Source organism: Nicotiana tabacum, chromosome 19 (assembly GCF_000715075.1).
Source record: "Nicotiana tabacum cultivar K326 chromosome 19, ASM71507v2, whole genome shotgun sequence".
Lineage (NCBI taxonomy): Eukaryota > Viridiplantae > Streptophyta > Magnoliopsida > Solanales > Solanaceae > Nicotiana > Nicotiana tabacum.
Genome location: NC_134098.1, coordinates 82,701,386 through 82,773,474, shown reverse-complemented (window position 1 = coordinate 82,773,474; position 72,089 = coordinate 82,701,386). Strand labels below are relative to the sequence as shown.

General features: G+C 37.0%; 3 protein-coding genes across 16 annotated transcripts; 2 read left to right on the top strand and 1 right to left on the bottom strand.

Moving 5' to 3' along the window:
* Positions 1-14,846: 14,846 nt before the first annotated feature.
* LOC142173569 (uncharacterized) lies at positions 14,847-26,748 on the bottom strand. The gene is made up of 6 exons (XM_075239187.1): positions 26,631-26,748; positions 17,297-17,394; positions 16,781-17,183; positions 16,617-16,728; positions 15,567-16,514; positions 14,847-15,204 (listed from the first exon to the last, which is right to left on the bottom strand). Exons 1-6 carry the CDS (start codon positions 26,746-26,748, stop codon positions 14,847-14,849), a joined length of 2,037 nt encoding a protein of 678 aa, XP_075095288.1.
* Positions 26,749-33,069: 6,321 nt separating this feature from the next.
* On the top strand, positions 33,070-37,562 carry LOC107808327 (rac-like GTP-binding protein ARAC3). 3 transcript variants are annotated; one of them, XM_016632840.2, is made up of 8 exons: positions 33,070-33,264; positions 33,432-33,625; positions 34,488-34,575; positions 34,669-34,778; positions 35,082-35,145; positions 36,769-36,833; positions 36,954-37,019; positions 37,100-37,562. In XM_016632840.2, exons 2-8 carry the CDS (start codon positions 33,527-33,529, stop codon positions 37,202-37,204), a joined length of 597 nt encoding a protein of 198 aa, XP_016488326.2. In that variant the 5' UTR covers positions 33,070-33,264; positions 33,432-33,526; the 3' UTR covers positions 37,205-37,562. The 3 variants fall into 3 exon arrangements, with proteins under 3 accessions (XP_016488326.2, XP_016488331.2, XP_016488340.2); XM_016632845.2 differs by having other exon boundaries at positions 33,406-33,625; XM_016632854.2 differs by having other exon boundaries at positions 33,070-33,325.
* Positions 37,563-40,796: 3,234 nt separating this feature from the next.
* Positions 40,797-57,398, top strand: LOC107828313 (rac-like GTP-binding protein 5). Of its 12 annotated transcripts, none has more exons than XM_075238087.1 (6): positions 40,799-41,266; positions 45,161-45,302; positions 46,211-46,298; positions 46,393-46,496; positions 56,161-56,223; positions 57,077-57,398. In XM_075238087.1, exons 2-6 carry the CDS (start codon positions 45,246-45,248, stop codon positions 57,206-57,208), a joined length of 444 nt encoding a protein of 147 aa, XP_075094188.1. In that variant the 5' UTR covers positions 40,799-41,266; positions 45,161-45,245; the 3' UTR covers positions 57,209-57,398. The 12 variants fall into 12 exon arrangements, with proteins under 12 accessions (XP_075094185.1, XP_075094196.1, XP_075094188.1 ...); XM_075238093.1 differs by having other exon boundaries at positions 45,156-45,302; XM_075238091.1 differs by having other exon boundaries at positions 45,142-45,302.
* The last annotated feature ends 14,691 nt before the right edge of the window (positions 57,399-72,089 follow it).

Here is a 72,089-nt window from a genome sequence, read left to right as displayed (position 1 = left end):
AGGCTGAGTTAGCCTTAATATTGTTAGAAAGATTGTAGCAGATGCTCATGACTAGTGACACCCCGATGTCGGGCTTTTCTTTTTCGCACTTCTGTTTTTCTTTGATTTGAACTCTTTTAATGGAGATTTTATGTCAAATAACCTTAAAATTATCGTTAAAAAAATGAAATATCGGTTGTTTTGGAAATGAGTCGGCTTGCCTAGTTCCACGATAGGCGCCATCACGACAGGGGTTAGTTTTGGGTCGTGACACCTCTCCAAGGTCCCCAATATGCCTGAATGTCCACCAATAGCACCGTCATGATACAATTGAAGAAGATGTTGCCTGAGAGCCTGATTATTTCCAACCATAATCTTTCCTTTTCTATACAACATTCCATCTCTGTATAGATAACCAGGTTTACTATTAGCATTTTGCTGGAGCTCTGCAATCAGCTTAGAGAGTTTTTGATCCTCCCTGTATGAATCCTGAAGTTGTTGGACTAGTTGACTAGTCACAAATGATATTGCTTGTAGACTACCAATCACGTTAGCTACCCTGGATAAAGCGTCTGCCACAAGATTCTCCTTCCCTTTCTTATACACAATGGTGAAATCATATCCCAATAACTTGGCTATCCACCTATGTTGACTAGGGGTAGAAATTTTCTACTCCATCAAGTATTTCAGACTTTGATGATCAGTTGATAATGAAATGCCTCCCAACCAGGTAGTGTCTCAATTTCTGAACTGCAACAACTATTGCCATCATTTCCTTCTCGTATACTGATAGTTTAATGTGCTTAGATCCCAAGGCCTTACTGAAAAATGCCAGAGAATGGGCTGCCTGCATCAATACTACTCCAATACCATCTCCACAAGCATCAAATTCAATAGTGATTTCTTCAGCAAAATTGGGTAGGGCTAACACGGGAGGGGCAGGCATGATATTTTTCAGTTCACAGAATGCCTGCTCGGCTACTTTAGTCCACTGAAAGGATCCTTTCTTCAATAAATCATTCAAAGGCCTAGATAACAATCCATAGCCCTTAATGAATCTTCTATAGTACCCTGTTAGTCCCAAAAATCCTCTCAGCTCTTTGACAGATTTAGGAGCTGGCCACTTCCTCATAACTTCTAACTTCTTTGGATCTGCAGCCACCCCAGTCCCACTGATAATATGACCCAAGTATTCCACCTCTCTCTCCCCAAAAAAACATTTGCTCATCTTCACATATAAGTTGTTGCTTTTCAGAATTTGAAAAGCTATCTCCAAATGGGCCAGGTGACTGGACTAACACGGACTATAGATAAGGATATCATCAAAGAAAACTAAGATGAATTTACTCAAATGTGACTGGAAAATATGGTTCATTAAACTTTGGAATGTGGAAGGGGCATTTGTGAGACCAAAAGGCATTACAACAAACTCATAATGACCATGGTGTGATCGGAATGCATTTTTCTCAATATCGGTGGGATACATTCTAATTTGATGGTATCCGGATCTAAGATCTAGTTTAGAAAAGAATTTTGCTTCACCTAGTTTATCCAACAACTCTTCAATTACTGGGATGGGAAATTTATCTTTCACTGTCCCTTTGTTTAATTCCCTATAATCAATGCACATCCTCCAAGACCCATCTTTCTTCTTAACCATCACAATAGGAGAGGAATAGGGACTCACACTAGGTCTAATAACCCCAGAATGCAGTAACGCTTTTATCATTTTCTCTATTTCATATTTTTGGGTGGCAGGGTATCTATAGGGCCTCACATTAATGGGAGAAACCCCATATTTCAATACAATTCTGTGGTCATATCTTCTATGAGGTGGCAATTCACCAGGAACATCAAAAATAGGAGAATACTTATCAAATAATTGTTATAAATTAGATGGTAAATTCTTACTATTTACATTCAACTGCATTTCTGATAAATTCAGATTCTGAACAGTTGTGTGCTTCACAAAGGTCACTGTCATCATACTTAGTTGGGCACTTTTATTCAACAATTTTTGCATCTTTTCACCATTGATCACTTTAGACTCTCCAGGTGGACTTCCCCTCAATGAAATCTTCTTCCCGCCTATTTGAAATTCCATCTTAAGCTGTTTGAAATTCCATCTGATATCCCCTAAAGTGACAAGCCATTAGATTCCTAACACCACATCAACTCCTCCCAATGGTATAACTAACATGTCAGCTATAAAATCTACCCCATGCATTCTCCATTTGACTTTTTGCTCATAAAAGAACTGTTAACCTTACTCCCATTAGCAACAACCACATAAAAGGATGGGATTGTTTCTAGCTGAATTCTTAGCCTTTTCACAACATTTACATTCATAAAATTGTGTGTTGATCCAGAATCTATTAAAACATGAACCGTTTTACCTTTGACAGATCCCTTGACTCTTATAGTTTTGTAATCCATTGTGACGTCCATTGCATGAACTGACATTTGAGGGTTCAATGCGGGTTCTTCAAGGTTATCATTCTCCACCCAATTCTCTTCAAAATTCAACTCTTCAACCTCGTCATCCACTTCGAGAATGAATAACTTCTTTCCCTTCTTGCAGTTATGGTTAGGGGTGTATTTTTTATCACACCAATAACACAACCCCTTGGCCCTTTTTTTATCCATCTCTGCCGCTATCAATCTTCTTGATGTTTTCACAGACCCTCTACTGCCCTCAGGAATTTGGCTATGAAGATAACTTCTCAAATTTGAATTCCATGATGAACTTGGCGCATGAAGTAAGGGTCGAGAATTCCTTATACTTGACTGATTATATCCTCTATGTAACTTTAAAGATTGCTCAACCAATTTGGCCAAACTGTAAGCTTTCATTAAGGTTCTTGGCGCCAACATACGAACTTGAACCTCGATCTCAGGTTTTAGTCCCTTCAGAAAACAACTGATGGAATATTCCTCTGTCAAATCAACCTGGTTCAACAGCTCATCAAATTCATCTAAGAATTCCTAAACACTCCCATTGTGTTTCAACCCCACTAGTTCAGACATCAGATCTGCATGCAGAGTATGCCCAAACCTAAGATTCAAAGCTCGAACATAATTGTTCCAGTTTGGGAGTTCCCTACCAAATCTTGACTTCAATAACGTTTGGTGCCATTGAAGAGCTCTGCCTTCCATGTGAATCGAGGCCAATTTCACCTTCATATCCTCTGGGTTTCCATCAACATCAAAAAACTGGTCGCATCGATACACCCAGCCTCGCAAATCCTTACCACCAAATCTGGGAAATTCCACTCTTGAATATTGAGTATTCATATGATTATGATTTCCAGCCCCATACATATGATGACCACCGCCATTCGCTGGAATTCACCCATCCTCTATCGGAACCGCCGGTGCTGGAGCTGCAGGCACTGCCGGAGGAACTGCCTGGGCTTGATTGTTAACAACCATGGTTGTTATCAGTTGTCGGATTTCTCCAATCACATCGTCATGTCGTTCACCCAAGATACGAACTTGCTCTCTGATTTCATCTAATTCACGGCGCACCTCGCTATTTCTCGTCGTCTTCGGCATTGTGCTTTGCCAAAAATCGCTAACTCTGATACCAAATTGTTAGTACCAAAACCGAGTCGCATGAAATAGTCGCAAATCTCTAAGGAACCAAATGAAAAGAATAGCTCCTGAATAAGAATTGCTGAAGAAAACTGAAGAGAAGAAGAATAGAGAAGGATCAAGATGATATTATTTTCGATAATTCCCAATGATACAGGATTCCCCTACTTTATTGTAACGACCCGACTTGTTATTTTAAGAAATAACGCCCCGTTCAATGACTTAAAGGTACCGAAAAACTTCATAATATGTATTATGACCCCGCAGGTGTGGTCGAGTTTGATTTTAGGAAGATTTAGAATTTAATTAAAAGAGAAATTATCATTTTCAAGCTTAAATGGAAAGAGTTGACCAAAGAGTTGACTTTTGAGAAAACGACCTCAGAAAAGAATTTTGATGATTTCAATAGCTTCGTATGGTAATTTCGGACTTAGGCGTGTGTTCGGATTTGGATTTGGAAGTCCGTAGGACAATTCGACGCATTTTGGCGAAAGTTGGAAAATAGACGATTTTCGGAAAGTTCGATCAACGGTTGAATTTTTGATAACGAGGTCAGAATCTGATTCTTGAAATTTAAATAGGTCAGTTATGTCACTTATGAACTTGTGTACAAAATTTGAGATCAATTGGACATGATTCGATAGGTTTCGACATCGAATGTTGAAGTTGAAAATTTCATAATAGACTAAAGTTTCAAGTGAGTTCGCACAAGACCTAACTTCAAACGAGCATACCTCTCATGATATGAAGATTTATATGGTGTATTACCTATCAAAAGAAAGTTCTATGTATCTAGTTTCCAACCTTTCAAACCGTTTGTCATTTGGACATTCCTACAAGAAGTAATGACCAAAATACCCAAGGCTGGAAAAATGATATTCTGCGACTAATTATGCGATCGCAAAACAGTTATGCGATCGCAAAATTGCTTCTGCGACCGCAAACTGGTCACAGAATGGACCAGAAGAGCCCAGTTCTGGGCACCAATTTTGCGATCAATTTTGCGGCCCTCATACCCATTCTGCGGTCCATTATGCGACCGCAGACCTGCTTTCGGAGGGTTAAATTTTTTATTTTCATAACTCGACCCCATTTTGATAAATAGGCTTTGGGGCTTATTTTGGGGTATTTTTCTAAGGGTTTTAGATAGAGGTAAGAGCATTTTAGAGATAGAAGGAGGGAACCTAACATTTTAATTATCCAATCTTCAAGAATCAAGGAAGCTAATCACAAGATTTTCATCAAAGAAGTAAGATTCAACCCTTAGTCTTCAATTTCGAGTTTGGGGTAAAAGATTGGTGATTGGAAGTATGATTCTTGCGTGTAAGAATATTATGTATATATGCTTGTACCAATAAGGTTTGTGGGAAGATTGTTGAGATCAAATAAGTAAAGATTGGGTTGTGGAATAAAGAAAATCTTGCAGAAGAACCTTGTAACCAAATTTGCACACCTAGTATTTGATAAAATGCTCAAATGAGCTGAAACCATGAAAATCTTCCTAATTATGGTTCACTTTTGTTATGTTTATAAATAAATTGAAGTTGCTAGGATTTACGGAACCTCGTAGTAATGTAAGGAAGGCTCAAGAAATATTGGAGCCGTCCGGAGGTCAATTCACGTGAGAAAGCTATTTTGGAATATCGACCTAACTTCAAAAAGGTAAGTGTCTTATTTAACCTCGAGTGGGGGAATTTCCCCTTAGGTATTGAGTCTTATGTGCAATTTGTGTAATTGAAAATCATGTACGCGAGGTGACGAGTACGTACTTGGTTTATATGTGCAAATTTTATTGAGTTAAAGTCTTGAGCATATTGTGTAGTAAATTGGATAATTATTGGCATATATTTAATCATCTATTTGTCGTGCCTAAATCCTTGTTGTGGACTTTGTTGTTATATGACAAGTTGATGTGATTGTTATTTGATTATTTATGAAGTTTCGTGAATTGGCTGGTTTGATAATTATTGGAATTTAATTTCATTTTGAATTTTTCCCTCTGCAAATAATTAATTAAATGAGCTTAAGAAGAGGTGTTTATATAATTATCAAAAATTTGGAGTTAATAAAGACTTTGTTTTATGTTGAGTAATTTCTATCTCTGTTGATTGATTTTGGGTGTTTTACATATTGTGTGGAGCCTTCGACTATTTGTTGTGAAATTAATTGACTTGGTTGCATCTTTGGAATTTTGGTTGTAGCCATTGGGCAAATTGTGATATGAATTGATTTTGTTATGTTGCCGTGATAATTTTCCGTGTAAATTGTTGTGTTGTGTTAATTATTATTTTGAAGATATAAGGGTGGCATTTCACCGTTGATATTATATGGGTATAAGTGTGGCATTTCATTGTGGTTGTGTTTGTTAGAATATTGTCTGGGCGGAGCGATAAGGGTGGCAATAAGAGCGATAAGGGTGGCTATAGGAGTGATAAGGGTGGCAATAGGAGTGATAAGGGTGGCTATTGTGAGGGACGATATGTGATGATGTGGGGTTGTTGGGTTGATGATTTTCATGTGATGTTGTGATATTCTTGTATTTATTTTTATACCTTGAGCAATATTTCTTGTTGTTGGTAAATTGATGACAATCTGATTTATGTTGAAATTGAGAGCATGTGGCTATTGCCAGGCGGATTATAAAATAAAATATGGGTACGAGGTGCCGTGAGCAAATAATGAGGATATTGGCACGTGAATTATCCGTACAGTTGTGATATGAATTGTGGGCACGGGGTGCTGTGATTATATGATAATGATATTTGGCATGTGAATTGTCCTTGCAGTTGTGATATAAAATAAGGGCACGAGGTACCGGGGGAAATATGATGATTTAATTATGGGCACGAGGTGCCGTAAAAATATGAAAAATGGGTTGAGACCCGTATTTATGAAAAATATGGAAATGGACTGAGACCCGTATTTTTATGATTATGAAACGAGGTGTCACATGGTGACTTTTTAATTGAAAGGATTATAATCAAAATATTTATTTGAAAGGATTTTTATGTAGAAGGTATTATATGAAAGAATTATATTTGAAAGGTAATTATTTGAGAAAATTATATTTGAAAGAAAATTATTTGAAAGAATTATATGTGAAAGACATTTATTTGAAGGATTTGATTTATTGTGTGTAATTGTAATTGTATTTGAAAGAATTATATGAGAATTATTTGTATTTGATTTATTATATGGAAATGGATTTGATTTGATTCAAGGTAGAGCTGCTTGGTCCTTGGAGTCTTTTTATTTCATTGTACTGTTAATTTTTAATCAAACATTATTGTATATTCGGTCCTCGTGATCATTCTATGTGTTCAGTTAGAGTTCGTGACTTAGTACAACCAGTCTTGGGAGGTTGTACATTCATATATATTCCGCTGTTAGTTTTGGTTACTTATTTATTAAAAAAAAATGGCTCCAAAAAAATGTAATTAAAATCGGCTTACCTAGTCTTAGAGACCAGGTGCCATCACGACGCTTGTGGTGAGATTTTTGGGTCGTGACAAGTTGGTATCAGAGCTCTAGATTCATAGGTTCTACGAGTCACGTACGAGTCTAGTAGAGTCTTGCGGATCGGTACAGAAACGTATGTACTTATCTTCGAAAGGCTACAGAACTGTTAGAAAATTTTCATTTCTTTCATTCTTGTCGTGCGGAATTGGTTGAATTTAGAATTTGAACCTTTGTATCTCTATTCTCTCACAGATGGTGAGGACATGTGCTACTGGGTTAGCTGAGCAGGCATCCGCACATACTGCTAGGGCTGCAAGAGGCCGGTCCCGAGGTAGAGGTCGAAGGAAGGGCACGTGCTGCGACTAGAGCACCTGTCAGAACAACAGTTGAGGAGCCACTAGTAGCTCCAGTTGGGGGACAGGTACCAGAAGCACCTGTTGTTACCCCAGGACTTCAGGAGACTTTAGCACAGTTCCTGAGTATGTTTGGTACATTAACTCAGGCGGGATTGATCTTTGTTGCACCAAACATTCCGCAGATTTGGGGAGTAGCTCAGACTCCTACCACAACTCCAGAGCAGCATGTTCACGTTGGACAGGTTCCGGGTGTAGTACCGGTACAACCTGTTATTCCGGTTCGGCCTGAGATCAGGCCCGAGGCATTAGAAAAAGAACAAAAGAGACTTGAAAGGTTTAAGAAATATGATCCACCAACTTTCAGGGGCACAGCTACAGAGGATGCCCAAGGATTTCTGGAAAATTGTCACTGTATTCTCCGCACCATGGGTATTGTGGAAGTTAGCGAAGTTTCCTTTACTACATTTCAACTGTCAGGCACAACGTATCGGTGGTGGCAAATCTATGAAGAAGATAGACCAGCCGATGCCACACCACTAACTTGGGCTCAATTTTTGGAAATATTCTTGAAAGAGTTTGTTCCCCAGACTCTCAGAGATGCGTGGCGCGTAGAGTTTGAACGGTTGCGTCAAGGCACTATGACAGTATCAGAATATGCTATCAGGTTTAGTGAGTTTGCCCGTCATGCACCTATCTTAGTTCCTACAATCAGAGAACGGGTCCGCAGATTCATTGAGGGGCTCGATTATGATATTAAAATATGCATGGCTCGAGAGTTGCAAATTGATTCTCCATTTCAACAAGTTGCAAGGAAGATTGAGGGTGTTTTAGGCAAGGAAAGGGAGTCTAAGGAGGCCAAAAGGTCTCGAAGGTCTGGAGGATTCTGTGAGTTTTACTCTTCAACTAGAACCAATTATAGCGGAGGCTCGAGCAATCAGTCAACTCTGTCCGCACATCAGATTACTCGGAGTGCTCCAGTTTACAGTGCACCACCGACACGAGATTCTTACAATGGTTATTCCAGTTATCCGGCATAGACTCAGTACGAGTAGCCGTGACCTCAGAGGGGTTGATATGAGTGTGGTGATACTAGGCATATCATGAGAGATTGTCCCAGACTTGGGAGGGGTGGATTTCATCTGAACACTCCAGCCACAAGCTTTATTCCAGTTGATACTTCACGTGCACAATCAACTAGAGGTGGAGGATAGGCGGGTAGTGGGCGATTAAGAGGTGGAGGTCCGACCCGTTGATTTAATCACTATGATTTGGCTGAGGACAAAATACCAGATGGTGTTGTTACAGGTACGGTCCTGATTTTATTATAAAAGGATATTTTCCTTAATTTGATTCGGTTTTGAATATCGAGGTGAGTCCTCCTATTATGCTCCACTTATGGGTGAGCTTCGTAAATTTGTGACCCACTTATATGTTTATCCCTGTTGGGAGATTTAAAGATGTGAACCCGTGTCTATTATTTTATTTTTGGTATACCATTGAGGGCTATAAGCGCAAAAGTAATTTTTATTATTCATTACAGTGGGTTTAATGTGTTTCGTAATAATTCATTCTAATTTTTATGAATTATATGCCCTATCGGTAGCAGGGTTCATTATATGTTGTGAAAATTATTTATGAAATATATTGAAAAGAAGAAAGAAAGCAAAATTGAAAATTTCAGTTGGCACAATGTGCTACATACTTGTGATTCGGAGTTGAGGACGATATCCTCGCATTTTTACATGATGTGAAATATTTAAACTGGGCTGCAAGCCGCGATGGAAGTTATGTAAGGACGAGGTCCTTGTGGTGAAATATTTATGAGTTTAAAATTTTTCCTTTGTGAAATTTAATTGTACAATAGTATTAATAGGGAGTCATGCCTGTTAGGCTTATTTGATAATTCTTGTATATTTTTCTGTGCATATTCAGCCATTTTCGTGCTGTAAACATTGAGTTTTAACCTATGAGATGAGTGCCCAGGTGACGTTAAATGTGACTCATTAATCCGAGTAAGCAATCATGAGGTCTTCATGCCTCACATTCTGTTGTTAGTGTTGTGAAAATTCGAAATGGGGTGGTGGTTAATATGAGATTAATTAATAATGCTAGAATTAATTATGAATAACTTTTAAGACTAGAGATGTGGTGATGAGTATACATATGATGTACATCATGTCCTGATATCATTATAATAATGCAGTGCTTGTAATGCTGAGATTGGTGTTATTGATATACACCTTGTGGTATTTTGTTGTGTTGTGGATGTGTGTTATGAGTTGTTTTGGTGTTACTCTGGCAGGTGGATAGACCCAATTACAGGGGAGACTCTGCCAAAAATTTTGAAAAATTTGGGAGTTAGTAAAATTTGGAGGATTGAGATTTGCAAAGGAAGAGATAAATATGTTATGTGTTTGAGGGCGAATGATTCTAAGCGGGGAAGAATGTAGCAACCCGGAAATTTTATTATTTTTTTTTGAAGTATTTCAACACTATCAAAAAAGTTGATGTGTGCGTAGGCACGAGTTACTATAGCCAGTTGAGACTAATACCATGTGTCGAAGTAAAAATCACGCCTTTTGGAAATGATTGGAGAGTTAGGGAATTTGCTTTAAAGCTTATAAGAATGGAGAAAAGAAGTAATCTCAATTGAGATGGTGTCTTCGAACCCGTGTCAAATTTCGGGAACGTAGAATCACCCACAAGTATGTTTGTACGAATACACTCAGTAATTTAAAGTCCTCAGAAAGATTCTTGGCAGGTTCGAGGACGAACGTATGGTTAAGAGGTGGAGAATGTAACGACGACTTGTCGTTTGAAGAATTAATGCCTCGTTCAATGACTTAAGGTCCCGAACAACTTCATAATATGTATTATGACCCATGAGTGTGGTCGAGTTTGATTTTCGGAAGATTTATAATTTAATTGAAAGAGAAATTCTCATTTTGAAGCTTAAATGGAAAGAGTTGACTAAGGAGTTGACTTTTGAGCAAACGACCTCGGAATAGAATTTTGATGATGTCAATAGCTTTGTATGGTGATTTCGGACTTAGGCGCATGTTCGGATTTGGATTTGGAAGTCCATAGGATAATTCGACGCATTTTGGCGAAAGTTGGAAAATAGACGATTTTCGGAAAGTTCGATCGAAGGTTGAATTTTTGATAACGAGGTCAAAATCTGATTCTGGAAATTTAAAATGGGTCCGTTATGTCACTTATGACTTGTGTACAAAATTTGAGGTCAATCGGACATGATTCAATAGGTTTCGGCATCGAATGTTGAAGTTGAAAATTTCATAATAGACTAAAGTTTCAAGTGAGTTCGCACAAGACCTAACTTCAAACGAGCATAGCTCTCTTGATATAAAGAGTTATATGGTGTGTTACCTATAAAAAGAAATTTCTATGTATCTAATTTTCAACTCTTCAAACCGTTTGTCATTTGGACATTCTTACAAAAAGTTATGACCAGATTACCAAAGGCTGGAAAAATGCAATTCTGCGACCAATTATGCGATGGCAAAACAGTTATGCGATCGCAAAATTGCTTCTGCGACCGCAAACTGGTCGCAGAATGGACCAGAAGAGCCCAGTTCTGGGCACCGATTTTGTGATCAATTTTGCGGCCCTCATACCCATTATGCGGTCCATTATGCGATCGCATACCTACTTTTAGAGGGTTAAATTTTCTATTTTCATAACCCGACCCCATTTTGATGAATAGGCTTTGGGGCTTATTTTGGGATATTTTCCTGAGGTTTTAGAAAGAGGTAAGAGCATTTTAGATAGATAAGGAGGGAACCTAACATTCTAATCATCCAATCTTCAAGAATCAAGGAAGCTAATCACAAGATTTTCATTAAAGAGGTATGATTCAACCTCTAGTCTTCAATTTCGAGTTTGGGGTAAAAGATTGGTGATTGGGAGTATGATTCTTGGGTGTAAAAGTATTATGTGTATATGCTTGTACCAATAAGGTTTGTGGGAAGATTGTTGAGATCAAATAAGTAAAGATTGGGTTGTGGAATGAAGGAAATCTTGCAGAAGAACCTTGTAACCAAATTTGCACACCTAGTGTTTGATAAAATGCTCAAATGAGCTGAAACCATGAAAATCTTCCTAATTATGGTTCACTTTTGTTATTTTTATAAATAGATTGAAGTTGCTATAATTTTCGGAACCTCGTAGTAATGTAAGGAAGGCTCAAGAAAGATTGGAGCCGTCCGGGGGTCAATTCACATGAGAAAGCTATTTTGAAATATCGACCTAACTTCAAAAAGGTAAGTGTCTTACTTAACCTCGAGTGGGGGAATTTTCCCTTAGGCATTGAGTCTTATGTGCAATTTGTGTAATTGAAAACCATGTACGCGAGGTGACGAGTACGTACTTGGTTTATATGTGCAAAGTTTATTGAGTTAATGTCTTGAGCATATTGTGTAGTAAATTGGATAATTGTTAGTATATATTTAATCATCTATATGTCGTACCTAAATCCTTGTTGTGGACTCTGTTGTTATATGACAAGTTGATGTGATTGTTATTTGATTATTTATGAAATCCCGTGAATTTGCTGGTTTAATAATTATTAAAATTTAATTTCATTTTGGATTTTCTCCTCTGCAAATAATTAATTAAATAAGCTTAAGAAGAGGTGTTTATATAATTATCGAAAATTTGGAGTTAATAAAGACTTTGCTTTATGTTGAGTAATTTCTATCTCTGTTGATTGATTTTGGGTGTTTTACATATTGTGTGGAGCCTTCGACTATTTGTTGTGAAATTAATTAACTTGGTTGTATATTTGAAATTTTGGTTGTATCCATTGGGCAAATTGTAATATGAATTAATTTTGTTATGTTGTCGTGATAATTTTTTGTGTAAATTATTGTGTTGTGTTAATTATTATTTTGAAGATATAAGGGTGGCATTTCACCGTTGATATTATATGGGTATAAGGGTGGCATTTCATTGTGGTTGTGTTTGTTGAAATATTGTCTGGGCTGAGCGATAAGGGTGGCATTAGGAGCGATAAGGGTGGCAATATGAGCGATAAGGGTGGCTATTGATATTGTCTGGGTGGAGCGATAAGGGTGGCTATAGGAGTGATAAGGGTGGCAATAGGAATGATAAGGGTGGCTATTGTAAGGGACGATATGTGATGATGTGGGGTTGATGATTTTCATGTGATGTTGTGATATTTTTGTGTTTATTTTTATACCTTGTGCAATATTTCTTGTTGTTGGTAAATTGATGACAATCTGATTTATGTTGAAATTGAGATCCTGTGGCTATTGCCAGGTGGATTATAAAATAAAATGTGGGCACGAGGTGCCGTGAGTAAATAATGAGGATATTGGCACGCAAATTATCCGTGCAATTGTGATATGAATTGTGGGCACGGGGTGCTGTGATTAAATGAAAATGATATTTGGCACGTGAATTGTCCGTGCAGTTGTGATATGAAATGAGGGTACGAGGTGTCGGGAAAAATATGATGATTTAATTATGGGCATGAGGTGCCGTGAAAATATAAAAAATAGGTTGAGACCTGTGTTTACGAAAAATATGAAAATGGGATGAGACCCGTATTTATATAATTATGAAACGAGGTGTCACGTGGTAACTTTTTAATTTAAAGGATTATATTCAAAATATTTATTTGAAAGAATTTTTATGTAGAAGGTATTATATGAAAGAATTATATTTGAAAGGTAATTATTTGAGAAAATTATATTTGAAAGAAAGTTATTTGAAAGAATTATATGTGAAAGACATTATTTGAAGGATTTGATTTATTGTGTGTAATTATATTTATTAATTGTTAAGCGATATTAATGGTATTCTTGTTGTCTGCTGTGCATATTACTGGTTGTTTTATGTTGCCCTTATTGTTATCTGCTTCCTATTATTTTGTATATTATATTGCACAGGCTATTAGACTAGTGAGTATCTTGACTGTACCCCGTCTCTACTCCACTGAGGTTAGTCTTGATACTTACTAGATACCGACCGTGGTGTACTCATACTATACTTCTGCACATTTTTGTGCAGAGCCAGGTATTGGAGTTATTGGGCTTGAGAAGAGTTAAAGCGGGATCGTAAGGATTTAAGGTAGAACTGCTTGGTCGTCGTAGTCCCTTGGAGTCTTTTAATTTTATTGTACTGTTAATTTTTAATCAAACAATATTGTATATTCAGTCCTCGTGATCATTCCATGTATTCGGTTAGAGTTCGTCACTTAGTACTACCAGTCTTGGGAGGTTGTACATTCATATTTGTTCCGCCGTTAGTTTTGATTACTTATTTAATTAAAAAATAAATGGCTCCAAAAAAATATAATTGAAATCGGCTTACCTAGTCTTAGAGACCAGGTGCCATTACGATGCCTGTGATGGGATTTTTGGATCGTGACATTTATACGCAGCAATTGAATGAATTGAAATGCCCTAACTCTCCTAACTGAAAGTGTAACAGAAACTGGTACTCCCATAGCCCTTAACCCCTTTTCAATTAATTACATTTCATAGTAAATGACAAATATGCCCGTGCACTAACAAACTAACTTTCTGACTCTATTAATTCTCTGAATTGGCATATAACATTTCCTAAAAAGGATGGATAAAAAGCAGAGAAAAAACGAAGGAAGAAAATTGGGAAAAGAATAGATAAAGAGAGAAAGAGAGAGAGGGAGCGAGACGGAGAGAGAGTAGAGATGGAGATTTCTTATTCAATTACTAATATAAAGGGATATTCATTAATACTAATTTGTAGTATATAATTGATAAATTGTATATGCTCATGTAATTAAATTAAAACTTGATTAAAGACAGTAATAAAGTTTCATATATAATATAGGAAGGTAAAAATACCTAGCATTTATAGTGTAGGCTGAACTCTGCAACAGATGATGAAATTACTCTTTGGCAAGGGAATGTTTTATGGCTTTTAAATTTGGAAAAAGGGCCAAATTTCCCGTTTTACTCTCCGAAAAAGTTCAATTTGCCCTCCGGTCTAAAAAAGTCCTAATACTATGTTAAGTGCGGAAAAAACTTTGATAATTTTTCGACATGGATGCCACGTGGAAAATTGTGATCTCTAAATCAATTATCTTTTTCCCTCATGCAAATTTACCCATCTATTATTCAATTTGGAGCAATTTTTTCCATCTATTATTCTATTTGGAGCAATTTTCGTGATGGCTTTACTTTTTTAACTTCTCACTTTAAATAATTTTCCTCTTTAATTTGTTAGACTTGAGTTTAAAATACAATTGCCAAAACAGCAAGTTGTAGCCAGAGGCAGAGCTAGGATTTAAAGTGTATGAGTTCTAAATTATAAGAAAAGATGATGATCTAAAACTAATATACAATAACAAGCTGACTAAAGAATGAGTATCGATATCTAATATATATTAAAGGTAACGAACCACACAAACACAATATATGAATATAAACATTATCATTTCAATTGAACTCGACGACTTGTCATGTTTTGAAAACGATCAATGATCGCATCATTAGGTACACTTTCAAATACTCCATCCTCTATATAACAAACTAAACAATCATTTAAAAAGTCATCACCAATTCTGTCTCGCAAGTCATTTTTAATAAACTTCATTGAGGAAAAAGCCCTTTCGACCGTTGCAATAGCCACGGGTAATATCAAACTTAGTTTCACAAGCAAATAAACAAGTCTCCATGTCTTGTGAATATTTGTTTTAACCAATGTCTTCGAGAGATCGCCAAGCCCTTTCAAGTTAGAGAATGCATTGTCCATTTCTCGAATATAGTCAATATAGTTGTCAAGCTCAAAACTAAGATATTCAAGCTTAGAAGCAGTGAACTCATTTTAATAATATGTAGCAAGTTTCATAATCTTATTTTTATCATAATTTGCAAAAAAATATCGGGACTCAAACTAGCCATACCAAGAAGCAGATCAGTATTCACTTCACTAAAACGATTGTTAAGCTCCGAAAGTTACAAATCAATAGTGGCACAAAAAACGTCTACATGCAAATGATGAGAATATGTAACAGTTGAGCTTTTACGCTTCGACTTTCTAAGACTATACTTCTCATCCATTTTTGGGATCACAATACCATTCTTATCACAAAACGAAGAGACATCTTCTAACAAAGAATTTCATTTAGATTCCCAGATTGTTTGCAATTACCTCTTTGTGAAATGAACAAGTTTCATAGTATTAACAATATCTTGATCTTTTATTTGCAGCGTCATATTCAAATCATATGTAATTGCCATTATTTTTAACATCAAATGTAATATATACACAAACTCATAAGATCTTATATCTTCCACTAGACCTTTTGCCAGTGCTTTCTTCTGATAATTTGAACCCTCATTTGCAAGAACTCCAAGTACATGAACAATTGATGAGAATAAAGATATAAAGTTGCGCAATGTCTTAAAGTGAGACCCCCAACGGGTATCACCTGGTCTTTGAAACCCAAGTTCTTGATTTAATCCACTTCCTGTATGAACTTCACCAAGCACTAATAATTCATCTAATTTTTCAGCTTGATCATCTCTAAGCATCTCCCTATGCTTATAAGATTCTCCAACAACATTCAGAACATTAGCAAGAATGTCAAAAAAATTATTTATATCATGGTGTTTCTTTGCAACAGCTACAAGAGTCAATTGCAATTGATGAGCAAAGCAATGTACACAATATACCGGAGGATTATCTTTCAGAATCAAAGCTTTAAGACCATTAATTTCTCCTTGCATGTTACTAGCTCCATCATACCCTTGTCCCCGTATTAAAGATAAACTCAATGAATGTTGTAAAAGCAAAGAATTTATTATTTTTTGTAATGCATATGCAGTTGTATCTTTAACATGAACAAGACCAAGGAATCGCTCAATAAGTTCATCCTCTTTATTGACATAGCGCAGAATAAGAGCCATTTGTTCCTTATGAAAGACATCTTTAGACTCATCAACTAATATCCCAAAAAAATTCCCATTCAAGTCTTCAATAATTGCTTTCGCCGTTTCTTCTGAACAAGAATTCACAATATCTTTTTGAATATCAGGAAAAGTCATAGTGTTATTTTTTGGAGCTTTTTCTAATACCACATTTTTCACATCTTCCTTCCTATCCAAATACTATTTTAAAAGATCTAAAAAATGGCCTCTTCTTGTAGAAGTTACACTCTCATCATGGCCTCGAAAAGGAATTCCTTCTTTCAAAAGATACCTTATCACATCAATTGAAGCATTCAAGTGAACTCGATGTTCACTTTTAATTTTCTCGTATTGCTTGTCCAAAGATGTTAGAATAGATTGTGTTGAAACATCGATTATGAACACTATTCACATGACCCACATGTGATTTAAGTCTTTCTAAACCTTTATTCCAACCTCTAAAACCATTTGTTGTGAAAGCATCACCTATTTTTCCCCCCATATCCTCCAATCTCATTTCTAACCATTGAGAACATGAAGTTTTAAACCATTCAGGATTAAACTGACGCATTATTCCTCTAAAATCTCTTTTTGGAAAGACAAAATCACGAGGTTGACAAGGTCCATTTTGTATATAATTTCTCCTTACTCTGTCACGTAAATTAGGTGGATATGCTGAAATTAGTTTTCTTTGAGCGGGATCGGGCTCATAATCCAACACTTTATCCGATGCTTGGGAAGGATTAATATTGTTACTAATAACTGGATATAGAGAACTTGACAAAGGAGAGCTAGAAGAAAATGCAGAAGCTTGAGCTTTGTAAAAACTCGTGATCATATCGAATTTTGCTAGAAGACCCTAAAAATTACAAAACAAAATTACACTTCAAGACCCTAAAAATTACAAAATAAAATTACACCCAAAAGTTGGTCTCACTAAGAAACTAAAAACAAGAAAGTAGGACCACATACCTTGTATGTCGATTTGTCGGAGAATTCAAGTTTGAACTTTTGGAAAGTACAAAAGCACAAATTGACAAAGAGAATGAAGTTCAAAATGTAGGACAACCCTAGAATCAAAGATTAAAAATCAGATTTTGTATAAATTATCAAATATAAAATATAAGAGGAAAACATGAAGAGAAAAAATCAGGAAAGAGGAATTGAAGAAGGAAGAAGGGTCTAACTTCTAAGAGAGTAAGAGCATACACAACGAGAGTTTGAGGGCATCCGGCTCCGGCAGAGGGTTGTAGCAGCGATCAAATCATCAAAAGACTGACAGAGGCAAAGAAATCTAGCTTTTTTGATTTGGGAATTAGAAAGGCAGAAGGTGTGTTGGCTGTTTTTGTTTAAAATGAATTGTTTATTAGAAAGAGAAAATGCTTTATATTTTATGTATTAAAAAGAATAAATTTTAGTCTAAAGTAAGCCAAAAAGTGTCCTTTGGAGTTGTTTGAGAATTACATTATTGTTAGTTTGTGCTTTCTGAAATTCTTTTTGTAGTTGTTCGAGAATTACATTGTCCTTAGTTTGTGTTTTCTGATATATTTTTTGTAAAAAACAATAGTGATTTCTGATTTTTTTTTTTTGTAAAAAACAACAAAATAGCACACTGCTTCGAGCAGGATTCGAACCCACGTGTTCTCTGCGCGAACTCAGAACTCTTACCATTAAACCCAAACCTCTTTTGTTACTGGGTTCAGCATGATATATTTATATAGAAACAGTAAATTTTTCAATACAAATACAGGGTCTCAAAAAAAGTCACTGGGTTCGCTCGAACCCGCACTCTCTACTGTAGCTCCGCCCCTTGTTGTAGCACCTTAAAAGTGATATTATATTGTGGTAAAAGATGACATTTAATTTTGATTTTGTTAATTATTTATCTGAAGTCTTAGTTGGATCTTAGTTCTGAGAAGCTTAACTCACTAGTGATCTTCACTAAAGATAATACATGGAAAATCCATACACCATTTTTGAATTGTGAATTTCTCTTCTAAAATTTTTAAAATATTTTCTGCTACCTAACCAAATACCAAACAATAAGTAAGAAAATCACATATTTTCCTAGAAAATATTTACAAAACACACCCTTAAAGTAGAGTACTTTTCTTTTTACATACTTTTTGTTTGAAGTATGCACCGTCAGTTGCAGTTTGATTCATTTTATTGAACCACACATGAAAATATCTTTTTTTTTTTTTAAACAAAGTGACGATGAAAGTAAAATTCAAACCTTTATCAACTCTAATAACTTATTAAATTATAAATCATCTTATGTAAAATTTTAAATTGTTAATAGCATAAACTCTGCTCTTTCTTTAATCTGCAACAAACGTTGTATACGGTCAAAATAGATTTCGGCTTTCTTACGTTCGATCGAGATCGAGTGGCAAGAAGCCAGAGTAGAATTTTGGGAGTAAGCTCCGAAGGCAGTACAAACGAGCCTCGAGTCCAAAGGAAGCTCGAGGAGTCGGCTCGATAATCCTATCGAGCCCGAGGCGTTGCTTCGAGGTCTGAAATGCACCACGCCCGCCCCGAAGGTCGAGCTCAAGCCAAGACCGAAGAGCCGACCCGGTAACGGGTTCGGGCCAGTATCGAGTTCGAGCCAGTGTCAAGCACAAGAGCCGTTGCAACTGCACCAAGGAAAGAATCTTGGCGGGAATCGAGGAAGAGACAAATCATCATGAGTTCTCCACTATATGCTTTATTTTATTATTTTATTACAAATAATGTAATGACCCTCTATTATAAAAGGGAGGGTCCTTGTAAGCTAAGGGCAGGACAGATAGCAACAAAAAGATCACTTCTCATACTAAAAGACATCCCCTTGTGTTTGATTGACTTTATTTTATTCATTCTTTTTGCTCACTATTTTCATTCTCATAGTCAAGAATACACTTATTTCTATTTCTCAACACGATTTATATCAAATTGTATCGCATATCCTTAGAACCAAACACAAATCTAACGTTATTCAATTTTTCGGGTAAACAGTTTGGCACCCATTGTGGGATTAAGGGTAACAGTGGTTGTTTGATACAAATCTGCAATACACACCAGTTTACAACTTCAAATCGACAATTGGCAAACCCTCGATTGATGGCTTTACCTATCGACCTTGAAGCCGGCCTTAAAGATGAAACCAGCAACTTGATACCCAGGACCGGAAGGCGAATTAATGATGCCACCGAAGCTTGAGTCGAAGCACTGCTAGATGTCAATTCACAAGTGGCTCTTGAGGCGAACCAACGTTCGAAACCGGAAAAAAATATTTAGGGCGGTACTCGATCCGTAGCTCGAGACACCCATAACGTGGAAGAGATCGGAGTCAGCTTACGGATGATCTTCGAGATGTTACAAGCCCAACAAATAGTGATAGCTCTATTGCAGAGCCAAACTCAGGTACAAAGCAGGCCAGAGCCCAATCCGCTTCGAGAAATCACCCACAGAACGGAACCAACCATAGTGAAGTCAAACGAGGAAGAATCGGGGACTACTCCCGAAATTACTAAATTGCTCGAGGAACTCACAAAACGAGTCGAAACCAACGATAAAAAAGTAGAAACATATAATTCCAGGGTCGATCAGATCCCGGGAGCTCCACCAACGATAAAAGGGCTAGATTCAAAAAAATTCATTCAAAAGCCTTTTCCCTCGAGTGCAGCCCCAAAACCAATCCCCAAGAAATTCCGTATGCCCGAAACTTCCAAATATAATGGTACGACTGATCCTAACGAGCATGTCACCTCTTACACATGTGCCATCAAAGGTAACGATTTGGAGGACGATGCGATCGAATCCGTGTTGTTGAAAAAGTTCGGGGAGACCCTCTCGAAGGGAGCAATGATCTGGTATCACAATTTACCACCAAATTCCATCGATTCTTTTGCTATGTTAGCATATTCATTCGTAAAGGCACATGCTGGTTCCATAAAAGTTGCAACAAGGAAATCAGACCTCTTCAAAGTAAAGCAAAGGGGTAATGAAATGCCGAGGGAATTTGTATCCCGATTTCAAATGGAACGCATGGAATTGCCACCGGTCACAGACGATTGGGCCGTATAAGCTTTCACCCAAGGGTTGAATGAACTAAGTTCGACAGCATCACGTCTGCTGAAATAAAATTTGATTGAGTATCCAGCAATAACTTGGGCAGATATACACAACCGATATCAATCGAAAATTAGGGTCGAGGATGATCAATCGGGAGCTCCGTATGGACCCGTGCATCATAGAAGGACAACTACTAAAAGCCAAAGGAGATCGGCAGAGAACAAAGGTCGAACAGAGACCAATACCAACCATACGTCACAAATCAGATGAACAACGGTTCGGCACGTAATATAGTTCGGAGCAATCGAAGGATTGATCGAGGGCAGAATTCTCGGAGACTTATGAGCAAGACCGGCTTTGATAAATATGTCGATCCTATAGAAGCACCTCGATTATCAGAGTATAACTTCAGCGTTGGTGCTTCCGCCATCGTGTCGGCTATCGTACGCATCAAAGATACTAAATGGCCTCGACCCATGCAGACAGATCCTGCCCAAAGGAATCCCAATCAAATGTGCGAATATCATGGCACCCATGGCCACAGAACGGAAGACTGCAGGCAACTAAGAGAGGAAGTAGCCCGCTTATTTAAAAAAGGGCACCTTCGGGAATTTTTGAGTGATAGGGTGAAGAACCATTTTAAAAACAGGGATTTCGACAAGCAAAACGAGCAAGAAGAACTGCAGCACGTCATTCACATGATCATCGACGGCGTCGATACCCCTCAGGGACCAGTGCTTAAATGCACTAAAACATCGATTGTGAGGGAAAAGAGATCTCGGACTTAAGATTACGCACCCATAGGGACTTTGTCCTTCGATGATGAAGATGTAGGAGGAATCATCCAACCTCATAACGATGCACCGGTAATATCCCTTTTTGGAAAGCCATGGATCCATAACATGAGAGCAGTACTTTCGACCCTACACCAGGCCCTCAAATTCCCAACATCGAGAGGTGTCAAAATGGTGTACGGAGAACAACCAGCCGCAAAGGAAATGTTCGCCGTCGAGGAAGCAAAATCAATGTCCTCGCCTTCGCCGATAAAGGGATCGGCCTCAGAAGGAGAACGAGATACCAAATAGCAATCACAGACATCGGCTTCGACCCAGCCAGATAACTAGAAGATCGAAGAAGATGATGATCAAAGGGTCCCTCAATCTTTCATGATTCTCGATGACTCCAACGCCACCAAATCAACAATCGAGGAACTAGAGTAAGTCACACTAATCGAGCACTGGCCCGGGCGAAAGGTATACTTGGGAACGGGGTTGAGCCCTGAACTCAGGAAGAAACTTGTTCAATTTCTTATCAATAACGTCGATTGTTTTGCATGGTCCCATTTAGATATAACAGGGATCCCACCGGACATAACGATGCATCGGCTAAGCTTGGACCCTAGGTTTAGACCGGTAAAGCAAAAGAGAAGACCCCAGTCCGAGGGAAAGCACGCATTCATAAAGGACGAGGTAACCAAACTTCTCAAGATAGGGTCCATTCGGGAGGTGAAATATCCCAATTGTTAGCCAATGTAGTTGTAGTGCCTAAAAAAGGGAACAAACTTAGAATGTGCGTGGACTATAAGGATTTGAACAAAGCATGCCCCAAAGATTCCTTTCCGCTGCCCAATATCGATCGCATGATCGATGCCATGGCCGGCCACGAGATCCTCACTTTTCTCGATGCCTATTCTGGGTATAATCAAATCCAGATGAACCTGGAGGACTAGGAAAAGACTTCGTTTGTCACCAAATATGGAACATATTGTTATAATGTGATGCCCTTCGGACTAAAAACCGCAGGGGCTACTTACCAATGCCTAGTAAATAAAATGTTCGAAGAACAAATAGGTAAATCAACGGAAGTTTATATTGATGACATGCTAGTTAAGTCCATGCGCGCAGACGACCATTTGACCCATTTGCAGGAAAAGTTCGAGATTTTGAGGAAATACAACATGAAGCTCAACCCCGAAAAATGTGCTTTCGGGGTCGGTTCGGGCAAGTTCCTTGGCTTCATGGTGTCGAATCGGAGAATCGAGATTAACCCCAACAAAATCAAGGCCATCAAAGACATCGCCATCGTGGACAGCGTGAAAGCTGTACAAAAGCTAACGGGATGGATTGCAGCTTTAGGCCGATTCATTTCGAGATCATCAGATCGAAGTCACAAATTTTTCTCTCTACTCAAAAAGAAGAACGATTTCGCTTGGACACCGGAATGCCAACAAGCACTAGAGGAACTAAAATGATATCTATCGAGCCCCCCACTACTTCACACTCCAAAAATAGACGAAAAACTTTGCTTGTACTTGGAAGTATCGGAAGTCACCGTAAGTAGTGTCCTAGTTCGAGAAGAGCAAGGTACGCAATTCCCCATTTATTATATAAGTCGGACCCTAGGAGAAGCGGAAACTAGGTATCCGCACCTAGAAAAATTGGCACTTGCACTAATAAGCGCCTCTAGAAAGTTAAGATCGTACTCTCAATGCCATCCCATATGGGTATTAACCACTTACCCGCTTCGTAATATTTTGCACAAGCCCACGCTATCAGGCCAGTTGGCCAAATGGGTCGTCGAGCCCAGTGGGTACGATATCGAATATCAACCCCGTACGGCAATCAAGTCTCAAATTTTAGCAGACTCCGTGGCCGATTTCACACCAACCCTCGTACCCGAAGTCGAAAAAGAACTTCTGTCGGAATTGGGTACATCATCGGGGATATGGACCTTTTTTACGGACGGAGCTTCGAACGTAAAAGGGTCCGGACTAGGCATAATTTTGAAATCACCCACGAGTAACACTATTAGACAATCTATTAAAACTACCAGGTTGACTAACAACGAGGCCGAGTATGAAGCCATGATTGCAGGTCTCGAGCTAGCTAAAAACTTGGGAGCAGAAGTCATTGAAGCCAATTGTGACTCTTTGCTAGTGGTGAGTCAAGTAAACAAAACCTTCGAAGTCCGAGAAGGTAGAATGCAACGGTATTTAGACAAACTGCTTGTCACTTTACACCATTTCAAATAATGGACTATACGGCATGTTTCACGAGAGCAGAATAATGAAGCCGATGCACTTGCAAATTTGGGATCGTCTGTCGAGGTAGATGATTTGAGCTCGGGGACTATCGTTCAACTTTCGAGATCAGTAATCGAAGAAGGTCATGCCGAGATAAATTCTACAAGCTTAATCTGGGATTGGAGAAGTAAGTATATTGAATACTTAAAGAGCGGAAAGCTCCCATCGGACCCTAAAGATTCTAGGGCCCTACGGACTAAAGCTGCTCGATTCACATTAGCTTCGGATGGAATGCTATATCGAAGGGTATACGATGGACCATTGGCAGTATGTTTGGGTCCGGGAGATACCGATTACATCCTATGGGAAGTGCACGAGGGCACTTGTGGGAATCACTCCGGTGCCAATACATTAGTTCAAAAAATAATTAGAGCAGGGTATTATTGGATCGATATGGGCAAAGACGCGAAGGAGTTTGTTCGTAAATGTGACAAATGTCAAAGGTATGCGCCAATGATCCATCAACCCGGAGAGCAACTTCACTCAGTCCTATCCCCATGGCCGTTCATGAAATGGGGAATGGATATCGTCGGCCCTCTGCCATCAACCCCAGGTAAAGCCAAATTCATTTTATTTATGACTGACTATTTCTCTAAATGGGTTGAAGTATTCGAGAAAATAAGAGAGAAAGAAGTTATAGTCTTTATTTGGGATCATATTGTATGTCGATTCGGGATACCCGCCGAAATAGTATGTGACAATGGAAAACAATTCGTTGGCAGCAAGGTAACAAAATTCTTCGAAGATCACAAAAAAAGAAGGATACTATCAACGCAAGCCGAATCTACGAACAAAACTATCATTCAAAACCTAGAGAAGAGGCTGAACGACGCTAAAGGAAAGTGGAGAGAAATCCTACCCAAAGTCCTTTGGGCATATCGAACGACGTCAAAATCCAGTACGGGGGCAACCCCGTTCTCCTTAGTATATGGGTCCGAAGCATTGATACCAGTTGAAGTCGGCGAACCCAGTACCAGATTTTGATACACAACAGAAGAATCAAATAACGAGGCTATGAACACTAGCCTCGAATTATCAGACAAAAAATGAGAAGCTGCTCTCGTCCAGTTGGCTGCCCAAAAGCAACGAATCGAAAGATATTATAATCGAAGAACCAAGCTCCGCCATTTCAAGCCCGGGGACTTAGTGTTAATAAAAGTCACCATCAATACCCGAAATCCGAACGAAGAAAAACTAGGACCAAATTGGGAAGGACCGTATCAGGTGCTCGAGAACGTCGGAAAGGGATCATACATGCTCGGCATTATAAACGGCAAACAGTTATCAAGCAGCTGGAATGTATCACATCTAAAACGGTACTACTGCTAAGGTACGACCTTTCCATATTCATTTGCATTTCGAAACTAACCCCTGCAGAAGTCCGTACAAGAGCTAAGATGGATCTTTCGCTCGAAAGCACGCGTTGCACTCTTTTTCCCTTAGACCGGTTTTATCCCAAATGGGTTTTTCGGCAAGGTTTTTAATGAGGCAACCATTGATCGTGTTGTACTTACAATAATATCCGAGGCCTCTTTACAATCGACCTCGAATACTGGGGGGGCATTAGGCCCTCAAACTCATCGAGTTCAGATGCAAGAAAGTTATTTCGCAACAACAGGGTTCCCATAGGAAAATTTGTAAGAGCCAAATGGTCGAAACGAACCATGCTCATGTCGATTGGCCCGAACCCAGGCGCAAAACATGAACACATGTATAATAAATTGCACAGAAAGTCCTCCTCTTTAGCGACATCCAAGAAAATTCCTCTATTTTTGAGATTTATCGCACAATTAGAATCAAGACAAATTCGACGACTAATAAGTCTATGGGCCACTTTTTATTTCGAGTTCGAGCAAGCACTCACTCGATAATTACGCCTACGGGCTACATTACTTCGAGTTCAAAACATTCACTCGACTAATGAGCCTACGGGCTACTTTGACTTCGAGTTCGAGCAAACACTCACTCGACCATTATGCCTACGGGGTACAATACTTCGAGTTCGAAACATTCACTCGACTAATAAGCCTACGGGCTACTTTGATTTCGAGTTCGAGCAAGCACTCACTCGACCATTACGCCTACGGGCTACATTACTTCGAGTTCAAAATATTCACTCGACTAATGAGCCTACGGGCTACTTTGATTTCGAGTTCGAGCAAACACTCACTCGACCATTATGCCTATGAGGTACAATACTTCGAGTTAGAAACATTCACTCGACTAATAAGCCTACAGGCTACTTTGATTTCGTGTTCGAGCAAGCACTCACTTGACCATTACGCCTACGGGCTATATTACTTCGAGTTCGAAACATTCACTCGACTAATGAGCCTACGGGCTACTTTGACTTCGAGTTCGAGCAAACACTCACTCGACCATTATGCCTACGGGGTACAATACTTCGAGTTCGAAACATTCACTCGACTAATAAGCCTACGTGCTACTTTGATTTCAAGTTTGAGCAAGCACTCACTCGACCATTATACCTATGGGCTACATTACTTCGAGTTCGAAACATTCACTCGACTAATGAGCCTACGGGCTACTTTATTTCAAGTTCGAGCAAGCACTCGCTCTAGAATTATGCCTACAGGCTACATTACTTCAAACTAGAAACGTTCGCTCAAGCATCACGCTTACGGGTTATATTACATCCAGTTCGAACCATTCACTTGACGGCTAATAAGCCTATAAGTTGCTTTCATTTTAAGATTGGGCGAGGACTCACTCGGAACATCATGCCTAAGGGCTATTTTTTCTTCAAGTTCGAATTATTGACACAACTAGCAAGCCTAAGGGCTACATCACTTCATGTCCGAAAAAACAATCGATCGATCATAGAGACTACGAAGTCAGAATTTGATTAAAGTCTTCACAAAATGAGTCGACCAAGTTGTATATATACAAAATTGTCTACATGATTGATTGGCGTGATACATACAGAACTAAAAAAATTAATTAAGAACTAAGCTTCCTGGTCATCCTCAGGGGCATTCGCTTCTCTGTCAGGCTCTTCCCCGTCCTCGGATCCACTCTTGCTACCGTCATCGTCATCATCATCAGAAGCCAAGGCTTCAGCTTCGAGCTCTTTAGACTTTTTTATCTCTTCGGTAAGATCGAAACCTCAAGCGTGTATCTCCACTAGGGTCTCTCTTCGAGACCTACATTTAGCAAGTTCGGCAACCCAATGAGCTCGAGCATCGGCAGTATCCGCCACCTCATGTGCCTCCATCTGAGCAGCCTCGACATCGACCCGATATACAGCAATGGACTTATCCGCCATGACTTTCGACGACTTAACCTCCGCCTTGGCCTCAATAAGACGTGTTTCAAGCTCCTCGATCCTCTTAGCCTGAGCCGACTTCGAAGCTGAACATCGGCCGATAGTAATTTGGTCAAAATGGTTTCCTTTTCCGCAGCGAGGCGATCGATAGTCTCTTTCCACCGATTACATTCGGCTTTGATTTGATTGACTTCTTCCCAAAGTGACCCGATCTTTTTAACCTTTTGCTGCAGCTGAGACAACGAAGGGTTAACTTCCACAGTCGAGTCAAACCCATACTTTAACAGAACGCGACTCACCTGCTTGTCAAGTTCGGCCTCTTCTTCACGAGCCTTAGCCAAATCCGCTTGGAAGTCCTTTATAGTCTCGTCATTTTGGCTGCAAAGAAGCCGCTAGGCGTCTCTCTCCCCTGAGACCTTCTAAAGCTCGACCTCACACTGGCTGAAGTCAACTCGAAACCTACTAATGGCTTGCACAGTAGGGAAAGAACATGAGTCAAATTCAAAAAAAGAAAACGAAGAAACTAAGTATAGCGAAATCATTACCCGAGTAATGAAACGTTGGGCCTCTTCTAGTAGAAGAGAAGCGTCTCCAATATCGGAAGCATCATCGACTCCAGTAAAGCAATCCCGAAAGGGATCCCCTGCACTAGAGCCTCCGCCCATATCGGGGGTCTTCAATTCTCGAGCTTCCTTTAACGCCTCCTCAGAAAAGGTAGGAAGAGAAGGCAAATAATCCACTATCATAGCCCCAAGCGAATCACTCGGTGCATTCCGATCAAGACTCGGGATCCCGGGGTCAACCCCGACTGGTACGGCCGTCATCGGCTCAGGAACTTTGGTGACCTCGATAGCTCTCGCAGATCGGGTCACCAAAGCCGAGACACCTCCTTCTTCCTCTTCTTCTTCTTCTTCTTCTTCTTCTTCTTCTTCTTTTTCTTCTTCTTCTTCTTCTTTGTTTTCCTCTTCTTCTTCTCTCAGTCGTTGGACCAAGTCAATCGAACGGGCAATTGCCTTCCTCCTCACCCTTCGAGTTTTGGGTTTGGGGCCCTCTGACCGAGAGGCAGCTTTTTGCTTCTTGTCTTTCCCCGGTTTCAGGACCGGGGACTTGGTTCCTTCTTTACCGCTCGAAGGCCTCAAAGTGGCATCCTTGGTTACACCTGTGTAAATGAAAATCGGTAACGAATGGAGCACAAAGAACACTTCGAAGGAAACGAGAAGTAAAACCTTACCATGGTTTTTGGCTTCCCATCTGCCTTTTGCCAAATCACGCCAAGCGCGTTTGGCATAAGAGGAAGTCGAGGCTAACTTTCGAATCTAATCCTCGAGGTCGGGCACCGCTTGTGGCATCCAAGGGGAAGCTGTATATCGGAAGAGACATCAGAAAAAATCAGGAAAGGGTACAAAAAGCAATGTCTTATGAGAACAACTTACGGTCGAAATTTCATTCCTCGGGGAACGACATCTTCTCTTCCGGAATAAGGTCACGGGTCCTCACCCGAATGTAAATCCCCATCCAACCCTGATCCTTATCTTCATCAATGCTCGATATCAAAGCCTTTGATGCCCGATGATGAAGTCTGATTAATCCTCAAAAGATTTTAGGCCGATACAACCGTATGCGGTGATTCAGGGAAAAATCCAACCCTCCGGCTTTGGTGGAGAAGAAGCGAAGTAGAATTACTATATGCCATAGAGAGGGATGAATTTGACCAAGGGTAACCTAATATCTCTTGCAAAAATCGATGATCACCGGGTCGACCGGACCCAATGTGAAGGGATAAGTGTAAACACTTAAAAATTCCTCCACATGGGTGATGACGCTCTCTTCGGGGGATGGAAACTGCAACACAACCTCGGAACCCCAGTTGCAGTCTTTTCTGACGGCCTCGAGATGACCCTCCGTTATAGAGCACATGTACATCGACACGTGCTCGCATTGACCCGGAACGGATGAAGGATTCTCAACCTTAAAATCGATCTTCAGAGTGCACGGGCCGGGAACATAGTCGAGAACGGACGGCTCCACCGGTGCCTTGTCGCCGGACGATCGTGAAGAAGAAGTTTTCTCCTTCTGAGGTACAGTTTTCGAAGTTTTAGCCATTGATATGAGAGGAAGAAAGGCAAAGGAAAGTGAAAAATTGACGGCACCTAAAACTCTAGTGTGGATGGATCTAAAGCAACAAAGCAAAGGGAAAAGATAAGAGAATTTGGAAAAGTGAAGGCGTAAAAGTGGTAAAAGTTAGATGGAAGGGTTATTTATAGGCTCGCATCATGTCGGTACGGTATCAGAAATGGCCGACCATCATCTGACAAGCATTAAATACCTTGAAAAACTAAATCGACGGGACAACTATCACATACGTCATAATCGGTCCCTGATAAAATGTGAGCTTGTTGTCCGATCGAACCGCCAAAGGTCATGTCGATTCTCACCATATCCTTTATGAGAATCGAGGGGACTATTTGTATACGGTCAAAACAGATTTCGGCTTTCTTACGTTCGATGGAGATCGAGTGGCAAGAAGCCAGAGTAGGATTTTGGGAGTAAGCTCTGAAGGCAGTACAAATGAGCCTCGAGTCCAAAGGCAGCTCGAGGAGTCGGCTCGATAATCCTATCGAGCCCGAGGCGTTGCTTCAAGGTCGAAAATGCACCACGCCCTCCCCAAAGGTCGAGCTCAAGCCAAGACCGAAGAGCTGACCCAGTAACGGGTTCGGGCCAGTATCGAGTTCGGACCAGTATCGAGTTCGAGCCAGTGTCGAGCTCACAGACAAGAGCCGTTGCAACCGCACCAAGGAGAGAATCTTGGCGGGAATCGAGGAAGAGACAAATCATCATGGGTTTTCCACTATATGCTTTATTTTATTATTTTGTTATAAATAATGTAATGACCCTCTATTATAAAAGGGGGTCCTTGTAAGCTAAGGGCAGGACAGATAGCAACAAAAAGATCACTTCTCATACTAAAAGAGATCCCCTTATATTTAATTGACTTTATCTTATTCGTTCTTTTTGCTCACTATTTTCATTCTCATAGTCAAGAATACACTTATTTTTATTTCTTAACACGATTTATATCAAATTGTATCGTATATCCTTAAAATCATACACAAATCTAACGTTATCCGATTTTTCGGGTAAACAAATGTGTAACTCATCATAGAGATACAAAACCTACTCTAACGTACTAGTAGAATTTTTAGTGGACCACGAGGATCTCATGATAGCCCTACTATATTATCTTTGTAATGCACGGATGCTGGGCTCATTTAAATATTTAACACCAATATGATTTTGTAGTAAAGTGATAAGTACTCTCTTAACTTTAATTAGAGGTTTTGAGTACAAGCTCTGAATATAAAATCGCCTTTATTAGGGAGCGTTTTATTAGAATTTTAGTCGGACTCCAATACATATACCGAATACCGAGTGAGAAACAAAAAAACTAATAATGTATTCAACTTTGGGGCTCTCATTTTCACCCAACACCAACTTCTCATCTACCATGATTATTACATGTACCTTAATGGACACTCATGTGTTGTTACCATGCATTTAGAACCAATAGTATAATATCATATTAAGATGAATTTCATTGCTTAACGGACACTCATATGTCATCACTCATGAGTCATGACCATGCCTTTTCTAAGTTTAGTACATATTGCTAATTATAGAAACGATCACTCGTAATTACTTGTCAATTAACCTGGCGTTTTTTATTCAAATTATTTGTTATGGCGTAAAAATAAAACTTTTTTTTATTTGCACCAAAAGTTGTGCCCAACCGGTCTATGAATGGATGAGAATCATGAGAGACCTGAATTCTAATTCGAACATTGATTAAAAAAAAGTTAGGTAATATTTTTTCATGTGATTAACTTGACTCGCGGAATTACCCAATGCATCTAAGAAAGTTAAAACCTTTTCTTTTTAAGGAGAGTTAGTTTGGATTAAACGAATTTGATCGAAACCCCACCTCATTGGCTCCTTGCAACGTACAATGTCATTTCTCTTCAACTTTGCTTTGGAAAGAAGGCAAAGGTCAACATCTTTATTTTCTTTGTCTGAGTGATTATTTGATTTCCCCATTTATGATATAGTTTGCCCGTCTCCATGCAAAACCTTTTGTGGCTTCGTCCAAAAATAGTACTAACGAGACGTAAAAGTAGTTAGAAAAACCCTATTTGAATCTATTGATCAAGTATATATATCCAGTAACGAGTCCATAGCTTAGATGCTATATATATAGGTTCTGAGCACAAAGTGAGTTATGAAATGCATAATATTTTGATGCATAAACACACACATATAAGCTGAGTTGGATCATTGGATTATGTCAAATCCGCAAACTCATTGTTGGATCGGATACTGTATATGTACATCATGACCTTATGTCCTTTCCCTCCTTTTTTTTATTTCTTCTAATTTGGTTGTTACGTGACTTGGGCCATTGCGTACGTTAATGTCTTCTTAAAAAGAATGTATGAATGAAATAATGGTAAGCTCTCATTGTTAATTAATTAGTCCTAACTCAGATCTTGATAAGAACGTTCTAAGGTGAGCATACATTGACTTTGAGACTTAAATATAGAAGCATTCTCCATTCAAATATTTTAGAAATCTTTTCTTTATGCGATCATTTCTCTTATTTATACAATTATACCTCTCTATAACCGTCATCCTCCATAACAACACTTTATTGAAATATTCAAATTTTCTTTGAAATTAATTTTTTATGTTATGTTATAATATATATTTTTTATAACAACACTTCATTATAGCATTAAAAAAATATTCGAACAAACGAGCATGTTATAGAGAGATTTGACTGTGCATGGACTATATATATATATTATTCATCTGTTGACTATTTTAAGTTTAAATTATTCATTTATTTAGGTTAATTCTTCTTTCTTTATAGTACCTACAAAATTTAAGGAACACCTGACAAATAAAAAATCTCCAAACTATTAATTCTCCAAGTTACCAATCTACCAATTGTACGAGTTGTAATGGGGGTACATATAGCTCCGCTAAAGTTATTATAACTTACTCTCTTCGGTTCATAACAAGTGATTCTTTTCCTTTTTATTTTGGTACAAAATAAGTGTACTTTCATATAATCAAGAAGGAATTAATTTTAATTTTTCAAAATTTTTCCTTATTTACATATCTCAATGTATCAAGGTAACAATTAATTAAGGACAATTTAGTGAATACATCTTTTTTTCCTTAGAAGTTCGTATTTTCTTAAGGAGTGTGTCAAAAACTAAAAAATCACTTATTAAATATAAGGACTCGAGGGAGTATAATATAGGTGCATGCTTAAATGTGATGACATTATTATTAAGAGAGTAAAATATTAAAAAGTATCTTATTATCGTATAGGATACTTGTTAAACACACAAGCTAGCCAACTTTTTCTTCTTCCCAATGGTACGTCTTAATGGAATTGTTATTTATGAGAAATAGCAGAGTAGGAAACTGTCGGAATGTACCTTTAAAGAGTGTTTAATTTCTTTTTGTTTGTAAAATTTATATTATGGTGGTTTGAATATTGGTTGATTAAAACTTTTCCATATTGACTAATTGCTCTTTAAGTTCATAAGAACACAAAATAACATCATTACGAGGTTTTTTATCCCAAGGACGTAAATATCGCCATGTCACAAAAGAGCACACGGGGATTATCAATTTATCATGAATTTATTATTGCTAAATTCATTACTCTATATATTTTGCACTTTAAGGATGAGACATATTATTTCTTCACATATGAAAAATTACACCTATAACCTTATATTAAGAGGCGACTTTTACCTTTGAAGCGTTACTATTAAGAAAAAAATGTACTCAATTTATTTGGCATCTTACTTGAAATAATGTATGCTGATATAGAAGTTGTAAAATTAAAAATTCATTTTCAAGTAATGAGCAAATAGGGTTACTTCCTTTATCTTTCTAAGTCAATCAAATTTTTGCAAAGGGTGTTAAAGTAAGTTCACATGCTTCTTAAAAATAAAGTTTTCTTACACACGAGAAAATGATAAGAAAAATATAGACTCTGAAAATTAGGCACACACCTATCATGTGAAAGATCTTCAATACTACATTTAAACCCATAAACTTTAATGGCTATAACTAATAACTAATTATAATTAAAATCATCACTTCTGTGGGGATTATTTCAAATAAAAATTGGTTCGGAAAATAGAAAATCTAAAAAAGAAAAAGAAAGGGATCGTTTATGTGGCGATAAAATATAGGATGATATAAGTGGCATCTCAATTCTCAAAGCGAAAAATAGCTGTCTCAAAGCTGTCTTTATTTACTACACAAAAAAAATCAAAATCCGAAGTCTTTTTCTGTAGCTGGTTTGAGGTTTTCTTCATTTCCATTTTCTGCTATATCTTTCTCTGTCTTCTCACTTTCCTCCTTTTAACTCTACTATCTGCTCATATCCATTCTTCTTTCCCTCATTCATATTAATATCATCACTTCTATGTCATAAAGGTGAGATTTTTATTTCTTTATTTGTGTCTCTCTACATCAATGAATGTGGCTGTTGAGTTAGGTATTGTGTTATTTTCCCCATTCTATCCTCATAGGGTTTATATTAACATTTTGGGATTTTACTTCTATTTTAACTAACAGCAAACAACTCCTTGGTTGAAGAGTAGGTGGAGAGGGATATACACTCATAGAATAAACGAAGAGATTTTGGGTAAAAGAAGAAGCTAAGAAATTGTAAGAAGGGAGATTTGGGTTTTGTAGAATGAGTGCGTCTAGGTTCATAAAGTGTGTCACCGTTGGCGACGGAGCTGTGGGTAAAACTTGTCTTCTCATTTCCTATACCAGCAACACATTTCCCACTGTAAGTACTTGTTTACCTCTCTATCTCTCTTTTTATGCATTTTGTCAAACATTTGTCAGGCATTTTCTTATAAGCCTAACCGTTGGCGATGGAGCTGTGGGTAAATTTTTTTTTTTTTTTTTTTTTTTTTTTGGAATTAGGCCAAATGATGCTCTTTCTGTTTATCGCCCAAAAGAACAAATTAAGCTAGTTATTTTCAGTAAAACGACATGTTTTCTTGAATCATGACTTGCTTACTCAATTTGGCACCCGGTCTAAGAGTGGGTTGTTTTACTTTTACTTTCAATTACCACAAAAAATGGATCTTTTGGCTATTTTAAGGGAAAAAGAACTAATTTTGTACATTGTAGACTAAAGTTATGGGGGGGGGGGGTGAGAAAACCATGAGAGGTGTATTCTAGGGAAAGGGAGCCGAAACTACCTCTTGAATATTGTCGTGGTGAACTCAGCCGTGATGGGCTACTTATCAACTTGGTTGACCAACCAATAAAAGGATGTCTTCTGTTTTTTGTTGTGCATCAGTGATAACTTGCATAAAAGAATCCCCTTTTCGCTTAAAATGCAAAAGGATAAATATACTTATAATCTAAAGGTATCAGAAGGGAGTATGGACCGAAAAAAGAAGTATTAGAACTCTCATGGAAGATGGAATAAACTTCACAAAACCAATCTAAGATACTGGTTTGAATTTAATAGTTCAGTCTCTAACTTGATACTAGTTTTTTAATTGAAGTTATCACTTGTTAGAGTGAAAATGCTTTAAAAACTTCAATAAGAAAGCTGATTATAAGTTCTAGTTATATTTATGTGAGTGGTGTGTGCATTGCTCATGTTTGGTAATTGTCTGCTGCACCACAAACAGGATTACGTCCCAACTGTATTCGACAATTTTAGTGCAAATGTGGTTGTCGATGGGAGCACTGTCAATCTGGGGCTGTGGGATACTGCAGGTAAAATATTTCCCCACATGACAGTTTCATCCTTTTCTTTGTCCTTTGCTGTGTGGCGCACACGTCAACTGCCTCTACTTTTTTATTGAACAGGTCAGGAGGATTACAATAGATTAAGACCGTTGAGCTACCGGGGGGCAGATGTATTTATACTGGCATTTTCTCTCATTAGCAAAGCGAGCTATGAAAATGTCTCCAAAAAGGTGAGTTCCTCTCCTGTATCCTGTCTCTAACTTTCAGTTTTCTGTTGTACTTGACCGGGAGATGAACAATGATGTGGGAACATTAATGAATCCTGTCGGTCCCATGAATAACATTGGCTTGTTTGACTTTTACATTACTTATTCGTAGCACATCCAGTAAAATGTAAAAGTCAAACAAGCCAATCTCTTAGCAAAGAATGAGTATTAGTTGCCTATCAGAAAAGTAAAATGAGTAATATGTATGCTTGGTGATATTCAACAATCACTAATACATTATTTCATCTTCCTGCTATTGAATTTCAGTGGATTCCTGAATTGAGGCATTATGCTCCTGGAGTTCCAATTATTCTTGTTGGAACAAAGCTAGGTTAGTATATCCTAATTAATGATGTTTGATTGTTAATTCTACAGCTGATTGATTTCTTCTTATCTAATATCGCTAGTTGGTCAGAATGGTATCTTTTTATCTGTCCTTCCATTATTTTGGTCTACTTATCTTCATTTCCTAAGCTACGATTAATCCTCTTTTTGGAAATTTTGCCTTTTATATTTGGATAAGCCATGAAATTTAAGACTATCCTTGAAGAGAGTTTATTTTTGCGGTGGCTCATGAATCACTATGTCAATAAGTTTAGCTGTTTATTGGGAAAAAAGAGCTCTGTAGGAAGTTCGGGGTCACAAAAGTTCCTCTTTTGGCAAGTCGAAAGCAATTGTGATATTGCTGCTACTCTCTAGAATTGTGGTTGGGGTCATAGAGAATGGAATGAATGATGCCTTTCATTCTCAGTTGTATATATTTGTCTCTGTGGCATGAGTAGTTAGCATGTGCATGTACTCACTGCTCCTTGTCTTCTCCTTCTTGAGAGGTTGAGCCTATCGTCGATACTGCAGCTACTTTTGGTAACACAACGGTCAAATCAATAGCTGCAAATCATGATAATGTGATTTTTTATTGACCATTTAGCTCAGCAAGTTCTTATGAATGAAAACATTTCAGGTGTTATAGGCAGTTTATTCATGTACGAAACAGATAGCCGAAGTGATAAATGCTGCTGTTTACCGGCTGAACCATAAAACTAAATCGGTTCATTCAGTAGAGTGATGATTGAACATGAACTTGTAGGACGCAAATACGTTGGTTGAAATTCAGATGCCTTTTAACTGGATTTAACCCTGAAGAACTATTTATGGTGTCAGCAGATGAAAAATGTGAATTATATATGGCTAGGCAGAGAGGATATTGTGATTCAAAGAAACTTCAACAAATTTTGGATCCCATATTTACTCACTTTTTCTATAACTTAGGTTGTTATGTTGTCAAATTGCTGGAGAAGTCTCTGAGGATAAGTGATCTGTTGCATACTGAGATTTGAAATAGACGAGAAAGAAGTATTGGTTCGAAGTTCCGTTTCTCATTTAAATTATTGCAGGGTGCCCAATTGTTTTATTGTTTTAAATTGCTTACTGTCCTAACTTTTGAATAGAGTCATTATAAGGGTTGTCATAGATCTCCTAGCTAATCTCATTATTTTATCTCTATATTGGACTTGGAATGTATCTGCCATGAAAATATAAGGACTAGAAACTTTTCTAAGTCCTTCTAGAAAACACATTGCTTGGACTTTGGAATGGGAGTCCTGAATGAACTTAAACAATGCTGTTTACTGTATTCTATGTTGACATTCAAATGTACTAATGTTGAATTTAAAAGTTCACAAACTATTCGTAAGCCTAAATCGGTAAGTATGTATTTTCTGGACATTACATTCAAGTTCATAGAGAACTTCGTTGTATACTGTCTGTCCTTCTCATTTGCTATTTAGATATTAGAAAATACCTTCAGTTTTTTGACTCGCTCAATTTGAACTTTTCCTTTCTTGAAGTTCAGTTTAGATAACTCCAACTCCTACTTTCTCATTGTCTCCTCTATGCTTCTTCTCTTCTAATTCCATGTTCCTTGGTCTAATACTGTTGATGTGCTTCCACTTAGATCTCCGAGAGGATAAGCAATTCTTCCTGGACCATCCAGGTGCTGTTCCACTTACCACAGCTGAGGTACACTACTTTTTTACATGTCGTGGTTTTAGACCACAATGTGGCCTTTTTGTTGTGGATTAAATTTTTATGGGGGCCTTAGCTCCTCCAGCAGAACCTTACGACATGCTTCTTTTTAAGGGTGAAGAGCTGAGAAAGTCGATTGGTGCTTCCGCTTACATTGAATGTAGTGCAAAAACACAACAGGTGCTTTTCTAATTCAAAGATGACTACGTGGCCAAGTTATCAAGTTATCTAATTACGTATTTCTATTGCCTAAATTGCAGAATGTGAAGGCTGTTTTTGATGCTGCCATTAAGGTGGTTCTACAACCACCCAAACAAAAGAAGAAAAAGAAGAGAAAGGGTCAAAAAGCCTGCTCTATCTTGTGATTGCTGAAATAATAGACAAGTGATGGAGATGTAGATTGTTATCAATGTCTTCCAAGTTCAAAGAATGCAGTGTAAGGTTCAACGTTGGTAGTCCTGACTGACTATGATAGGAAAGCATGAATCTGCCTTGTCCGTAACATTGGAGGCCAAGATGTATATTTGTGATCCGCATATGGTTGGGGATACAGATGTGCAAAATTCTCTGTTTCGCGTTGATTCTGTGTAATATATTATGTAACACTTGTGTGATGATTCCTTGAATTTGCATCTACTATGTGTTGTTAAAATGTAACCGAACATACTGATTTAGATTGTCCAAGAAGTTGAATTTGCTATGTCATAGAGATAGTGGCGTGAATACTCCTTGCACATAGATTTTGCCCTATGGTGTTGTGAATTGTGCTTTGTGCTCTCTGATGTAGAATGTGTATTGCTGCTAACTTTTTTTTAAATGCAAAGTTAATAATAATTTTCTTATAATTAATTTTTCCCGATAAGTTTTTCTCAATTAATGATATAGCTAATCCATTTAACATTGAGTAAGATTTTATCTGTTTTAATTTTGAAAAATTTCTTTCTGCTGAAGCAACGGTAACATGAGTTATTAACATTATTCTATAAGCAATATAGATATTTGAAAAAGAATTAAAAAAAATTTATTTGATTGAGTATATCAATTAAACTGTTATCTTCTAATTATACTATTTTTCTTAACACTTTTAATTTAGAGAATAAATCTAAATCATCATTATTGATATGATTATTATGCTTTAAGGAACATTCAAAATTAAGACTATTTTTTTTTTCAAATTTTCATCATCTAGTGATCTCAGTTTTTTATCGTTAAATAGAAAATCAAAAATATTTTCATATGCTTCGAATTGTTTAAATCTATTTTGAAGTGAAAAAATAGCATTGTCTATTATGTATAAAAAGTAATTAGATTCTTCAGGAGATTTTGAGATTTCATTATCAACATTCTCATCAAATTGTTTTTCCTATATGTCACACGTTTCTTACGAAATTAGGCTTAGATATTTATTTCAAATGCAATTTCCTTGGTAGAAATCATAATAGTTGCAAATCCTTATTCTCTATATATGTTAAAGAAAAAGAAAGAAATCAAACCTTATTACTTCACTTTAAACTTTTTTTTTAAAACTTATATATAGTCTATCATGTGTTACAAAACATGGGGCATCCACAAATATGGGGCCTAAAATTATTGCTTTACCTGCTTTAAGAAAAAGCCGCCCCTGGTTCTGAGTTAGAGATAATATTTTCATGCGTACACACACATATAAGCTGAGTTGGATCATTGAATCATACTATATTATAAGTTGTTTGCCCCTCTCTCTCTCTCTCTCTCTCTCTCTCTCTCTCTCTCTCTCTATATATATATATATATATATATATATATATATATATATATATATATATATATATTTCTCCTCTTTTTTTTTATTTCTTCTAGTTTGGTTTGTTACGTGACTTGCTCCATTGCGTTAATATCTTTATAAAAAGAATGCATGGACGATCTCATTGTTAATTAATTAGTCCTAACTGAGATCTTGATAAGAATGTTATAAGTTGAGCATACATTGACTTATTTATAAGCATTCTATATTCAAAAATATTGTTCAGGAATATATATCCAGTAACGAATCCATAAATGCCATACAGTTCTGTGTCAGAGAGTGAATTATAAAAACATAATATTTTCATGCGTACACACACATATAAGCTGAGTTGGATCATCGAAATCTGTTAAATCGACGAACTCATTGTTGGATCTGCCAATATATATGTACATCATGACCTTAGCTTATGTCTTTTTAATCCACCCTCCCCCATTTTTATTTCTTCTAGTTTGGTTTGTTACGTGACTTGCTCCATTACGTTAATGTCTTTATAAAAAGAATGCATGAACGAAATAATGGTAAGCTCTCTGCAGACATGTAATTTTGGAACCTCCTCAAAATTTTACACTTTTTAGTGTTAAGAAAATTATTTTAGGTCTAATATCGCTATTTTAACTAGTTTTGACTCTTTCGCTTTATTTTATCACAAAAATAAAAACTACAAAAATATTTTCTTTTATTTTAGCTCATTGATATTTTATCTAGTTACTTTTAGTTTATCTTACTTTTCATAAAATTAAAAATACAAAAAAATAGTATTGATATTTTATATTTACTTACTGTAGTTTAAAATTATAGGTTTTAGTATATATTGAGTAGTATTTAAATTTTATTAATATAGTAACTTTATGTCTCCTTTTGATATTTTTCGTTATCCTAGATAAATTAGTATTTTATGAATTTTTTATTTTACTTCATTTTATTATCCAACTTTAGAAGAAAAGAAGAAAAAATGAATGAAAAAAAGAAAGAAGCAAAGAACGTGAAAAGCAAAAGGAAAAATCAAAGAAGAAAGAAAAGAAGGTGGAAAGAGAATCAAATAATTGTAGTTGTAAATCTCCTACGTGGCCCCTATATTTTATCCTTACCTTAATTCTCTTATTCTTCTAAATTGATTTTCCTCCATATATTCTCTCTCAAAATCACGTGCCCTCCTTCCATCATAACAGAATCGTTAAAGGGCCAAATATATCATATATTTTCGAAAATAATCTAAAAATACCTCTCGTTATACTATTGGGCTATATATACTCTTCCCGTCATACTTTAAAACAAATATACTCTTATTTTGGATGGAGTGCCAGTGTTAGCACGAGATGAAAACGACCCATTTCTTTTTTTACCCGATCCTTTTTAAAAAACCCACCACCCGACCCGTTTTAAAATTCAATTTTTTTAAAGCATATATTTTGTAAAAACTTGAATTTCTTTTTGTAAAAACTGAAAAAAAAAAAGAATTTGCAAAATATATATTTTTAAGTCTTTTCAGTTTTTTTAAAATATTATTTTTGTAAAAATTTAAAATACTTTAAAAATTGAAAAATATATATTCTGTAAAAATTAAAAAAAAAAATTACAAAAGATATATTTTTAAGTCTTTTCAGTTTTTTTAAAGTATTTTTTTGTAAAAATTGAAGAAAAAAATATTTTTTTAAAAAACTGAAAAAAAAGACTCTTCTAAAGCAGTGGACTACATATGCATTAGTTTTTAAAAAAATAAAAATATTTTACAAAATCTTTTTTTTTTCTTCAGTTTTTACAAAACAAATACTTTAAAAAAATTGAAAAGACTTAAAAATATATATTTTGTAAATTTCTTTTTTTTTCTTCAGTTTTTACAACAAAAAAAAATTCAGTTTTTACAAAATATATGCTTTAAAAAAAGTGAATTTTAAAACGGGTCGGGTGGTGGGTTTTTTAAAACGGATCGGGTAAAAAAAAGAAATGGGTCGTTTTCATCTGGTGCTGACACATAGCACTCCATCCAAAATAAGGGTATATTTGTTCCAAAGTATGACGGGAAGGGTATATATAGCTCAATAGTATAACGAGAAGGGTATATATAGCTCAATAGTATAACGAATGGTATTCTTAGATATTTTCAAAAATACAAGGGTATATTTGGACCTTTTGCCGAATTTGATTCCTTTTTATCACAATTTTAATTTTGGCATTTTTCTTTTGAGGGGACAACACGTTTTTTCCCCTTGTGCGCACGTATTCCTTCCTCTCCAAGTTGAAATCCCTTTTCTTATATATAGATCCCAGCCTCAGAAGCCACCGTCCCTCATCTCTGTTCCGCCGGTCAACCACCAATTCGTCTCCTTCACCACCGAAAACACCATAACCATATTTTGTTCCTCTTCGTCTCTCCAAAAACAGAGCAACAAGGCTCGATAAGTTACGCCGCACAACTCCGAAAGATCTGAACGCAGAGTTTTGGTCTACTCTTTGTGCTTCGGTACTCTCTTGTTTGAGTAGGATTCGAGTTCGTCGGCAAGGTTGGGGTTCGGTCAATCTCCACCTGTTCGAGGTCTCCATTCGATTTTCCGGTCCAGGCCTCGTTCTTCAATTTTGGTGGAGATCTAGTTCGCGATTCTGTCCCATTGCGTTGCCAAACTATCAAACAATTAAATTTCAGGTTCATTTGAGGTCTATTTCTCCCTTATTCTGTTGTTTTGCTTAATATCGTACATGCTTTCCTTTGTTTCGCTGATTGTTGCTTCTCTATCTTGTTGATCGTTTGAGTTGATATTTTATTGTTCTGTTTGGGGTGTCTCAGTAATACTTGCGCACTCCGTTTCGTTCTATTGGTCATCGTTTTTGTTATCGTTTTGTTTAATCTGTTCGGGTGGGTTTTGATGCAGTAAAAATGAGTATCTAATTCTTTGTTTCACTGTTTCATTTAGAGATAAAATGTTTATAACCTCATAGTTACTACTTTGATGGCAAAATAAATAAATAATTAAATTAACATAATTAAGTAGATTGAATGGAATTCTAGTTGTTTCGGTTGTGGGAGTTAGCTTTTAAAACGTGGAGGAAACTGGGCTTAGATAATTTTGTCCCTCTTTTATTCTTACTCTCATGAATTTGATATTTCGTAGCATACTTAGGTCAACCACACTCCCGTAGGCAAACTTTAGGCATTTTCTTTTCTTTTATTCGAGGTGAGAGGTTATTACTTTAGTTTATATTTTGTAGACTTTGTAAATATTTTTTATCCAGGAATACCCCGAACCACATGTAATTAAAGACGGACGTTCCTTCGAGGAAGCATTAGTATATGCTAGTGAACCTCTTTGTGTTTGTTTTCTTTGTGTGTTTTGCCTCAATTAGAATATTCGTAAAAGCCAATTTGATCAAGTATGAATCGTACTAGTTACGAGACTCGCTGAATGCCTAACAGCTTCTACCCGAGTCAATGGACCCATTACTTAATAAGTATATTATGAAGTATAAATTAAAATAAATTTATTTATATATATATATATATATATATATATATATATATATATATATATATATATATAAAATTCAATATGATAAATATACACGATGTATTTTCGGGATATTAAATTTTATAATATAAAATATACCATATATTTATTGTATAAATATTATATATTTAAGGCACATTATAGTTGTGTAAAATATTACTATATAATATTACTATTATATATAAAGTATAGAAATGATTCATGAATGCTTCACTTTCGATAAAGCCTTTCATTTCATTAGGGGTTAATTTTATGGAAGGGAGAGAAAATAGTGAAAAGGAAGAGAAAATCATGGCTTAAAGTATTTTTAAATTTATTATGAAAAATTTATACTAAAAATATAACATAAATATTTAAACTTATTATAGAAAGATACCAAATGTTATATTCAAATATAACAGAATATAAATTTTAATTTAAAAAATATGTGGTTATACATTGTATATGTGCATGTTTATCCACGTTATTTAAAAAATATTCCTAGTATATTTATAGAATAGATAAAAAAAATGTGTAAGTTTATATACACGTTAAATATTTATGAAATAATTCTAGTACATTGTAAATTTAGTTAGAAAAATGTTTAATTATATAACATGTATAATAATTGTATAATGTATATGCTTATATGTTCATCTTCGTATTTTATTTAGAAAATATTTCTGGTCTATTTAAAAATTAGAAAGGGTTGCTTTTTTATTTTTTAATTAGTTTTATGAAGAGAAAGAAAATAGGAGAAGCTGAGTTTTTTTTACGAGATTCTTAAATAAGATAGAAAAAGCGCTTTAGGATTTTGAATAGGAAAGAGAAATATGATTTATGGACGAGAGAGAAAGATAATTAAGATACTTAATAAGAATCTATACGTACCCCTAGTTATGGGAAAGAGTTAAGGAATTAACGGTTACAATATGCTACGTTTGTTATACAATATGCTATTGTTATAATAAACCAAAAATTATGATATTAATTTGAATACTATTTTATAAGAGACTAACAATGTAAAAAACTCGAAAACAAAACGTTTCCATAATGATTAATTACTCTTTAAGTTTCACATAAATGCAAATTCTCTTAAAACACAAAATAACATCAATTTATCATGCATTTAATATTGTTAAATTTATTACTCTATTTTGCATTTCGCACTTTTAGGATGAGACATTTATTTCTTCATACAAATCTTTTAAAATATGAAAAATTACACATGTAACCTTATATTAAGAGGCCACTTTTACCTTTTAACCGTTACTATTAAGAGAAAAAAGTACTCAATTTATTTGACATCTTGCTTGAAATAATGTATACTGATATACAAGTTGTAAAATTAAAAATTCATTTTCAAATAATGAACAGGTGAGGTTACTTCCCTTATCCTTCTTAGTCAACCCAGTTTGTGCAAAGGGTAAGTTCACATGCTTCTTAAAAATAAAGTTCTCTTACACACGAGAAAAGGATAAGAAAAATATAGACTGAAAATTAGGCACACATTGACTCGATAACCAATCTCAAATTGAGCTCCATGGTAGAATTCGGACCTAACCATTAAGTAAGAAGTGATGGGAACGATCGAACTTGTACAAAGAAAACCGATAAATCGCACCAAACTGATAATTCGAGTAAAACCGGAAAAAATTCGATGTGGTTTGGATTGATTTGGTTTGATATTGAAAAATAAACTCCGACCATAATTGATTTGGTTTAACTAAAAAAAGTCAAATCGAAACCAAACAAACCCGATAGTATATTTATATAATTTTTAAAAATATTTTATACTATAAATATTTATTGTAATGTAATTTATAAATATTTCTTAAATTTTTTCACAGTTTTATCTTTTAACGTATTATTTCAAGTTTAGACTTAACATTTTTATATGGTAAATAAATCTTAAAGCCCATAAATTTAGTAACTCAAACAAAATTCAAATCAATACTAATGCTAACAAAAGAAATTCAATTCAATACTAGTAATGACGATAGTGTTGGATAATAATTTTAGTTTTATATTGGTTTATAATGAAAATACATAACTTAGTTTATTTTTTTCTTTAGTGCTTAGTTATGTAATTAATATTAGTACTTATTTGCTATACTTATTTTAGCATGACCTATATAGTATTTTTAGATTATGTTAATTTTTATTATGACTTATTAATTAATAATATTTATTTTATGTAATTTTATTATTTTATCTTTGTTATTGAATATTTTAGTATAATGCTATGACTTATCTCATATTATTGTGTTAGTTTCTTGAAAAATACATATATAGTTGTATTTTACTAGGATTTAAGAAATATTTGGAGCACAAGTTACATATTTTATGCTATGAAGACTTTACCGAAAAAAACCCGAAAACCCGACTTTGTTGGTTTGGTTTATAAATTTAAAAAGTCGACACCATTGATTTGATTTGATAATTGAAAAATCCGAATCAATCAGACCTATGTTCACCCCTACACACCTATCATGTGAAAGATCATCAATAGTACATTTAAACCCATAAACTTTAATGGTTATAACTAATTATAATAAAAATCACCACTTCTGTGGGGATTATTTCAAATAAAAATTGGTTCGAAAAATTAGAAAACCTAAAAAAAGAAAAAGAAAGGGATCGTTTATGTGGCGATAAAAGATAGGATGATATAAGTGGCATCTCAAAGCGGAAAATAGCTGTCTTTATTTACTACACAAAAAAATTAAAATCCAAAGTCTTTTTCTGTAGCTGGTTTGAGCTTTTCTTCATTTCCATTTTCTGCTATGTCTTTTTCTATCTTCTGGCTTTCTTCCTTTAACTCTCTCTGTTCATATCCATTCTTCTTTCCCTCTTTCATATTAAAATCATCACTTCTGTGTCATAAAGGTGAAATTTTTATTTCTTTATTTATGTCTCTCTACATCCATGAATGTGGCTGTTGAGTTGGGTATTGTGTTATTTTCCCCATTCGATCCTCGTAGGGTTTATATTAACATTTTGGGATTTTACTTCTACTTTAACTAACAACAAACAGCTCCTTGGTTGAAGAGTAGGTGGAGAGGGATATACGCACACAGAAAAAACGAAGAGATTTTGGGTAAAAGAAGAAGCTAAGAAATTGTAAGAAGGTTTTGAAGAATGAGTGCGTCTAGGTTCATAAAGTGTGTCACCGTTGGCGACGACACTTTTCCCACTGTAGGTACTTGTTTACCTCTCTATCTCTCTTTTATGCATTTTGTCAAACATTTGTCAGGCATTTTCTTTTGATCCTATCTGTTGTGATACTTGGCTCTAATTTTCTTTTCAGTTGGATTTTTTTTTTGTTGAATAAGACCAAATTATGCTCTTTCTATTTATCGCCCAAAAGAACAAATTAAGCTAGTTATTCTCAGTAAAACGACCTTTTTTCTTGAATCATGACTTGCTTAATCAATTTGGCACCCGGTCTCAGAGTGGGTTGTTTTACGTTTACTTCCAATTACCACAAAACATGGATCTTTTGGCTATTTTTAAGGGAAAGAAAACTGATTTTCTACCATTATAGACTAGAGTTTTATGTTTTTTTTTTGGGTGGGGGTGTTTGAAAACCATGAGACATGTAGTCTAGGGAAAGGGAGCCGAAACTACATCTTGAATATTGTCTTGGTGAACGCAGGCTTAACGAGCTTCTTGTCAAGTTGGTTGACAAACCAACAAAAGGTTGTCTTCTGTTTTTGCTGTGCATCAGTGATAACTTGCATAAAAGATACCCCTTTTCTCTTAAATGCAAAAAGATAAATACTCTTATAAACTAAAGGCATCAGATGGATGGAGTATGAATAGAAAAAAGTAAGTAATGGATGGAGTATGAATAGAAAAAAGTAAGTATTAGAACTCTCATGGAAGATGGAATAAACATCACAAAAACCAAACTAAGATACTCGTTATAAAATAATAGCTCAGTTTCTAACTTGATACTGGGTTTTTAATCGAAGATGTCACTTGTTAGAGTGAAAGTGCTTTAAAAACTTTAATAAAAAAGTTGATTATAAGTTCTAGTTATATTTATGTGAGTGGTGCGTGCATTGCTCATGTTTGGTAATTGTCTGCTGCATTGCAAACAGGATTGCGTCCCAACTGTATTCGACAATTTTAGTGCAAATGTGGTTGTCGATGGGAGCACTGTCTATCTGGGGCTGTGGGATACTGCAGGTAAAATATTTCCCCACATGACATTTTCAGCCTTTTCTTTTGTCCCTTGCCACGTGGCGCACATGTCAACTGCCTCTACTTTTTTATTGAACAGGTCAGGAGGATAGATTAAGACCGTTGAGCTATCCTGAGGCAGATGTATTTATACTGGCGTTTTCTCTCATTAGCAAAGCGAGCTATGAAAATGTCTCCAAAAAGGTGAGTTCCTCTCCTGCATCCTGCCTCTAACTTTCAATTTTTTTTTTGCTGTACTTGGCCGGGAGATGAACTTGTGGGAACATTAATGAAACCTGTCGGTCCCATTAAGTTGAAGTAAGTCCATGAATAACATTGGCTTGTGTTAGTTTATAGATATGTATAGTGTAGTCTTGTCCCACATTGGAAGAGGAGTAATATCTCCTTGTAGTGTATAGCTATAAATAGGGATCTCTTGTATTGTATTTATCATCCAATATCAATAACATATTTTCTCCCGTGCCTTCTCACATGGTATCAGAGCATTAGTGAGAAAAGATCGCTGTGCGTCATTCCAGCGTTAACCGGGAAGAAAGAACTTAGTCATCGTGTAATTTTTCCGGTGACCTAAGGCTTGTCTAAGTGAAAGTCACTTTCTGTCGGTGTTGTGCTAAAACCAACACCACCATCAGGTAGATCACCCTCCGACTACCAACCCCTTGAAATTTTATCCGGCAGAAAAGCCGCCACGCTCCTCCACGCGCCGGAAACAACTTTTCCGGCGAGAGTTCCGGCCACTTTCCGGCCATTTTTTCGCGAAGCTTCTTCAGGACAGTGTGTTCTCCTCAAAATTCCGAGCCTACCCATCTAATTCAAATCAAATTCCGGCCATTTTTATATTTTTCCGGCGTGAACAGTGACTTTTCTGGCCATTTTTTAAAAATATTTCTTCAGGACAGCTTGCTCACAAAGGAATTCCGAGTCTATCCATCCTGTTTACAACAAATTCCGACAACTTTGGAATTTTCCGGCGAGCTACAGTGTTTCTGGCGTGAACAGTGTTCCGGCGCAGAACAGTGTTCTGTTTTCCTGCTGTAAACAGTATTTTTCAAGCTATTTCTTCAGCTACTACTACAAATTGTAGCGACATGGGGACCACTGCTTTGAATAGTCGGATGGTTTCTTTAGCAGAGTATATTGAGTTCCTTCAGTATAAAGCATGTAAGCAGACATCGTCTGAGATAGCTTCTGTTGTTCAAACAGGTAATAGCGTGACTTGTTTCTCCCAATCTTCATCCTCTGAGTTTTGGGTCATTGATTCAGGTGCATCAGATCATATTTCTGGTAACAAATCTCTTTTCACTACTATTTCGTATTCTCAATCTCTTCCAAAAGTCACAATGGCCAATGGGTCTCAAACCATGGCAACTGCAATAGGTCAAGCAAGCCCACTTCCTTCCTTACCTTTAGATTCAGTCCTTTATGTTCCCAATAGTCCTTTTAATCTCATAGCTGTTAGTCGCTTAGCCAAATCACTTAAATGCGCTGTTTTATTTCTTGATGACCATGTTTTTATACAGGAACGCAGTACGGGGCGGATCATTGGTACCGGGCGTGAATCAAACGGACTTTATTACCTTATCCTTGCTAAATCACATGGACTCACATCTTGTCTTCCTTCTACAACTTGTCCTGTTACTGATTCACCAGATTTATTACATAAACGGTTGGGACATCCCAGTTTGTCAAAAATTCAGAAAATGGTATCTGGTTTATCTCACTTGTCAGCTCTAGAGTGTGAGTCATGTCAGCTTGGTAAGCATACCCGCTCCCATTTCCCTCGACGTCTTGATAATCGAGCAGAGTCACCTTTTACTTTAGTCCATTCAGATATTTGGGGTCCTAGTCGGGTCAGTTCCACCTTAGGATTCCGCTACTTTGTTAGTTTCATTGATGATTATTCTAGGTGCACTTGGATATTTTTGATAAAAAATCGATCTGAGCTGTTTTCTATTTTCCAGACCTTCCACGCTGAAATTCAAAATCAATTTGGGGTTTCTATTCGCACATTTCGTAGTGATAATGCCCGAGAGTATTTGTCTTCCCCATTTCAGCAGTTTATGAAATCTCATGGGATTATTCATCAAACATCTTGTCCGTACACATCTCAACAAAATGGGGTAGCTGAAAGAAAAAATAGACATCTTATTGAAACTGCTCGTACCCTACTCATACAATCTCATGCTCCGTTGCGTTTTTGGGGGATGCCGTTCTTACATCTTGCTATCTTATTAATCGTATGCCATCTTCAGCTATCCAGAACCAAGTTCCATTCTCTGTCTTGTTTCCCCACTTACCTTTGTTCTCTCTTCCACCCCGTATCTTTGGAAGCACTTGTTTTGTCCATAACCTTACTCCAGGAACAGATAAGTTAGCTCCTCGTGCTAAGTGCGTATTTCTGGGTTTCTCGAGAACACAAAAGGGGTATCGATGCTACTCTCCTGACCTCCAGCGGTACCTTATGTCCGCTGATGTTACCTTCTTTGAAACCCAATCATACTTCACAGGTTCAGGTCATCACTTAGATATTTCTGAGGTACTACCAGTTTCATCTTTTGGAGATTCAGTCACTCCAGCTCCACCACCTACAACTCAAGTTGTAGCTCCACCACCTATAGCTCCAGTTCCACCACCTACAATTCCGGTTGTAGCTCCACCACCTATAGCTCCAGTTTCTCCACATAATCCAGTTCAACCTTCTGCAGCTCCACCATTCTTGACTTATCATCGTCGTCCACATCCAGCATCAGGCCCAGGTGATTCACGCCCCGCATCAGATTCTGCACCTACTGCGGATTTGTCTCCTCTTAGTCAACCAATTGCACTCCGCAAAGGTGTACGATCCACACTTAGGATTTACTTGATGTGGATGGAGAGGTAAGGTTTTATGTCCCCCTTCTTCATGTGTTCTCATTTTGGATGCTAATATACAGATTTGGGGTTATGCCTAAACCCCCACCGTCAAGGTGAGTTTTAATAATAATAAAAAAGGCGTTTGATGAATTGAAGTTTAGATGATTTATTATGATATATGTGCATAAATTTTTAGATTTTTGTGTTATTCTTATATGCCATTTTCATGTTAAAAATTTATGAAGAAGCAAGAATCTTTAGAAATACTTTTGAATATTTAATTCATTCTTATGCCATGCCTTACATTTAAGGATACCAGCATGAGTATGTATAGGATGTTCCAGAAAATATTTAGACTTGAAAAGTCACAAGTAGAAGTTTTAGAAAAAAAATTTTTTTGGGAGTATCCTTTATTCTAAGAAGAGGTCATCGTCCAGGCCGAGGGTCTTGACCAAGGCGTTGACTTCCTAAAATTACTTGTGCCAAAGTAGGGAGCACACGAGCCGAGGGTCTCGTTGCTGAGAATTTACTTAGCCGGGATAAGGTATGATACATGAGCGCTGAGAACCATGAAGTGAGTGGCACCTCGTGGATTGAGCCTATTCGATCAGGTTGGGATCGAACTCGTGCCGATCACACGACGACTAAGATAAAAATATGTCAGGATAGTTGAAACTCTTAAAGTATAAAAGTGAAGTATTTTTTTTATAAGAAGAAAAAGAAGAGAATTTCTTTTAGAATATTCATAAACTGCTATTATGCAATTATTTTAAAATTATTCTTATAAGCTTTATGTTTTACATGCATTTAGAATCTTTGCTCGTAATGTATATGTTATTAAAGTTTCGTCCCCTATCGTTGAGACTCACTGAGTACAATGAATGGTACTGACATTCTCTTTTGGGAACCTACATTGGTATGCGGTACAACGTAGGCACCGATTTTGCAGGCGAGAAGGCTACGGGTTAGGACTTCCCTCACTTCCAGTGCTATTAGTGAGCTCCGCTTTTGTCCGTGGAGTACTCCTTTGAGTCGTCATTATTTAGCTATTTCTTTATTTACTTAGAGAACTAGCCAGGAAATCTCATGTCCTGAGCATTGCGTCAGTTTATCAGTAGAGGCTTCATAGACACAGTCGGTGGGTTAAGATTCAGGTGTTTTTAATAATAAATTTGTAATATTTCAGTAGTTACTACGAATAACGTTTTAAAGTTGGTTTATTTTAGATATTTAAATTAATTAAAAGTATTTGGTTACAGTAGTTCCTTGTGGCATATAAAGTTTGAAGTTATGATAGATTTGATAAGCGCAGATGGTTCACTCGGTCATGTTTAGTGATCGAGTGCCGGTCCCGGCTTGTTCAGAAAATAGGTCGTGACAAACTTGGTATCAGAGTTTCAGGTTTATGGAGTCCTAGGGGTCTATGAAGCCATGTTAGTAGAGTCTTGTTTATGGGTATGAAGTGCGCCATACTTATAAACAGGAGGCTACAAGCATTTAGGAAAAGTCTCATTTTTTTTCATACTTTAGATCGTACAGTAGAGCCTACCTCTAAGAAATTATCTAATGTATTCGTTTCTCCAAAACTCACAGAAATGGCTCGTACTCGCAACTCTGACACCGACACTCAGGATGCTGCTCAAGAAACTATTGCTATTATTGTGGCTCAAGGTAAAACTAAGAAGGTTTCAACTCAGAAAAGGAAGGGTAAATCCACAAAGGGGGTTCAAGTATCCTGGGTTGAACATGAAGAAGGGGTGGAGCATGATGATCCAGTATCTCAGGATCCAGTGCAGCCCCCAACAGCAGCTCCTGCTCAACCAGCTATATCTCCAGAGGTGGGTCAGATGTTTAATGCTGTAAACAGTGCTATGGAGATGTTTAAAGCCTTCATGGCCAACCAGAACGAGAGAAGAGATGAGATTCCACCTCAATCAAATAGACAGCACAATTCTGAGTCCTCGAGAGTGAATGAACTTTTGAAGTTGAGTCCTCCATTGTTCCATGGTTCTATAGCTGATGAAGATCCAATGTTGTAGCTGGAGGGTGTCAAGAAAGCCCTCCGAGCGATGAAAGCATTTGATGATGAAGCTGTGGAGCTAGCTGCTTACCAGCTTAAAGATGTGGCCGGCGCTTGGTTTGATATGTGCAAAAAGGAAAGAGATGAAGATGATGGTCTACCTACTTGGGAAGAATTTGAAGAGGCCTTCATGGCTAAATTTATCCCGAAAGAGGATAGGGAAGCTAAGGCTACAGAGTTCGAACAGCTCGAGCAAGGGAATAAAAGTGTGCAAGAGTACTATATGGAATTCATAAGGTTAGCTAAGCATGCTCCTCACATGGTTAAGACAGAAAAAGCAAAGATTCGCAGGTTTGTTGGCGGTTTAGCTTACCACATTAAAGATACGACAGTAGCTGCAACAGTAGGGATGACAACCTTCTCCTCTGTTGTGGGATTCGCCAAGCACTTAGAAAAAGACAGACAACAAAGGAGAGAAGAAAAAGAGCATAACAAGAAAGCCCGGACAGTGGAAAAGTTTAATGGTACATCCAGCAAAAGTGGAAGGGATTCCTCTAATAAGGAGTTATTAGCACCAGCTCAGTCCAGTCATCAGTGAGGTGGTGGGTCTTCCTTCAGACGTACTCAGAGTTATGGAAACCAGTCTCGCCAGAATCAGAATTTTAGGACATCATCCTCACATAGCCTGAGTCATGCTGAGCAACATTCATACCAACAAGGTCTTTGTGGAACATGTAAGCGGCAACATTCAGGTCAGTGCAAGCTCGAGTTTCATGGTTGCTAACATTGTGGAGACATTGGTCATATAAAGGCCAACTGCCCAAAGTTGCGACGTAATTTCAGTGGTGGATCAACTCATCCTTCTGGTTCCTCAGCTACTGCAGTTGCACCACCTCAGGCTCGTGGTTCTCATAATCAGATCGGGTATGGGGTAGGCAGAGGTGCAAATCGAGTTACTCAAGGAAGGGGACAACCCCGTTTGTTTACTACACTTGATCGTCAGAGTGCAGAGGCATATGCAGAAGTTATTACAGGTATACTTTTAGTCTGCTCACATAATGCTTATGCCATAATTAATCTTGGTTCAACATTTTCATATCTGACTCCATACTTTGCAATTAACCTCGGGCTAGAACCTAAACAACTTAGTAAGCCATTCCTAGTATCTACTCCAATTGGCGAGTTAGTGAAAGTCACAAGAGTCTATAGAGGCTGTATAGTTTCAGTCCAAGGTCGCAGCACCGAGGCCGATCTCATAGAGTTAGAAATGGTGGATTTCGATGTGATCATAGGTATGGATTGGTTATCTTCCTGCTATGCCATATTCGATTGTCGTGCCAAGTTAGTCAGGTTTCAATTTCCAAATGAAGAAGTCTTAGAGTGGAAGGGTAGTTCAGCATCGCTTGTAGGTAAGTTTATTTCTTACCTTAAAGCACAACGAATGATCAGTAAGGGGTGTCTTGCCTATTTGGCTCACATCATTAATCCAGAATCAGAACCACCAGCTCTTCCGTCTATGCCAGTTGTTAGAGAATTCCCAGAAGTTTTCCCAGATGACCTTCCCGGACTTCCTCTTGAAAGAATCATAGACTTTGGCATCAATCTCATGTTAGGCACTCAGCCCATATCTATACGTCCTTATAGGATAGCTCCAGCAGAACTTAATGAGTTAAGAGAACAGTTGAAAGACCTTCTTGAAAAGGGTTTCATCAGACCGAGTGTTTCACCGTGGGGTGCCCCGGTCCTGTTTGTCAAGAATAAGCATGGGTCTCTCAGAATGTGCATCGACTATCGGCAGTTGAATAAAGTTACCATTAAGAACAAGTACCCACTTCCAAGAATTGATGATTTATTTGATCAACTTTAGGGTGCAAAGTACTTTTCAAAGATAGACTTGAGGTCGGGGTACCGCCAGTTGAGAATCAGAGAAGAGGATATATCTAAAACAACCTTTAGAACTCGCTACGGGCATTTGTATTAAAGATATGGAGACACTACCTTTATGGCGAGTATTCTGAAGTGTTTACAAATCACAAAAGCCTCCAGTATATTTTCAAGCAAAAAGAATTAAATTTGAGACAAAGAAGGTGGCTCGAGCTATTGAAAGATTATACCATCAATATCCTTTATCACCCGGGCAAAGCTAATGTGGTAGCAGATGCACTTAGCAGGAAGTCAATGGGTGTCCTGGCCCATCTTGCAGTACAAAGGCGAACTTTGGGTCGAGAAATTCAAAAACTAGCAAATGATGGAATTAGATTGGATGAGACCTAAGAAGGGGGTATAACTGCTTTTGCCTTAGCGCAATCCTCTCTTGTTACGCATATTAAGGCTAAGCAAGACGAAGATCTGTATTTAGTGAAGTTAAAAGAAGGAGTCAGAAATAAAGAAATCACTGCTTTCACTCTAGCAAGTGGCAGAGTTTTGAAGTTGAATATCGGTTATGTGTGCCTGATGTAGATGGTCTTAGGAAGGCCATAATGGAAGAAGCTCATAGTTCGAGATACTCTATCCACCCAGGTGCTACCAAAATGTATCTGGACTTGAAAGAGTTGTATTGGTGGAAAGGCATGAAGAAGCAAGTAGCAGATCATGTGGCTAAATATTTGAATTGCCAGCAAGTCAAAGTCGAGCATCAGAGGCCTGATGGCCTAGCTCAAGATATAGAGATACCACAGTGGAAATGGGAGATGATTAATATAGATTTCGTAGTAGGTATACCTCGCACATACTCTAAGCATGATTCAATTTGGGTTATTGTAGATCGACTAACAAAGTCCACACATTTCCTACCAGTAAAGACGACAGATTCCGCAGAGCAGTATGCACATTTGTACATCAAAGAAATAGTCAGATTGCATGGTACTCCAGTTTCAATCATATCTGATAGAGGCCCTCAGTTCACGGCACATTTTTGGCAGGCATTTCAGAAAAGATTTGGTACCAAGGTCAATTTGAGCACCGCTTTCCATCCACAGACCGATGGTCAGGCAAAAAGGACCATTCAGACTCTTGAAGATATGTTGCGAGCATGTGTTATAGATTTTGGAGGTAATTGGGATGATCACTTGCCACTTATAGAATTTGCTTACAATAACAGCTATCAGGCCAGCATTGGTATGGCTCCTTATGAAGCGTTGCATGGGCGAAGATGTAGGTCTCCAGTGGGTTGGTTTGACCCAGTAGAGGTGCCGTTGATTGGTCCAGAGTTTGTTTGTGAGGCCTTAGATAAAGTCCAGCTAATCAGAGAAAGATTGAAAGCGGCTCAGAGTCTTCAAAAGTCCTATTCTGACAAGAGGCATCGTGACTTAGAGTTCATGGTTGGTGACAAGTGTTTTTGAAAGTTTCACCAATGAAAGGAGTTATGAGGTTCGGTAAGAAGAGAAAACTTAGTCCTAGATTTATTGGACCTTATGAGATTATAAAAAAGAAGGGAAACGTGGCTTATGAGCTAGCGTTGCCCGTTGAGTTGTCCTCTGTTCATCCTGTCTTTCATGTGTCTATGCTTAGAAAGTACATTCATGATGAGTCGCATATAATACCTGCCGATACCATTGAAATTAAAGAAGGCTTGACTTATGAAGAGGTACCTATAGAAATTCTCGATAGGCAAGTAAGAAAGTTGAGAACAAAAGATATAGCATCGGTAAAAGTTTTGTGGAGTAATCATGATTCAAAAGAGGCTACGTGGGAGGTCGAGGAAGATATGAGGAAGAAATATCCATATTTATTTGAGGAAAAAGGTATGTGAACCTAGGTTTGGTTTGGCATTTATATTTTATTTATTAAATACAAGTTAGCATGTGTTTATGTCCTTGTTAGATTATACTTAGTTGTTGAAGAAATTTAGTTTCGGTCAGAGTATATTTAGTCATTTAATAATTTAGTGCCATGCTAGAGTATATTTAATTCATTAAAGTTATTTATTTTTTGCAGAAGTGTTAAGCTTTAGATTTTGGTTGGTTATTGTAGTACCTCCTTGCCGGAGTGTGAGTAATTAGTTTATGAGTTGTGTATGGTGCCTATGAATGGCCTGTTATGGTATATTTAGTTGTTGTTGGTGTAGTTGTAGTATTGGTGACAGGGATATGTTTTTGGATACTCCAATTTACAGAGAAGACTTTGCCGAAATTTTTAAAAATTTAGGGAGTTAGCCAAAATTTTGAGTCCATTGGAAAAGTGAGTAGTGCTAAGAAAACTTAAAAAGTTCAAGGACCTAAGGAATGATTGTTAGCTTAAGAGTAAGGCCCTAGCAATATTCGAGGATGAATGTTTTTAAGGAGGAAAGATTGTAACACTCCTCAAATCTATAAAAGTTTCAAGACACGCTAAATATAGAATTTAAATTTTTTTCCCTTAAATTATACTTCTATTACGAATTTAAACCCTTGTGATTTACTTTTGAGTTACTTCTCTATTTATAAATAATTGGATATACAATTAGGGGAATATTAATAATTTTAATATTATTAATTTTTTAACAATGGGTATAATTAAATACTAGTTAAGTCAAAAAAAAAGAGAAGGCAATAAAACAAAAAAAAGGGAGTCACGTGACTAACCCATAAAGTAGGAATTGTAAGGAAAACAAAGGGCTTAATGCCTTTAAGAAAACAAAAAGCATTTTGTTTCTCACACACACAAAAGGCTTAAAGCCTTAATCGAACAAACCTCTGTTCATTCACAGGCGGAAGGCTAAAAAGCCTAATTCGAAATAGAGAAACAGAACATTGTTCTGTTCAGAAGCAAGCACAAAGGCTACGGAACTTACACACGTAGGCAACGAAAATTCTAGGGTTCTTTACAAATCACTAATTCTTGAACTCAGGTATATAAAATTTTCTATTGTCAATTATCCTAAAGTAGTGGTAGGTAAGAATTGAATAGTTAATTCCCTTCTTTCTCTGTATCAAAATTAAATTTTATATTTAGGTGTGAAACTTTAAAATTAATTAAAATGCACTGGTTGTGTAGAATCAATTGTTTGATGGGTATAAATTGGACTGGGGCCTGCGTATTGGCTCAAGGAGTTTTGAGGTGAGTTGATATAACCCTATACTAAATTGGTTTAACTCACAAAAGCACACATAGAAGGTGTTTGATGAATTGAAGTTTAGATGATTTATTATGATATATGTGCATAAATTTTCAGATTTTTGTGTTATTCTTATATGCCATTTTCATGTTGAAAATTTATGAAGAAGCAAGAATCTTTAAAAATACTTTTGAATGTTTATTTCATTCTTATGCCATGCTTTACATTTAAGGATACCAGCATGAGTATGTATAGGATGTTCCAGAAAATATTTAGACTTGAAAAGTCACAAGAAGAAGTTTTAGAAAGAAAAGATTTTTGGGAGTATCCTTTATTCTGAGAAGAGGTCATCGTCTAGGCCGAGAGTCCTGACCAAGGCGTTGACTTCCTGAAACTACTTGTGCCAAAGTAGGGAGCACACGATCCGAGGGTCTCGTTGCTGAGAATTTACTTAGTCGGGGTAAGGTATGATACATGAGCGCTGAGAACCATGAAGCGAGTGGCACCTCGTGGATTGGGCCTATTCGATCAGGTTAGGATCGAACCCGTGCCGATTACACGGTGACTAAGACAGAAATATGTCAGGATAGTTGGAACTCCCAAAGTATAAAAGTGAAGTATTTTTTTTATAAGAAAAAAAATAAGAGAATTTCTTTTAGAATATTCATAAACTGCTATTATGCAATTATTTTTGAATTGTTCTTATAAGCTTTATGTTTTACATGCATTTAGAATCTTTGCTCGTAATGTAAATGTTATTAAAGTTTCGTCCCCTATCGTTGAGACTCACTGAGTTTAATGGATGGTACTGACGTTCTCTTTTGGGAACCTACGTTGGTCTGCGGTACAACGTAGGCATCGATTTTGCAGGCGAGAAGGCTACGGGTTAGGACTTCCCTCACTTCTAGTGCTATTAGTGAGCTCCGCTTTTGTTCGTGGAGTACTCCTTTGAGTCGTCATTATTTAGCTATTTCTTTGTTTACTTAGAGAACTGGCGAGGAAATCTCATGTCCTGAGCAGTGCGTCAGTTTATCAGTAGAGGCTTCATAGACACAGTCGGTGGGTTAAGATTCAAGTGTTTTTAATAATAAACTTGTAATATTTCAGTAGTTACTACGAATAACGTTTTGAAGTTGGTTTATTTTGGATATTTAAATTAATTAAAAGTATTTGGTTACAGTAGTGCCTTGTGGCATATAAAGTTTGAAGTTATGATAGATTTGATAAGCGCAGATGGTTCGCTCGATCATGTTTAGTGATCGGGTGCCGGTCCCGGCTTGTTTAGAAAATGGGTCGTGACAACTATATAAGTAAAGGACACGGACGAATATATGATCTATTTAAAACTTTATTAAAATTGAATAAATAATTATCCATAATAAATGCTATATTCAAACCAAATCTATATCCATAATAATACGAGGCATATGGATAGCCATGATCTTTTATTTAAGATGAGTAAAGGATGAAGAGAAATTTCGAGTAGTTCTCTAGTTTTGTGGATAGCTGTGATGGTGTGGAACTTCTCAAAACATGTTTATATAAGCAAATGGAAAGTCGTAAAATCTCATGACTTGTGGTGAAGAGCCATTTGGGTTGGACATCAGTGGTAAAATCTCATAACCACATGGTCCTGTCGTTCAACTAATTGACATGATTAATTACTTCAGCTAATATAAGTTCAAGAACAATAGGTCCTACATTTTTCTCCTACATGGAACAAAGGATTTCTTAGAATCAAATCCATAAATATGATGTGGTGCCATATGATGATTCATTGGACCAAAACATACCCCAGATGGAAACTATGTGTCCATTTATATAAGAATATTAAGAGCAAACAAGTCAATCATATGTACGATTTCACTGGTGGAGAGGCATTTGTTGCACTGTTGATTGACAATAGCAGATGAGGTATCACATGGTTTTTTTTTCCAACTCATTGTCAAATACATATACCATTGCTGCCCTACTGTTTTTCATGAAAAGATCGAGAACACAGGATCTTTAGAAATCAACTTGATAACATTGAGTAATTGTCAATACAGGATCTTTCGAGATCAGACTGATAATAACAGGTAATTGTCTTGTTATGATTAAGGTCTGGACCACTTGGTCTGCAATTACAAATAAATTTACTGCAATATCTAACAACTTGTTTGGTCCCTCATGCTAAATCAACTTTCCAGATCAGAATTACCCGAGTTATTTCCGAAGATTTTTAAGATTCGTTTCACTAATCGTACAGAACAGAAATGTTTACTGGTTATCAACATGTCTGTGTCTATGTTATACAAATATCCATAAAATTATGAGTAAGTCATAACGTTATTACTGCCAGAAAATTGAGTACATATTCAAGAAAAGTATCATTTTCTATTGCATTCAGTTGCACTCAGTACTTCCACAATGCGGCAGCTCTACTACATATTGAGTTATCATTTTATCAAATATGGTAGTGACCATAATGTCATTATTTGAAGACCAGATTCTAGTTCATCTGATTAGTAAATCATGAGAGTTGAGAAAAAAGTTTTTTATTGCAATGATTGATTACATCAAATATATGGAATAGAATGGAACAATAGATGTAAAAAGGTTCATTACTTCAATTTCTGTTGAAGTAGAAAAATGTGTCCTTAATTAGTCAAGAGACAAAAGAATGACATCCATTCTTTATGTAGCTAAACTCATTAAATCTACCTAGCGTTTCTTCTAACTCCTGAACTGTACACAGTGGAGATCCTGCTTTATAACTTTACAAAATTGTGTAAGCAAATACAATTCCTGTTTCTCATATCATAAGTCATTTAATCTCATCTTTCACAGGGTCAATTTGGGCCCCTTTTTTGCGCCTGATTGACACTGCGAGGCAGCAACCTGACACTCAAGTTACTCAGCCTTTCCCAACACTTAGCCAACTTTTCATCAAGTTTGGCTTCCCACAATATTCGGCAGCAACATAAAGAGAACACCATCAGATACTGGAAAAACCCAACCTTTGCATTAATCACAAAATATAGAAAGGACCTCTCTTTGCCATGAACACAATCCGTTCACTGCCCACTTCGTCTGGCCAAGATCACAAATAGATCTTGTCACACTAAGACCTGCCAACGCCCCAGCCTTAGCCCACTTTTGGAAACACTTAGAAACCCTCATATTTTCCTCTTGTTTCCCACTTTGCTACGAACACAAGTCGTTTATAGCTACTAAGACGTAATATGGCCAAATTTTCATGACATTTGCCATGACATAATATCCATTATAACAAATTTATGGTTAATGACATTTGCCATGACATAATATCCATTATAACAAATTTGTGGATCATGACATTTGCCATAACATAATATCCATTATTAGGCCAAGGATTTCTTGCTATAAATAGAGGAGTTTCTCCTCATTTGTAAACACACCAATTCAAGAGCTTTTCACTCTTGTCTTTCTTTCTCCTCCTTTATTTCATTACCAGGGCAAGCCATATACCGGCTTACCACGCTCACTGCTTGTGAAATGTCTGGACGTGTACAAACCATTGCATACATAATACTGCCGACTGCACTGGAATAAGGAACCTATGCCATGTACCTCTCTTCTTCCTCTGACTGCGGGGACTGAGCAGCTGATAACTTAAAATAAGCAGCAAGAGGGGTACTAACTGGTTTAGCATCTTTCATTCCAAACCTCTCCAAGACTTTCTCTAAATACTTCTTCTCGGTCATAAATAGCCTGTTGGCTTTTCGATCTCTTTTGATCTCCATGCCAAGGATTTTCTTAGCTGCTCCCAAATCTTTCATCTCGAATTAACTTTTCAGCTGACTTTTCAAATTGTGAATTTCTGTTAAATCCTTAGCAGCAATGAGCATGTCATCAACCTATAATAATAGGTACACAAATGAACCATCATTTAACTTTCGGAAGTAAACACAACTATCATACATGCTCCTCGAATAACCATGACCCAACATAAAGGAATCAAACCTTTTATACCATTGTCTTGGAGACTGCTTTAATCCGTACAAGGATTTCTTAAACAAGCAAACATGATCTTCTTTTCCTTCAATTTCAAATCATTCGGGTTGATGCATGTATATTTGTTCCTCAAGTTCGCCATGAAAGAAAGTTGTCTTAACATCAAGTTGTTCTAATTCAAAATCATGCATGACAACGAAGGTAAGCAAGACACGAATAGAGCTATGTTTAACAACAGGTGAGAAAATATCATTAAAATCAATTCCTTGTACCTGACTATAGCCCTTTGCAACTAATCGTGCCTTATACCTCGCATCTTCAACCCCTGGAATGCCATCCTTTTTCTTGAAGACCCATTTGCAACCAATAATTCGTTTTCCTGATGGCGACTTCACAAGAGACCAAGTACCATTCTTGTGGAGAGACTCAATTTCTTCATTTATTGCAATCAGCCACTTGGCTGAGTCAGCACCAGAAACTGCTTCTGAATATTTTGATGGTTCTCCAATTTCTTCAGTTTCCTGTGCAACTGAAAAAGCAAATGCAACATAATCTCCAAACCTTAATAGTTATTTATGTTCTCTTCTTGGTCTATGTTTGGCTATAGAATACTCCTCTTCTTCTGGTTCAACTTCAGGAGTCTCAACTTCAGGAATTTCAGCTTCTGTCTCAACTTCAGGAGTTTCAACTGTGTTTTGCTCCAAAGTTGATGAGCTTGGCTCAGAAGAAATCCCAATCTCAATCTCCACCTGGTTCTGTGTACTCTTTCCTTTATATGTATTACAAGAACTAGAAGACTCTTTTTTAGAATGTAACATAGAGGATTCATCAAAGGTTACATCTCTGCTAATTATAAATTTTGGTGCCGTGGGATCAGGATACCATAGTCGGTATTCTTTCACCCCAGATGCATACTCAAGGAAAATGCACTTTTTAGCCCTTAGCTCTAATTTTCCATTATTTACATGCATGTATGCAGGGCAACCAAATATCTTTAAATCAGAATAATTAGCAGGAGTACCTGACCACACTTCCTCTGGAGTCTTAAAGTTCAAAGGTGCAGAAGGAGTTCGGTTGACAATATAACAAGCTGTAGAGATAGCTTCTGCCCAAAAGGCATTTGTCAACCCAGCATTTGAAATCATGCAACGAGCCATTTCCAAAAGAGTTCTATTCATCCTTTCTGTCATACCATTTTGCTGAAGTGTCATTCTCACAGTACGATGTCGAGCAATTCCTTCATTCTTGCAAAATTCATTGAATTCATCATTACAAAATTCCAAGCAATTATCTGTTCTAAGCCGCTTAACCTATTTTCCTGTTTGCTTCTCAATCAAAACTTTCCATTGTTTGAAATTTAAGAAAACATCACTTTTATTTTTCAGGAAATAAACCCAAACTTTCCTTGAATAATCATCAATGAAAGTTAACATGTACCTGGCACCACCTTTTGATGGGGTACGTGAAGGACCCCAAAGATCTGAATGAATGTAATCCAAAGTACCTTTTGTTCTATGAATCACTGGAGATTTGAAGCTGACTCTTTTCTGCTTTCCGAACACACAATGTTCACAGAACTCCATATTTTCGGTACTTTGGCCACATAAGAGACCTCTTTTCCTGAGGATGGAAAGACCTTTTTCACTCATATGCCCCAATCGCATATGCCACAATTTGGTGATTTCAGAATCTGATTTATCTGATATTGAAACTGCAGCAGCACCTGTAACAGTAGATCCCAAAAGAGTATACAACGTACCAGATCTGCGTGCTTTCATGATCACAAGAGCACCATGAGAAATTTTCACAACTCCACCTTCACCTGTGTACTTGCACCCAAGAGATTCTAGAGTGCCCAAAGAGATGAGATTTTTCTTCAAGTCAGGAACATGTCTAACATCGGTGAGAGTTCTCACCACACCATCGTGCATTTTGATTCGGACTGTGCCTTTTCCAATAACTTTGCAGGCAGCATTGTTGCCCATCAAGACAATTCTATCTCCAATAGATTTATATGTGGTAAATAAATCCTGATTGGGACACATATGATAAGAACAACCCGAATCTAAAATCCACTCATTGTTAGATTTGAAACTATTATTAGTTGCTAAAAAAATAGTTCCCTCAGTCTCATCAGCAGCTACACTTGCTTCGGCAGTGTGCTCATTTTTCTTTTCTGTATGCTTTTTTTTGTTTTTCAATTTAAAGCATTCAGAAATAATGTGACCTTTCTTATGACAATATTTGCACATGACATTTCTGCATCTAGATTTTGACTTTGATTTAGGTTTCTCACTACTTCAATCTTTCTTATTGGATCTACCTCTTATGAATAAGCCTTCCCCTTAGTTCCCACTAGTTTCCCCAGTAATATCTCTATCTATTTGTTCTTTTGATTTCAAAATAGATTTGATATCTTTATAAGAGATATTATCCTTTCCATAAAGCATAGTATCTATTATATGTTTAAACGACCGGGGTAATGAAACAAGCAATAACACAGCTTGATCTTCATCTTTGATTTCAGCATCTATGTTACTTAAATCCATAAGAAGAGAATCAAAAGTATCAAGATGAGTAAGTATAGAGGTACCTTCAGCCATACGAAAAGTGTAGAGTTTTTGCTTTAGGTAAAGTCTATTTTCTACTGTTCTTTTCATATATAGGGTTTTAAGCTTTTCCCATATGCCTTTGGCTGAGCTTTCTGCTGCAACTTCACGCAAAACCTCATTTGAAAGATTTAAAATAATATCTGCTTTTGCCTTTTTGTCTATGACGGCAAACTCCTCGTCCGTCATTTTATCCGGCATCTTCTCCTTTCCTTGCAGTGCCAAATCTAAGCCATCCTGAATTAGGATAGCTTCCATATTTAATTGCCACATTCCGAAGTTTGCACTTTGGTCAAATTTCTCAACATAAGACTTTGTTAGAGTCATTTTGGCTATTTAAACTAACCATGTTAGATCTGGCTCTGATACCAATTTGTTAGGATCGGGAACCCGGGTAGTGCGAAATTTAGCCAAACAACGGTATAATGACAATAACAAAGACAATGGAAGTTGATAATAACAACAATTAAAGAATATAAAGAAGACACAAATTTAACGTGGTTCGGTCAAGGTGACCTACGTCCACAAGCGGAGAGAAGCAATTTCACTCTACCAACAAGAGTACAAAAGATAGTACAAAATTAAAGTAAATACTCTAATTAATCCCAAATACCCCAAGAGAATAACCTCACAAGATCACTCCAAAGAAAGGATTCACACAAGTATTTTCCAACACTCACTCTCTTACAAAATAATCTATAATGAAATAAATGAGGAGAAAGAAAGACAAGAGTGAAAATCTCTTGAATTGGTGTGTTTGCAAATGAGGGGAAACTCCTGTATTTATAGCAAGAAATCCTTGGCCTAATAATGGATATTATGTCATGGCAAATGTCATGATCCACAAATTTGTTATAATGGATATTATGTCATGGCAAATGTCATGAACCACAAATTTGTTATAATAGATATTATGTCATGGCAAATGTCATGAAAATTTGGCCATATTACAACTTGAAATAATAGAGAATTGGATAAAGTTAGAATATTTTTCCAGATTCATTTATCAATAAGAAGGTCAAATAAGAGCAAAACCAACCAGTGTCTACTTAAGTTGTGCCACTGCTGAGCAAGTGTGGACCTCAGAACTAATAACCAAGAGAAGAAATGTCTGAACTTGAATCTGGTCCAAGCTGAAAAATAAATAGAAAATCTTAGTGTTCAAAAAAGTTGATTATGAAACAATGCGCATCCACTTATGAAACAAAGCATTTGGTATACTAAACCATTTTCAAGAAGATGAATCTGAACCAGGTTTCATGAATCTGTTCTTAAAACTTATGCGCATTATTAACTACTGATTCAGGATTATCTTTAGGAAAACAAAGCTCTTTGCATTTGAGCTTCGCATGTTAATAGGAAACTGTGGGGCAAGCACAGTAGCTTTTATCACATTATCTAGCTATTTTTATTGTTCGGTTGGATTTGTTGCTTCTCAAATACTGCAGTTGAGCCACAAGAAAAAAGACTTATTGTTGTATTTCACTTGATTGATAGCAAACCATGAGACTTGAAAATGTGGAACCATTTATTGATGTTAAATCAACAAGTTGTAGTCAGCATTCCAATGACTGATCATCATTCATGAAATTTCGAATCTATGACGGCATATATATCCTGAGAAATTTAGACAAAATCTGATCATATATAGTGCTAAAGCGATGACTCAACATACAAGTTGGTTCTTTTGACCAAACCTAGTCTTATGCTTCCAACTAGTGCTGCAGTTGAGTATTTATAAAATGGTTAAATTAGCGACAAAGCTAGACTATTTCTATTGGAAATAATTGAGAATTGGATAAAACTAGAATATTTCTCCAGATTCATTACCCGATAAGAAATACGACAGGAAACAAGGGTTTCAGCGACGGCGTTCTGTGGCAAACCTCTTTAGTCGCCACCACAAGTAAGTGCCGAGTCACCATAATACGTGATAGTTTCAGTGGCGAACAATATGTCGTTGTTTTGAGTAGAAACCTAAACGTACTGTAGCGACCTCTTTAGTCGCCAAAAAAAGTTAATGTTGTGTTGGTAATAGTTTCAGCGACAAACTATATGTCAGCTGTTTTGAGTAGCGACCTACGTAAAATTTATGTTGTGGCGAGCTTAGTCACCACAAAAGCTAGTTTGTTCTATTATTAGCAATTTTGTGGTGACTAAGCTCGCCACAGAAAGTAAATAAATGCTTCACAATATAGAAACTTATCTCTAATCTGGTGGGCATTTATGATAATGCACTGCTACTAATCCACAAGAATAATATGCTAGCTTAAGTTTGTCAAGAGAGACTGCATAAATAGAATAATGATTTGACTTAAATTCTTATACCAAACTTAGCATTCTAAGTATCTATGAAAACCTAAGACCAAATGTTCTAATTCCTAAGTTAGTATAACCTAACATGGAAACATAGAGACTCAATTTGAAGTTAGTTACAACTTCAAATTATTTTTCAACTCATGATCTCGACTGCACATTATTATTTTTTCAATTCTAGATTAGCTGAAAAATTAACTAACAAGTTAATTAAGCTGTATTTGTTAAATGCAAAGACAAAGTCATAGATTCCTCAAGCTAGAAAAATTATTTGAACCAGACAAGATGGCATACCAAATTAGAAAATATGCTTAGAAAATTACCCAATTTAGCAAATTTAATGAGCGGGCTATTTTTCAAATATTTTGCAAACACTGGTTATATTTTAAACATCTGCATGTTCTTAATTCCCTCACGGCAAAGGAGGACACGTGAAATCCAAGATGGGATAGCTAAGAATCGAACGCAGTCACTCTACTTATCACCAGAAAGGATAACGTTCAAAAAGGTGTATTAAATGCTCTGCGCCCGGTAGCATTTACTAAGGAATATTCTGCAGCATTAAGAGCGACGGTCCGTTACAGATAATTTGGCATTTATGTTTACCGTTACATCTTCATCAATGACCCTCATAATTGACATTAAAGGAGGGCACGATCCTAGGACCTTTTTTTCCTAGACATAGCTATAGATAGTGAGCTCAGTTACCATGGTCCGCCTACTTGGGAAGAATTTGAAGAGGCCTTCATGGCTAACTTTATCCCGAAGAGGATAGGGAAGCTAAGGCTACAGAGTTCGAACAGCTCGAGCAAGGGAATAAAAGTGTGCAAGAGTACTATATGGAATTCATAAGGTTAGCTAAGCATGCTCCTCACATGGTTAAGACAGAAAAAGCAAAGATTCGCAGGTTTGTTGGTGGTTTGGCTTACCACATTAAAGATACGACATCAGCTGCAGCGGTAGGGATGACAACCTTCTCCTCTGTTGTGGGATTCGCCAAGCACTTAGAAAAAGACAGACAACAAAGGAGAGAAGAAAATGAGCATAACAAGAAAGCCCGGACAACGGGAAGGTTTAATGGTACATCCAGCAGAGGTGGAAGGGATTCCTCTAATAAGGAGTTATTAGCACCAGCTCAGTCCAGTCATCAGTCAGGTGGTGGGTCTTCCTTCAGATGTACTCAGAGTTATGGAAACCAGTCTCGCCAGAATCAGAATTTTAGGACATCATCCTCACATAGACTGAGTCATGTTGAGCAACATTCACACCAACAAGGTCTTTGTGGAACATGTAAGCGGCAACATTCAGGTCAGTGCAAGCTTGGGTTTCATGGTTGCTAACATTGTGGAGACATTGGTCATATAAAGGCCAACTGCCCAAAGTTGCGACGTAATTTCAGTGGTGGATCAACTCGTCCTTCTTGTTCCTCAGCTACTGCAGTTGCACCACCTCAGGCTCGTGGTTCTCATAATCAGACCGGGCATGAGGCAGGCAGAGGTACAGATCGAGTTACTCAAGGAGGGGGATAACCCCGTTTGTTTGCTACACTCGATCGTCAGAGTGCAGAGGCATTTGCAGAAGTTATTATAGGTATACTTTTAGTCTGCTCACATAATGCTTATGCCATAATTAATCTGGGTTCAACATTTTCATATGTGACTCCATACTTTGCAATTAACCTCGGGCTAGAACCTAAACAACTTAGTAAGCCATTCCTAGTATCTACTCCAATTGGCGAGTTAGTGAAAGTCACAAGAGTCTATAGAGGCTGTATAGTTTCAGTCCAAGGTCGCAGCACCGAGGCCGATCTCATAGAGTTAGAAATGGTGGATTTCGATGTGATCATAGGTATGGATTGGTTATCTTCCTACTATGCCATATTAGATTGTCGTGCCAAGTTAGTCACGTTTCAATTTCCAAATGAAGAAGTCTTAGAGTGGAAGGGTAGTTCAGCATCGCTTGTAGGTAAGTTTATTTCTTACCTTAAAGCACAACAAATGATCAGTAAGGGGTGTCTTGCCTATTTGGCTCACATCATTAATCCAGAATCAGAACCACCAGCTCTTCCGTCTATGCCAGTTGTTAGAGAATTCCCAGAAGTTCTCCCCAACATAAACAGCAAAATATCCCTTGGGAACATCTCCAGTTGTAGAAGACTTCTTGATAATACGAGGCATACGGATAGCCATGATCTTTTATTTAAGATGAGTAAAGGATGAAGAGAAATTTCGAGTAGTTCTCTAGTTTTGTGGATAGCTGTGATGGTGTGGAACTTCTCAAAACATGTTTATATAAGCAAATGGAAAGTCGTAAAATCTCATGACTTGTGGTGAAGAGCCATTTGGGCTGGACATCAGTGGTAAAATCTCAAGAGACAAAAGAATTTCTTAGAATCAAATCCATAAATATGATGTGGTGCCATATGATGATTCATTGGACCAAAACATACCCCAGATGGAAACTGTGTCCCCATTTATATAAGAACTATAAGAGAAAACTAGTCAATCGTATGTAAGATTTCACTGGTGGAGAGGCATTTGTTGCACTGTTGATTGACAATAGCAGATGAGGTATCACATGGTTTTGTTTTCCAACTCATTGTCAAATACATATACCATTGCTTCCCTACTGTTTTTCATGAAAAGATCGAGAACACAGGATCTTTAGAAATCAACTTGATAACATTGAGTAATTGTCAATACAGGATCTTTCGAGATTAGACTGATAATAACAGGTAATTGTCTTGTTATGATTAAGGTCTGGACCACTTGGTCTGCAATTACAAATAAAGCGGTGTAGCAATTATGATAATGGACTGTTACTAATCCACAAGAATAGCATGCTGGCTTAAACTTGTCAAGAAAAATCATTTGGCACAGCGCACCTTGAATTGATCAAATTTTATAAATCGAATGATGAGTTGACTTTGAACAGCACTTTTTTTGAATTGAGAATCTAAATTCATATACCAAACTTAACATTTTAAGAATTTATGGACAGCCAGCCCTATGGCCTGTATGCTTTAGTAACCTAAGATCAAATATGTGCATTCTTTCCAGTTTACCCGGCTATCCTCTTTGCACTTCCTTGTTTTTCAATATTTTCAAGCACAGAATACTGAAATTTCAATAATCTTAATTAAATAGTTTAATTTTGTCGTAAGGAGTTTTCAAATGCTTGCACCATATCCACTAATTTTTCAGTTAATATAGCCTATACATGAAAATGCAGAAGCTCAATTTGAAGTTAGAAAGAGAAAGCATCTTTGTTTAGAGGCATAATAAATCCAGTTTGGTATACTTCTCTTTGGTTAATCAATTTCCCAGTCATAACAAGAAGCTAAGAAATTGCTGAAATACTAATTTTGTGAGAGCAGACTGGTCCAGGACATTAATTTGAACTTGAATCTGGTCCAAGCTGAAAAATAAATAGAAAATCTTAGTGTTCAAAAAAGTTGATTATGAAACAATGCGCATCCACTTATGAAACAAAGCATTTGGTATACTAAACCATTTTCAAGAAGATGAATCTGAACTAGGTTTCATGAATCTGTTCTTAAAACTTATGCGCATTATTAACTACTGATTCAGGATTATCTTTAGGAAAACAAAGCTCTTTGCATTTGAGCTTCGCATGTTAATAGGAAACTGTGGGGCAAGCACAGTAGCTTTTATCACATTATCTAGCTATTTTTATTGTTCGGTTGGATTTGTTGCTTCTCAAATACTGCAGTTGAGCCACAAGAAAAAAGACTTATTGTTGTATTTCACTTGATTGATAGCAAACCATGAGACTTGAAAATGTGGAACCATTTATTGATGTTAAATCAACAAGTTGTAGTCAGCATTCCAATGACTGATCATCATTCATGAAATTTCGAATCTATGACGGCATATATATCCTGAGAAATTTAGACAAAATCTGATCATATATAGTGCTAAAGCGATGACTCAACATACAAGTTGGTTCTTTTGACCAAACCTAGTCTTATGCTTCCAACTAGTGCTGCAGTTGAGTATTTATAAAATGGTTAAATTAGCGACAAAGCTAGACTATTTCTATTGGAAATAATAGAGAATTGGATAAAACTAGAATATTTCTCCAGATTCATTAACCGATAAGAAATACGACAGGAAACAAGGGTTTCAGCGACGGCGTTCTGTGGCAAACCTCTTTAGTCGCCACCACAAGTAAGTGCCGAGTCACCATAATACGTGATAGTTTCAGTGGCGAACAATATGTCGTTGTTTTGAGTAGCAACCTAAACGTACAGTGGCGACCTCTTTAGTCGCCAAAAAAAGTTAATGTTGTGTTGGTAATAGTTTCAGCGACAAACTATATGTCAGCTGTTTTGAGTAGCGACCTACGTAAAATTTATGTTGTGGCGAGCTTAGTCACCACAAAAGCTAGTTTGTTCTATTATTAGCAATTTTGTGGTGACTAAGCTCGCCACAGAAAGTAAATAAATGCTTCACAATATAGAAACTTATCTCTAATCTGGTGGGCATTTATGATAATGCACTGCTACTAATCCACAAGAATAATATGGTAGCTTAAGTTTGTCAAGAGAGACTGCATAAATAGAATAATGATTTGACTTAAATTCTTATACCAAACTTAGCATTCTAAGTATCTATGAAAACCTAAGACCAAATGTTCTAATTCCTAAGTTAGTATAACCTAACATGGAAACATAGAGACTCAATTTGAAGTTAGTTACAACTTCAAATTATTTTTCAACTCATGATCTCGACTGCACATTATTATTTTTTCAATTCTAGATTAGCTGAAAAATCAACTAACAAGTTAATTAAGCTGTATTTGTTAAATGAAAAGACAAAGTCATAGATTCCTCAAGCTAGAAAAATTATTTGAACCAGACAAGATGGCATACCAAATTAGAAAATATGCTTAGAAAATTACCCAATTTAGCAAATTTAATAAGCGGGCTATTTTTCAAATATTTTGCAAACACTGGTTATATTTTAAACATCTGCCATGTTCTTAATTCCCTCACGGCAAAGGAGGACACGTGAAATCCAAGATGGGATAGCTAAGAATCGAACGCAGTCACTCTACTTGTCACCAGAAAGGATAACGTTCAAAAAGGTGTATTAAATGCTCTGCGCCCGGTAGCATTTACTAAGGAATATTTTGCAGCATTAAGAGCGACGGTCTGTTACAGATAATTTGGCATTTATGTTTACCGTTACATCTTCATCAATGACCCTCATAATTGACATTAAAGGAGGACACGATCCTAGGACCTTTTTTTCCTAGACATAGCTATAGATAGTGAGCTCAGTTACCATGGTCCGCCTACTTGTGAAGAATTTGAAGAGGCCTTCATGGCTAACTTTATCCCGGAAGAGGATAGGGAAGCTAAGGCTGCAGAGTTCGAACAGCTCGAGCAAGGGAATAAAAGTGTGCAAGAGTACTATATGGTATCCATAAGGTTAGCTAAGCATGCTCCTCACATGGTTAAGACAGAAAAAGCAAAGATTCGCAGGTTTATTGGTGGTTTGGCTTACCACATTAAAGATACGACATCAGCTGCAGTGGTAGGGATGACAACCTTCTCCTCTGTTGTGGGATTTGCCAAGCACTTAGAAAAAGACAGACAACAAAGGAGAGAAGAAAAAGAGCATAACAAGAAAGCCCGGACAACGGGCAGGTTTAATGGTACATCCAGCAGAGGTGGAAGGGATTCCTCTAATAAGGAGTTATTAGCACCAGCTCAGTCCAGTCATCAGTCAGGTGGTGGGTCTTCCTTCAGACGTACTCAGAGTTATGGAAACCAGTCTCGCCAGAATCAGAATTTTAGGACATCATCCTCACATAGACTGAGTCATGTTGAGCAACATTCACACCAACAAGGTCTTTGTGGAACATGTAAGCGGCAACATTCAGGTCAGTGCAAGCTTGGGTTTCATGGTTGCTAACATTGTGGAGACATTGGTCATATAAAGTCCAACTGCCCAAAGTTGCGACGTAATTTCAGTAGTGGATCAACTCGTCCTTCTAGTTCCTCAGCTACTGCAGTTGCACCACCTCAGGCTCGTGGTTCTCATAATCAGACCGGGTATGGGGCAGGCAGAGGTGCAGATCGAGTTACTCAGAGTGCAGAGGCATATGCAGAAGTTATTACAGGTATAATTTTAGTCTGCTCACATAATTCTTATGCCATAATTGATCTGGGTTCAACATTTTCATATGTGACTCCATACTTTGCAATTAACCTCGGGCTAGAACCTAAATAACTTAGTAAGCCATTCCTAGTATCTACTCCAATTGGCGAGTCAGTGAAAGTCACAAGAGTCTATAGAGGTTGTATAGTTTCAGTCCAAGTTCGCAGCACCGAGGTCGATCTCATAGAGTTAGAAATGGTGGATTTCGATGTGATCATAGGTATGGATTGGTTATCTTCCTGCTATGCCATATTAGATTGTCGTGCCAAGTTAGTCAGGTTTCAATTTCCAAATGAAGAAGTCTTAGAGTGGAAGGATAGTTCAGCATCGCTTGTAGGTAAGTTTATTTCTTACCTTAAAGCACAACGAATGATCAGTAAGGGGTGTCTTGCCTATTTGGCACACGTCATTATTCCAGAATCAGAACCACCAGCTCTTTCGTCTGTGCCAGTTATTAGAGAATTCCCAGAAGTTTTCCCAGATGACCTTCCCCGACTTCAAGAATCATAGACTTTGGCATCGATCTCATACCAGGCACTCGACCCATATCTATACCTCCTTATAGGATGGCTCCAGCAGAAGTTAATGAGTTGAGAAAACAGTTGAAAGACCTTCTTGAAAAGGGTTTCATCAGACCGAGTGTTTCACCGTGGGATTCCCCGGTCCTGTTGGTCATGAAGAAGGATAGGTCTCTTAGAATGTACGTCGACTATCGGCAGTTGAAAAAAGTTATCATTAAGAACAAGTACCCACTTTCAAGAATTGATGATTTATTTGATC

Excerpts from the sequence above, each read along its gene's own strand:
- LOC107808327 (XM_016632840.2), top strand. The coding sequence starts at position 33,527 with ATGAGTGCGTCTAGGTTCATAAAGTGTGTCACCGTTGGCGACGGAGCT. Across the intron at positions 36,834-36,953 it reads TTCCACTTACCACAGCTGAG|GGTGAAGAGCTGAGAAAGTC; the intron begins GTACACTACTTT and ends CTTCTTTTTAAG. Across the intron at positions 37,020-37,099 it reads GTAGTGCAAAAACACAACAG|AATGTGAAGGCTGTTTTTGA; the intron begins GTGCTTTTCTAA and ends CCTAAATTGCAG.
- LOC142173569 (XM_075239187.1), bottom strand. The coding sequence starts at position 26,748 with ATGGCGGATAAGTCCATTGCTGTATATCGGGTCGATGTCGAGGCTGCT. Across the intron at positions 17,184-17,296 it reads CCGACAAATCGACATACAAG|GGTCTTCTAGCAAAATTCGA; the intron begins GTATGTGGTCCT and ends TGTAATTTTTAG. Across the intron at positions 15,205-15,566 it reads CTTGTTCATTTCACAAAGAG|TTTTGAGCTTGACAACTATA; the intron begins GTAATTGCAAAC and ends TGAATATCTTAG.
- LOC107828313 (XM_075238084.1), top strand. The coding sequence starts at position 51,236 with ATGAAAGCATTTGATGATGAAGCTGTGGAGCTAGCTGCTTACCAGCTT.